The 72,089-nt window shown below is 32.9% G+C and overlaps 3 protein-coding genes across 4 annotated transcripts; all 3 read left to right on the top strand.

The window, feature by feature from the left end:
- Positions 1-23,252: 23,252 nt before the first annotated feature.
- Positions 23,253-27,578, top strand: LOC100809337 (G-type lectin S-receptor-like serine/threonine-protein kinase CES101). Of its 2 annotated transcripts, XM_041013602.1 has the most exons (8): positions 23,253-24,310; positions 24,341-24,458; positions 24,991-25,095; positions 25,182-25,387; positions 25,452-25,662; positions 25,937-26,174; positions 26,463-26,613; positions 27,079-27,542. In XM_041013602.1, exons 1-8 carry the CDS (start codon positions 23,279-23,281, stop codon positions 27,388-27,390), a joined length of 2,373 nt encoding a protein of 790 aa, XP_040869536.1. In that variant the 5' UTR covers positions 23,253-23,278; the 3' UTR covers positions 27,391-27,542. The 2 variants fall into 2 exon arrangements, with proteins under 2 accessions (XP_040869536.1, XP_006606667.1); XM_006606604.4 differs by having other exon boundaries at positions 23,255-24,458; positions 27,079-27,578.
- A 4,294-nt stretch (positions 27,579-31,872) lies between these two features.
- LOC102659512 (uncharacterized) lies at positions 31,873-33,167 on the top strand. The gene is made up of 3 exons (XM_006606603.1): positions 31,873-31,952; positions 32,136-32,654; positions 32,858-33,167. The coding sequence occupies exons 1-3, from the start codon at positions 31,873-31,875 to the stop codon at positions 33,165-33,167; spliced, it is 909 nt and encodes a 302-aa protein (XP_006606666.1).
- A 25,109-nt stretch (positions 33,168-58,276) lies between these two features.
- Positions 58,277-60,315, top strand: PHR34 (MYB-CC domain-containing transcription factor PHR34). Its single transcript, XM_003556757.5, has 6 exons — positions 58,277-58,745; positions 58,883-58,959; positions 59,048-59,105; positions 59,221-59,296; positions 59,419-59,488; positions 59,591-60,315. Exons 1-6 carry the CDS (start codon positions 58,610-58,612, stop codon positions 60,176-60,178), a joined length of 1,005 nt encoding a protein of 334 aa, XP_003556805.1. The 5' UTR covers positions 58,277-58,609; the 3' UTR covers positions 60,179-60,315.
- Positions 60,316-72,089: the final 11,774 nt, after the last annotated feature.

Here is a 72,089-nt window from a genome sequence, read left to right as displayed (position 1 = left end):
GAGAGCTTCTTGCTAGGTACAAACCTATGATGATATTTTTGTATGAAACTCACTTTTTTTTTTCTTAATCACAAAAATTTTGGGATAAGGAAGGTTATTCATTGGTTAGGGTTGAGGTCAAGGAAGCATGAAACCATTATATGGAGGCATTTGGGTTGTATGACAAAATAACAGTACATTCTAAATTCAACTAATGGACTTTATGCTTCATTGTATTATTTACTCGATTTGTTTAGGTAATTTCTCCTGATCATATATGTTAGGAATTTATGCGAGTCTAATTTACTTAGTTAGAGTTCAATTATTGAGACTACTTAAGCAGACAAATGAATTTACAAATTATGCATGTTTGGATTAGGAATAGCAAATACAAGTTTGAATTAAAATCATGTTGTAAATTCAAGTTTGATAAAAATAACATAATATAATTTGTTTAGATTTTTTTGTTGAAAAATATGTTGATAAAATAAAATTTATTTAAATAATACTAATTAACAATACTTTTATTTGAGGTTACTCTTGAAAAAACACTATGAACAGAAAACTAATTCTTCAAAAGTAACTCAAGTTAGTACTACATGTAAGTTGAAAAATTGCTTTGAGTAACAACAAAACAAAATAGCAAAATGGTTAAATATCACTTTTGGTCTATTATATTTTAATGATTTCATTTTATTTTGGAGAATTTTAAAATTTTCTTTTGGATTCTTTATGTTTTTGAAAGTTTCATTTCATAAATTAAGTTTTAAAATTTTCATTTTGGTCCTTTATGTTTTTTAAAGTTTCATTTTGATCTTTTTTTTTGTTAAAAATGTTAGTGTCCTATCAATGTTTTAAAATTTGACAGAAAACATTGCATATAAGTAAAATAATTAATTTGAAATAGTGTCGGCTACAATAATTAATTATTTCAAAATTTAAAACATTGATGGAATAATAATGTTTCGACAGAAAATGAAAGAAAAGACCAAAATGAAACTTTAAAAAATATGAAAGACTAAAATGATTTTAAAACTTAATGTACCAAATAAAACTTTAAAAAACATGAAAGATCAAAATCAAAATTTTAAAACTAAATGTACCAAAATGAAAACTGCCAAAATATAATGATAAAAATGACATTTAACCTAGTAAAATAGCAAACTAAGTTTAGTGAGAAAAAAGTGTGTTAGAAAGGCTTCAATGGCTATTCAAACATAGCCTTATTAATCACAATGTAAAAAGAAATGAGCGTTTCAATCTTTCATGAGACACTTTTCCTCTTCCCACCAAGTGTGTAAGAAAGAACTTTTCGATCAGAGCAGTTTTTCATGTAAACACAACACTGGTTTGGCTTTTGGTTTCGGCACCAGCACAATTGCTAGTACACCCAGCATAATATGTGAAGTGGCAAAAATGTCATTCATTTAATTTTTTAAAACGTCTTCCCTCTCCTCTTCTGTTCATGCGTTCTATATGACTTTTGCTTCCTTCTTCTTCGTTATTCACCTAGTTTTGTCTCCGCACCACCGGCGCTGCTCGTTCCGTCATTCATACCACCAGTAAATAACTGCGAGGCTAGTCGTCATGTTGTTGTTCTTCTCTGCCGTAAGTGTCTCTTCCCTCTCTCTGTCACTTTGTGGATGTTGTGGTTGTGTTTGGTTGCCAAAAATCCCTATAAGGCATACAGATTTGTAATCTGTATAAACCATACAGATTGTCAATCCATATGCCTTATACGGATTGTCAATCTGTATGGTTTATACGGATTACAAATCTGTATAATTCATACGGATTGATCAGTATAAGTCATATGGATTGCTAATCTGTATAACTTATACGGATTATCCCATCCGTAAATTTATTTTAATTTTTTTATTTAAATTAAAAGAAAAAATAAATATATATAAATTAATATTTTTGTTACAAAAACTGTAATAAATAAATATTGTTGTATATTTTTTGTTTTTTATGAAATTAATTTTTTTTTTAAGTTGGTTTTTAATTAAGAAGTTTAGTAATTTGTTTATTTTTTAAAAAAATGTGTATATATATATAGTTGTGATTTTTTTTTAAAAAAAAAAGTATAAATAATTTTGTTATATTTGATTTTTTTTAAAAAAAATTTTATAAATTTGCTAGATATCATAAATTCCAAATTTTTATTACTAGATATTTGACAATTTAGTTTAACAAGAAAATGTAAATTTGTAAATTACAATTTTTTTTATTGATATAGTCATATATATATATATATATATATATATATATATATATATATATATATATATATATATATATATATATATATATATTACAATCATAGTATTAAATATTTATATAAATAGTGTTTGGAAGTATAAAATTAAAATTTTTTCATTTGTTAAAAAAATTAAAGTTATTGTCATAGTAATTTGTTGAAAAATGAAATAGTGATTTGTTAGAAATAAAAACTAAAATTGTAGTTACATTTGGGCCATTAATTTAAGTTTACTAGAATTAGTGTTGTCAACTCTATATATTTGAAAAAATAATTTCTATATGCATTTATGAATATATTAAAGTAATAAAAAAAGTTATTTAAAAAAAATATTTATGAATTATTAAATAGTAATTGATTGAAGTATTGTTTAAACGCTTACATAAATTGTTATGACTATTTTAATGTGCAGATTATTTTTGAACTAGATGTTTGAATGAGGCTTTAGGTAGGGTTATAGGAAGAGCCCTAGGGAAAACATTCAATCGTGATGCAGATGAAGTCCCCCAACAGCGAAGGCCCACAACATCTGCACGTAGGCAACAGGAAGCTGCACCTGTTGCTGAGGATATTCAACATATGGATCATGCAGATGACAAGGTCCATGAATATCCTAAAGAAGCAGTTGTTGATGATGTAGTTACTGATGCTGAGGGTTTTCCAAGCGGGCCCCACGACACATTAGTTTTGATGGACTATGTTTATCATGTGACAACGAAAGTTTGAAATGGAGAGGTATTTATATTTTTAAATAAATAATATTTTTGTAAGTATTTGTTATTATTGTTGAAATGATTGAAATTATGATTTTTAGGAATGTCCTGACCTGAAGTTATCCTCCCATGGAAGGAAGACTAAGAAATTTGGCTGGCTTAGTGGCTGCCACAGGATTAAGTCCTTTGATCGCATGTTTGTTGGACACTGGTGATCGGAGACTTATGTTAGTATTTGAAAAGTGGTGGCATAAGGAAACTAGTAGTTTCCATCTTCCTGTAGGAGAGGTGACTATCACCCTCGACGATGTGGCATCGTTGCTACATTTTTCGATTATAGGGGCCTTCCGCAACTTCGATTCTCTTCATATTGACGAAGCCATCTTACTATTAGTTGAATTACTTGAAGTTAGTTTAGAAGAAGCAAGAGCTGAAACAGTACAATGCCATGGGGAATTTGTTAGGCTATCCTAGCTGCGAGACATATATTGGAGCAAATGTGACACAACATAGTGGATTGTAGCAACTTGATCATATTTGTTGCATTTGGTAGGTTGCACACTCTTTGCTAACAAGAGTGCCACACAAGTTCATGTGGTATTCTTGGACACATTTCATGACTTGACTCAGAGTGGAAGCTACACATAGGGAGCTACTGCACTGGTCCATATCTATTAGAATTTCAATGATGCGTCAAAGAGAACCGTCAGACAACTTGTAGGATATATCACACTTTTACAAGTAATTTTAATTTTTTTTTAATTTTTTTAGTTCTTTAGTTTAGATTGAGTATTGTTTTCATTGTTTTGTTGTTTTTAAAATATGTGCAGTGTTGGATCTATGAGCACTTTCCTTTTGTTTCTTCTTCTATTGTTGCCAAAGATTATCATGAAAGGAAACCATGTGGCTACTACTGGAAGTCTAGGAAGGCATTACTTGTGTCGATGTCCAAGCATTTGGATAGATTGACGTCTGATGTTGTGTGTTGGATTCCCTATGGTGACCACCGAGAATTCAAAGAGTTTGAGATTATCTCTTTATTTTTCGGACATATTAGATGAGGTCCATATATTATCATACACCGACCGGAGAGGGTTGTATGACAATTTAGGTATGTGACCATTCCTCCACACTCTGCTGCTCCTTCTCTATGTATAAAAGACATCAATGATATATGGATTCAATTTTCTGAATACATTGCACCGGTGGGTCCGATATGTGTTGTGCCTAGACAGTTCTTAACAAAATACATGGAGTGATTCTACATGATATCTCATCCCTTCATGAGTCCGGCATAGCCTGTGGTGCACGATCACACATTTGTTGAACCGGATGTTCCTCAGCACCCGATGGCGGCAGCGGCTATGAACGAAGCACCTGCAAATGCACATGTTGATGTAGACCAGCCTTGACATGCAATGGTATAATATATTTTCAATTGTGAATGTTAGTCTTTTTATGTGAACATGCATTAACCCTAAACTTTTTCCATTGTTGTCAATGTCCTAGGAGGCTTGCCAAGCCATACATGAAAGGTTCGAAAGGTTGCTCAACCTAAGGATAGTGATCGAAGGGACAGAAGCATACACTGTCACCGAAGACTGCCTAAGGATCTCAAGAGGTGTCATTGCACAACGAAATGTATACGTTCATTCGAGACGAAGGTAGCATATGGAAGATGCATGAAGACTTTTTTTATTCTTTAGGTTTTTATATAAATTATGTATGCAATATGACTGAACAATGTTTACTATTTAATGTTATTTGACAAGGTTTTTAATTATTTTTGTTTATGTTGCATGTAAATTTAAAAGTAATCACCAATTTACATTATTACGTTAAACCTTTAATAACCCTAATTACACAAACCACCTTAATTACTCGTATAACACTAAACCCTAACTATTGAATTAACCCAAAATAGTAAGGTCACTACTACAAAATGTAGATTTAACATCGTTAACTTAACATCAGTTTTATCAAAAACCGATGTTAACAAAAACACGGTGGCAAAATGGTAAATAATATGACTTTCTTAACATCAGTTTTTCATATAACCAATGTTAAAACAGTAGGTTAACATTAGTTTTTCAAATAACTGACGTTAACACAATAGGTTAACATCGATTTTTAAAAAACCGATGTTAACAAGAACATTGTGGCATTTTTTATAAATAAATTGAGTTAATTCACATCGGTTTTGAAAAAATCGATGTTAACTAGTTGATGTTAACATCAATTTTTTTAAAACCCGGTGTTAACATTAATTCGTTAACATCGGTTTTTCTAAAACCAATGTTAATTTCAGAACATTAACATCATTTTTTAAATAAAAAAATGATGTTGTATTATTCATAAATTAAAACCCCAAATCCTTTTCCCCCCGCACGCTCAGTCTTGCAAACCCTTTCTCCCTCACCAGCATTTTGCGACACCGTCGTCTCCTCCTCATGACACTGCATTTTGCGCTCAGTCGTCATCGTCTCCGCATCTCCTCATCATCGTTGTCTCCTCGTCACTGAACCTATAATTGCTCTACGAGTTGGGGTTCATCACTATTGTCACGAGATTGAGGTATGTGGGGTCTTCTTTTCTCATTCTGAGCATTCCCTATACTTCTGAAAAGTCTTGTGAGCATCTGTTGAGAAACATGGCTTCTTCTTTTCAGATTGTGAGCATATTGGACTTTTGAAAACTCTTCTAAGCATCCTCTTCATCACTTACTCGAAGATGCATTCCATTGAGATACGTGGTTGGGAATGTTGTTCACTTAGGTTTCTCTGTGAGTACTTTAGGCATTCAGGAAGAAAATATGCATCTTGCTTGTAATTGGGTCATTTTGTTATTATTTTTGCTTTTGTGAAATATGAAAAAAGAAATCTTTGAGGGAAAAAGTAATGGTCTTAACAGTCTTAGTCCACCTAAACAGTCTTAGTTAATGATATCATCACCACTGTCAAGTTTTATGTTGCTCCTCTCTTTATTGCTTCCCCTATCACCTCCTTGCAAAACTACTTCACATCATTGTGCTCTTAAAGACTCCTTCGAGCAAAGTCTATGGCATTTTGGCTGTGAAAAACATCCTAGATCCCATCATTCCCAATTATGAAGAATTCATCTTCTTTTGTCAGTGTGATTAACTTAATTTTAGGCTCAGCACTCAATGGTTCACCCTTTCCATTAATTTCCTTCATTCCTTGGAGATTCTAGTTGCCTAGTGCATGAGTCACACCTAACTGGTCGTTCAGGTAACCATCATCTATGTATCCACCTAGAGACTCAATCCTCTTTCTTTCCTTAATGCACAATGGCCAGTGATCTTTGGACATTTCTATAGCCCCTCCACCATGGGACAATATAGCACGACAGTCTCCAGCATTGGCAACAAGTAAATACCTATGACATTCATTTAGAACATATAATCTTCACAATGTTACAATCTACCAAAATTCTAAAGATATTTGTTGCAAAATTGATCAACCTAGGCACATAGAGAAATTAGATGCATAGGTGATTGCATGTTAGAGATAGAAAGATGACCTTTCCATTCCCAACCATAGACAAGGAGTTTGCTTTATAACTACCTAGATTTTTAATAAGCTGATAGGAATGCAAAGCAAGGAGAAGTAGCTATGCATGAGAATGTGGATTAGAGTTTCAGAAAAGTACGAGGAAGGATGATGTAAAATGTATTTTATCTTTATTTTCTTTTCCTGATTTCCTCAATATGACTAGCATAAACAGGTATAGTCACCATGCTTAGTATTAGGGACAGGTCTGGAAGGTACAATTCCAGCTTACCAATTTTTTTTACCGAAAGTCTAAAAGAAAAAGGTAAAGGCATGCAATTATATGAATAATAGTAGTAATAACTTTTTCATAACTGTTTATTCTAGAGATTCAACAAGCACTTTAAATTTATCATTATACATATATTATTGTTGTTAAAGATGTATATAAATAATACTTCTTCCTGCTTGTCATAATTGATAAAAGGCTTTAAATACACAAACTAAAGCCTGTATTAACACACTACGGGCAAATACAGCTGGCAACCAGGTGTTAAAGTCCTAGAAGCTACAAGCTGATAGAGAGTTGAGAAGTTTGGATAATCTAAATTCAAACTGTGAGTTTTCATTGATAATTTTCACATTAATTCAACCTTCCTTACTCGAGATGTGTCTGAAATTGCTACTTTTTTTACCATATACTTGATCTGAAATTTTTGCTTAAATGTTTGTTTTTATGAAAATTTGTTTAAAGGTGTTAATTAAAAGGATTAAGCCATATATAGTTTAACATGTATTGATATACAATTTATAGACAGACACCTTAGATTGATTAAAGAAAAAAAAGGAAACTTAAAGTGTAATATTATGATATTATCAAATGGTTGTAAGTTAATTACTTGGGCTGAACATGCTATTGTATTACCATTAAAAAAATAGTAGCAACACCCACTCTAGTATACTATGTTCAACATACTCTTTCTTAGTTAAGAGTGTCACTTGTGATTTTTGTGGTTTAATATAGCTAGTATTACTATGTTAAAAGGAAAAGTTTGTGGTTCAATTGTTCAAGGTTAACTAAGTTTATTTTTATGCAGCTAAAACATGTTTGGAATTTCAAATAGATAATAACAATACTAAAAATTGTAAAACAAAGGATATATAGTAAATGCATATATAATTAACAACTTAATAACACTTTCTACTATCCATGAGGATATAGCAATGGACTTTTTGCAGTCCATAGTCCCCACACCAATATTGCTGATGGAAAATTGTTGATCAGAACTAAGGGCCAAAAATTAAATAAAGTTGACATTAAAAGGAAGGCAGTACCTTTTAGAAGGACCCATTGGTAATTTTTTGTTGCTCCCTCCCGGACACAGTGCAGTAACATAATGATACCTTGAATAAAAAATTACAAACTTAACAAATTAAGTAGTTGCATATAACATAAGAGTGCAAAAGTAGTTTAAGTTTAACTTCACTACATTGTTGGGTTCGTTTGCAAACACTTCTATGTGTCATACAGTTCATATGGTTAAAATTCTAGATTTTAATTGATTGAAGGATTGAATATGCTACCTTGAGTAGTGCATGAATTTTGTAGTTTTTTAAATAAGTAAAGAAACCCGATTGATTTAATTTCAAGAAAAGGCATGAAAGGAGAGGACTTGATTGGCAAAAGGGAGTGAAACTTCTAGAAGAAAGGCAAGAAGCAGCCTCATTGGACTGACTTCACCGCAGAAAGGGGAGGGAACTCCAAAAGGGCGTGAAACTTCCAGAAGAAAGGCAAGAAGCAGCCTCATTATCTCTCTGCTTTGAATCGTTCACTAAACACAGGTTATCTTCAAATTTCTCAGTTTCGTTGTTTGCTTGGCTAGTGATAGTAATGCAATGAATAAGATGCATACTTGGTGTTTGATGTAATGAATGCAATGCAAGAATTCTTAGGCTACTGTTGATTCCTTTGTGTTGAGATTTAAATGTTGAATAAGATGCATACCTGGTGTTTGATGAACGTTCTGAGAGATAAATGAGATGACGTATGTTTGATGCGTGGTATAGTATTAAGTGCGGGGGGTTGAGTTTCTAAAAGAGAGAAAAAACAAATTAACATACTTGAAAATATTGGTGCTATTAATCTTATTTTCTTATTATAATTTTTATTTTATTCTTTACATAATAAACAGTAGAGCATATAATTTTCTTTGCATAGAAAAAAATATGATTACAGTTTTTTTTAATAGAAAGAGCATAAATTTTCATGTGCATTTTGTAAGATTTCTCTTTTGAAGAGAATCACCTTTGAAAGTTATCTATCCAACATCAATCTCCATGAAAAAGCCTTCATCTTAAGAGGCACAGATACCTCCACAGTTTATTATTGTACAGAGCTTAAAGAGAAGGGTTAGAGAAATCAAAATATGAAGACAAGTAGTGATCGTATGCAGATCTGGTGGAAAACGATTGCAAACTTTTACCAATCTATATTAAGAAATCATTTAATCTTTACATGGTGAAAACGAGGATATCATGTATCAAAGTTATGAAAATAACTCATGCTCCCACAAGAATATCTCATCTCCTCCAATTCCTTGTCTAGATTCAATCATTGCCTTGCCACTTTCCATCTAAAAATTAGTGCATTCTTATCATGTGAAAATTGAAAAATTCTAGGAAAAACATGTTTGAGATGAGCATTCCCTAGCCATATGTCATGCCAAAACTTACTACTCACCCTGTTTCTTACTCTCCTTGCAAAATTGTTCAAATGTTGTCACTATATTGAGGTAGATTTTGTATTTTCCACCTTCATTGGGAGGCACCTTATTATGGATTCATATCTATGTTCTGAGGTAATAAACCAAACCAAGCTAACTTTTAATCAACAAGACAATGCCATTTCTATTGGCCAAGAGATTGGGGCTGAATATTTCTAAATTTTTTACTCTTAATCCATCATATTCTTTAGATTGATAGATTTTTTTTACCACCGAACCCATGCAATTTTATTAGAATCATTTGCTCCACTTTATAGAAAAGAGCACTCAATACTTCGAAGGGCCTTAACACTTTTGATATATTGGTAGTATAAAAAATTGTATTATTAATTAGAACACGTTATAAATTTATATAGTTTGGCAAAAAAAAAATACTAAAGATATTCTCTTTTATGAGTGATGATACTAGGGATATTCCGTTTTAAGGCCAATGATGTCATTTTAATTTTTCAAAAGATTATACATAGAATAAATAGTCGTTTATCATAGGTTTAAACATTTTGAAAAATATTTGGTCGTTAATTTGAAGTTGATGAGTTTAATCTTCTGTTTGATTCTGTCCACGTGTTAGGATTGTATTATGATTTTCTTGCCAAGACATATATGTTGGACGTGAAAAATAGAAAATCAAACACTTGCAAATTTATATAGTTTGGCAAAAAAAACTAAAAAAATACTAGAGATATTCTGTTTTACATAAGTATATTCTTTTATGAATGATATACATGAACACCTATATTTTTTATACACCTAACAAATATCTCTCATTTCTTTATATCTGTCAAATTACATTATTTATAAAACCTATATTTTTTTTACTTTTATCTCTCTCATTATTGGTTTATTAGCATATATCTATAATTTTTCTTCTTTTATATATTGTGTACTGTTTACTATTATAAGATCATAAACATGAAGTGTATGAGAAGCACTGGTTGATCTACATGAAGGGTAATGGTCGCAATTAATTTTGCAAGAAATTTGAAGATAATGAACAAATTGAGAAAAAAATGTAATCCTAACTCAAATCATAATGAAAATAGAGATTTTCTTTTTTAGCTAAATGGCAATTTTCCAATTTAAGGAAAGATTAATATCAACGAAAAAACTAGAAAAGCTGAGTTAAAAAGGAAAACCCTTGTAATTTCGGGTGTAGAAAAGTAAAATTTGTGTGGTACAAAGTTCATATGCTTCCTTAATAAAAAAATTTCCTACAATTGATATACTTAATTTATGATAACCATTTCACCTAGTTAGAGTAATAATAATACCCAAAAACTCAGTATTGTTTTCAATACATTTTCATTGGCATAACTCAACAACATCAATATTTTAATGTTCCTTATATTCAACACTAGTGCTTTGAAAGGACTTGATGATACTCCACAACCGAAATCCAAGGCTGCTGCTAGGTGGATTGTTGTTAAGGTACGTGATTTAAATAAAAGTTCTACTTATATAGATTTTATGTGTGTGTACACTAATTGTAGTTAACGTTTAATTAATATCCAAATTTCATTATGTATTTAGTGTAATAGACAAAAAGGAATCACTGAATGTGGCTACTACGTGATGCACTGGATGTCCACGATAATCTTAGGATCTTTCAAGAATAATTGGGAGACGGTAATTGTTTATTACAAACAAATTTGGTTTTTTTATAATTGTTATTACATTATTAATTTATTTTTTTATTTGATCATGCAGTATTTTAATGAAGTTAGACCATTGGAAGCAGAGAGATTCAAGGCACTTCGCATACAGTGGGCACAGTATTATCTAAAAGTTAGAAATCAAACATAGGATGTTAGGCAACTATGTAACTTTAGGTTAATTAATTAGTTTACGTACTTTGCATTACATTTTTTAATTGTTGTTTCATCTTAACATTGAACAACCTTTGTTGATAGCTAGTTTTTTGCTAAAATCTATTTGAAAACTGAATGCAAATGATATATGTTGTGTGTTGTGTGGTCTGATTTTAAATTTACAGGTTAAATTTTGGTTTTTTTGTAAAAACAAAGACATTATATAAAAAAAATTCCTGAAAACAACATCGGTTTTTTATAAAAACCGATGTTAACTGTCAATAGCAACACATTCGTTAACATCGGTTTTTTGAAAAAACCGATGTTAACTGTCAATAATAACACATTCCTTAACATCGGTTTTCTGTAAAAAAAAACCGATGTTAAAATTCAATAGTAACACATTCGTTAACATCGGTTTTTAAAAAACCGATGTTAACTGTCAATAGTAACACATTCGTTAACATCGGTTTTTTTACAGAAAACCGATGTTAACTATCAACATTAATATACATTTTCTGGGTGTAATTCATATTAGCAACATCGGTTATTTATATAACCGATGTTGGTAATTTTACGTTAACATCGGTTTTTCAAAAACCGATGTTAACGATAATACTATCAACGTCGGTACTTTCAACATCGGTTTTCATAAATAACCGATATAGAAAGCATATTTTCTAATAGTGCAAAAATATGCTTAATATATTTTAATCGTAATTGATAAAATGCTTCCTCTTTTTTCTTGTTCCTTTTGGGAAGGAGGTAATTAAAATGGAAGTTGTTGGACATGGGAAAATTATGTTTGTTATATGAGTTATCAATTAGTCACTAATTCACTACTCTTAGTTCACTAGGAAATCAAATGTTGTGCACAACTTTGTTGGGTCTTAAAACAATTTCCAAACTTCACCTTGCCTTAACAAACTGTAAAATTGGAAAGAAAGAAATTTGCCCTGATGCTAAGCTGCAGCCTGCTAGAAGCACTTCTGTGAGCAGTTGCCAAACAAGACCCTTATTCTCTTTGCCATGAGCAAAGAAACTCCAATATACTCAAGTTAAGGCCATGAACCAATTCCATTCTACTGCCTTCAGATTGCGCATCCTTACCATTTATTTTACCTATGTGATATTCCATTTTTTGCACTCATTTTTTGTTTACCGTGTCTTAAATTAATTTTGATTATTGGATAACTAATAATCTATTTTAATTTTCAATAGATGCTTTTAATTTAGCAGTCAACACATAGCATATTTTAAAATGGCCTTGATTGCAAAATTTTTATTGTGTTGTTTACATTGAGTTGATCTTCTCCATGGAATCAATGCAGACCGAAGCTTTGCTTCTTGATGGGGGTACGTTGAACTACTTCGGGAAACCCATCCCCATCAATCTTCTTGTTGTTGAGATAGTTCTTGTGGGAGGTGATGAGTACTACAGAATAATTAATGGCTTGGTATCTAACATTTTTGTTACTAAGGGAAGGTTATTATTTTTTCAAACGAACTCCATAATCTTTCTATATATGTTTATGTTATACTATCACAAATTCCACAATCTTTATTATCATTTTTTTTATTTTGAATGCTATTTGAATACCCACTGTTTTGTACACTTTATTATCTTTTTTTATTTCATTCTTATTTTATAAATTATATTACATTAAAAAGTTCTCTAATAATTTTTACGTAACTTGATCCATTCAACACTTAGAAAACTTTAATAGACAATGTAAAGCCAGCTTTGCTTAATATCCTATGCTTGTAAATAAAGTACACCGCTCATTTGGTAGGAAAATTAACACAATTTTATCTCTTCAGTCTTGAAGTAATAATTAGTGTGTTTCATAAAGTTTTTTATTGTTTTTATTTTAAATGATTTGACAGCAATAATAAACATTGTCATGTTTATGCATTCATGTTCTAGTATCTACACATAAAGATAATAAAATCCTAATGTACATAACAGGGTTAATGTTCATTTTGGTCATCCAAAGGTACATGTAAGATAACATTGTTCCTCTAGTCTTGGTGACACTAAATTGACACTTTATTTATAAATAGAGCAATGCTACATAGTGATATTAAAAAATAAACCATCTTAGAAAATAAATCATTCTAAGATGGTTATTGGTTAAAAATCGTCTTAGAATAATATCTTTCTAAGACGATTTTCAGTTAAAACTTGTCTTAGAAGACGGTTTTTAGTAAAAAAATCGTCTTAGAAAGGTAGCCTTTTAAGACGATTTTTAGTTTAAAATCATCGTAGACTGATACTTTTTTCTAAGACGATTTTTTATGAAATCATCGTCGAAAGTCAAGACTCTCAACGACATTGACTTTAAAGACGGTTCAAACTCGTCTTTGAATGTACCTTAAAATTGTCATTTATGTTGCATTTCCGGTATTATTAGTTGAAGTCTCACATTCCATCATTCTTCGTTAGCGCAGTTTCCTTAGCAGAAAAAAAAATCACAAAACATAAGTTTTCTTCTTACATGAACACATGCAAGCATGCAATGCATATATAATTATGTGATAAAAAATATACTAAGAATGAGACTCTTTGAAATTTTAACTGTAGTGATCACTTGTCTAGAAAGTAGTAAGAAATTAGCATGCTATAATAATAATTGAAAGTCTGAGATTAAAAGCCTCACACAATAAATCCTTGGTTTTCTAAGAGGTAGCCTTTGGCATAAAAACATAACAACAAAAACGTATTTTGGTTTTCCCTACACTCTTCTCATCTAAGAATTTCTCTTTATGTTCTCTTTACTCACTTTTTGGTATTGCTTACCTCTTTACTCTTTATTTACTCATTGGTGAAGAAAGTAAAAGGAGAAAGATTCTCATTTTAGTTCCTTAGCCAATATCTCAAGTATACACAAGTTAGCATTTATCGTTTTTATTCTATAAAATAATGTTGTGGGAAAAACTGTTTAACTTCCTTAACTTTTTTCTTAACATGGAAAGAATTTTCACATCTTAAAAAGGGATTGTGACACCCTCTACCCCTCACATACATACTAACAAAGGAATAAAAATTCAAATATTAATTAATTTTTTTTTTACATTTTTAAATACAAGCCTTTCAAAGGGATAAAAGGTTCACATTCACTTTCTTCTACATCATATAATAAAGTCATCTCGGTTCAAACAAGACCATCTAACACTTCATACAATTAATATAAAACCCTATACCCCAATGTCACATCCTATCAGAGCGTTGTGTCTTGACGTCCTTTAGCACAAGATTCCTTAAAGCAATTCACCTAGTCATCTGCTCCCCCGAACATAAAGTTCAAGATCATCACAGGATCCAAACACAAACAACACACGGGGAGTGAGTTATCACATTCCTAACTAATAGAGAAACAAGACAACTAGATATACATATCATATAAACCAAATAAAACTTACTTACACGTAATTCACGTAATTCCACCACTTTGTCATTCAAAGTTCACTTTTCAATCATCAATCACATTACACAAGAATCACACGCTCTGATCAAGACATAATAACATGTCAATTTCATATACACAATTAGCAAGCGTATGAGACAGTTATGCTAAGACTCAAGCCTATATGCAATGTGGTACCATGTCAATGAAAACCCACCCTGGGGCGCTTAGGAGTACATAACAAGACACACCACACAATGGGTTTGTCAGGTCACTCTCACTAAGCAAGATCATAGGAAGACCAGTCAGGGTCACGATGTTTTGCGAGAATGCTCCAACCATATGGGATCAGCATAGGCTTAAAGAAACACTCAAACCCGGTGACCCCCAAGGCCTACACTCCGAAGAGTCCGTCAGGGCCTCTCCCTCCTGATTCAGGTCCAACCCCTAAAATCATTTTAGCACATAGACACTGCTCGTGAATTATACAATACCCATGACCTCACACTCGTGTGTTAAACATGTTTAACACAATTGCGCTACAATTTAACACTGGTTCCTAACTAGGAACCTACACTTTCTCTTTAACACTGCGCATAAACACTGGTCGGGTTATTGTATAATTCATAGCTCACAATATAATTAATGTAACATCAAGTGTTAACACATCCACTTATTCACAATCGAATATTATGTCCACACTTTAACATCTCATAACATCACATCAACCATCTCATAACATTCCCAATGATATTCATAAGGTACAACATACACATGTTCATGAAATTTAACCACAATATTCTCAAACTCCAACACTTAATTTTTGGAATCATACTATAACACTCTACAATATAACATCATGTAATTGAAATAAAAACTCATGCATCAATGTTACATCTTATCAGAGCATAGTGTCTCAGCATCCTCTAGCATGAGGTTCCTTAAAGCAATCCACCTAGTCATCTGCTCCCACGAACATAAGGTTCGAGATCATCACAAGATCCAAACACAAACAACACACAAGGAGTAAGTTATCACATTTTTAAATAAAGTACAGATAAAAAAAAACATAATCAATATAAATTATAGAAGTATTTATAATATAGCTCAACTTAATACAATCCATATTACTTTACCACTTTATCATTTAAAATTTATTTTTTAATCACTAATCTCATTACACATGAATCACACACTTGATTCAAGACGTAACAACACTCATCAATTTCGTAATAAACAATTCACATGCGTTATGCAATATTTATACTAAGGCTAAAGCCTATATGCAATGTGGTACCATGTCAATGAAAAACTACACCGGGTGCTTAGGAGTATATAACAAGACACACCACACAATGGGTATGTCAAGTACTCTCACTAAGTAAAATCATAAGGTGACCAGTTAAGGTCATTCTATTTTGCAAAAATGCTCCAATCATATGGGATCAACATAGGCTTAAAGGAGCACTCAAATCAAGTGTCTTTACCCCCAAGACCTAGACTCCGAAGAATCTGTTAGGACCTCACCTTCTTGATTCAGGTCCAACTCCTAAAACAAATTTTTTGCACGCAGACACTGCTCATGAATTATACAATACGTACGATCTCACACTCGTGTTTCAAATACATTTAACACATTGTGCTACAATTTAACACTTTAGGTTCCTAACTAGGAATCATACACTTTCCTTTTAACACTATGCATAAATACTTTTCTCAAGGTAAACACCAGTCGGGTTATTATATAATTCACAACTCACATCACTAGTATTGTCACATCAAGTGTTAGCCACACACTTATTCACAATCAAATTTCATGTCCACAATTTTATCATATCGCAATCCACCATCACATGTTTACATGTATCTCACAAATCAACGCATGTTCAACTTTACAGTTATACTCAATCTCAATAACAATGTTATGATCTCAAAGCAATATGTTATCTCACAATTCATCACATATTCAATTTATCACTTACACACAATTTTAATCACAATTTCATGTTCTCAATATTACAATCTCTTAATTATAATCATACATAAAGAATTACAATACAATAAACATTCCAAAATAAACCCTAATTTGATCCGCTAAGGATCCCTACACATGTTCATTCTAACTTCAATTGCGATAAACTCATCCCTTACCTCTAAGTGTGCTCATGTGTGTAGTTCGACAATGATAGTGGCATCTCTAGAGGTTTCTCAATATTCCACAAGTTTCTCCTATGTTTGTTCTGTTAGGATTTCCAAGCGTTGGAGAGAATGAGAAGGGATTGGAGCCTCCAGTTCAATGCCTGCATGTGATGAGAATTTCTCCCTCCATAGACATTACTTTGCAAATCTCAACGATGCATATGTGCGGAAATGCATATAGAACCTGGTGTCCCAATTTGACCAAGATCTAACGGTTAACGAGTTGTAGATTTACTATGATAGATTTGGGTGTATGCAGGAAAAACAAAGAGTTATGTGCGAGGGATATTCCCCTCCCCATAACCATTATTTCAAAAATCCTAACGGTAGATATGTGTGAAAATAAGTGTCAAATAATTTCACGATAATCCAATGGTTAACAAGTACGGGATCATCATTTTACTGAGATAGGATTGAGTGTGGGGAAAAAAGATATGGTTTTGGGAGAGGACAAAGGGAAATGACAAAATTGAGAGTAAGAGAAAGCATAGAAACGTATCATCAATGTAAAAACTTACCTAACATGTCTCTATTTATAACTAGAGTACTCAGGGTCTATTATTTACTCTATTTTTTTCATTTTATCATTTTATAAAAAGAAACTCTGATTTACTCCCTATCAAATGAATAAATGAAACATTTTTTAAGAACATATATTTATTTTATTTACCTTAAAACTATTATTTTAATTATTAAAATTATTTCTCCTTGTTTATTTAATTATAAAACTTCATTATTTTTTTAAAACTTTATTTTTAAATAAAATCTTTTTTAATTTATTTTACAAAAAATGGGGTGTTAAAAAAGCAAGATAAAATCATACGCACACAGAGTTTTATATTTGTTCATCTCTACTACTGAAACTACATTCAAATTATCAAGTTTTACTAACTTTCAACAAAATTACAAGTATTGTTCACGGTCGCCTTTGACTCTTACAAAAGCTTGTCCCCAAAGTTTTAACAACCTAAGTATTTTTTTATCAAGCCACATCTAGTTCTAGTAACAAATCATTAGATTTGTGGAAGTTTAGGGGTGCACACAGAATATCTTACAACTTATAGATGAAAATGAAACTAAAGCTCATTAGTGTCTTTTTCTCTCAAGATTTTCCAAGTGTTTTGAAAGCTATATAACATAGAGAAATTTACAAGAGAAGAGAACTTGAAGGAGGTAAAGAATATGCAATTCAAAAGCATCACATGAGCTCTTCAAATCTTCTCGTATTTATAGGCTTCTTCAACAAGTAAACGTTGTCCCTAAATTGTCGTCAACTACGTCTGCTCTTGCATTTGAAGAAGGCATTTTTTGGAAGCAATTAATATGAGCATTAAATGTGAGTCAACTCTAATATGATAAAGAGCTTTGTTTTATGTTCCTTGAGCAATACTCCTACAACTGGCTTGAGTAGTCAAATTATCTTTTGATCAGAATAGGTCTACACAACAATAGCACACCTTTTTAAGTGAAGAGAGAGCTTAAACTTGATTATTCTCTTTTTTTCTTTCTTCGCTTCGACAGATCCTAAAAAGGACATTCAGACGTTCCATACAAGTAAGGATTATGAACATAGGGCATTAACTCATTCTTAAATGCTTCTAGATTCTAGCTTATGTTTGTTACTATTTGTTCTATCAGATGCAAATATAATATTTTCTTCTATCAACACACAACTTTTTAAACTTGGTATTTATTTGTATCTAGTCAAAATAATTGAAGGTCTTAATCTCACCTTATGACTTTACAACTTTATTAATTTCTTTTTGTAAAAATTTAACACAATGAAAATTTATTTTTTGTTGTCATTATAGATTGATACCCCTATGTCAATGAATTGTATATATATGGAAACTTTTTTTGTTGTGTAGTTAATTCGAAATAGGAGTTATCTTTTTAAAAAGATAGTTTTTAATAATAATTGAATTAGTTACCATAAAAAAATAACAATGAAATTTTTTTGTTTGCAAAATGGAAACTAGTTTATATTATGTATTTATACAGAATATAAGTGTGTTTACGTCAATGAAAATGTGGTGTTCGACAGAGTTGTGAGGGAGACCGAGAATGGGTGCAATGGAGAGGAAGAGAAGGATACAAGAAAGGGAGAATAATAGAAGGTGGAAGGGTTTTCAAAAGAAAGAGGGCAGGAAAGGTGGGGGCATTTAGTCTTTTAAAAAATAAAAGAAGTTAGGTGTGCAACTAGCAAAAAGGGATATGAGAATAAGGATGACCAAGTGTATTCAAATCCTACCATGCAAATGGAAAGAAATAAATACTTGGCTTCTTCCCAACAAAAAAAAAAAAAGAAAAAACACAGTAAGCCTATGCACAAGTGAAGAAATTTTTTTTCAAAATATAACATTTACATTTTATGTAATAAACGATCCTAAACATTCCTAATCCACAAGGTGTATTATGGACTTGACCCTTCTTTTTTTCCTTTTTCCGTGCAACATTGTGTGTGTTGGCTGGTTGGTTGGAAGCAAGAGATGCCTTGACCCTCGAGCTTCAACCACAAAACGTGATCTTTGAAACCATAGAACACGATCCCTCTTCAACCTCCGACATTGATACGTCGACACTACCTTGCACTTCGAACCAAATACCTAAAACACAACCTGCCTATATAATCGCACAAAGGTCCTTGTAAGTTGTAACAAACAATTATCGTCTTATTCAACCTCCGGTGAACATTAGGAATTTTCTCTCCTTTTTTGAGAATCCTAACCCCTTGGTTTAACCCCTTCCTAATTTGATTCAAGATAGAGAAACAGTGTTAAAAGGCAAGGGTAAGAAAGTAATAAAAATAAACAAATCAATTTTCTTTTATATTATTTTTATTATATTATAACACTTAAACAAAGTTAACAAAAGAGTGTAATTATTATGTGCCAAAGGGGAGGCATGTGTAATTTTTAGAAACCTCCCCTCAGGTTTGTGTAATTTACTCATCTACACTTATATTAAATATGTCCAGCAACAATTATTATGTTAACAGGGGTTAACAATTAATGCAAAATGGATTCATTGTTCTTTTTTTCTCTCTTTTATTGTTTTTCTTCTCATTTTTTACTCTCCATCTTCTGACTCTGCTTAGCACGATAACTGTCCAAGAAACTGTACTTTTTTTTCTCCTTTACATCAACTTTTTCATCCTGTATTTTTTTTTTTCTCTCCCTACGTTCTATATTTTTTATAATAAAAAATAGGTTGTTTTTTTAACTGCGCGTGCAAAAGGACTGGACAAGTGGTCTAGTAATTTTAATATCTACTCTGTTAATAATTCACTCCAAGCTAAAGTCCAGGTTAGTAAAAAATTTCTGATAATGCTGTCACCTTCAAGATTGTAATTAATGACGCAGGTCAACCTCTTCAATCCAGGACATGCAATTACACCATTTAAGTCCAACAACACATTAGGACATTAAAAAAAAACGTAATAAGGCACCTGAAAATTTGTGATTGTGACTTACGATATGAGACACCTTGTCACCTTGTAATATTTAATCTTCATTTTATACTAAAATTTGAATAACTGACCATCATAATAGTTTATCAAATCAATAGTTTTTATTTAATTTTAACAAATTTGATGACATATGATATGAGACACCTTGTCACCTTGTAATATTTAAACTTCATTTTATACTCAAATTTGAATAAATAACCATCAGCATAGTTTATCAAATCAATAGTTTTTTTTATTTTAACAAATTAATTTGATGGTCAGTTGGTTAATAAGATTTTTCTTATTTTTATTTTTTCACATCATCCATCAAAATTGAAATGATTTTAAGAAAGTCATAATATTTTATTCAGTTAAAATCGGTTTAAAATGAGTGAAATTGAAAGAAAAAAAATTAAAAAGAAAATAACATGTATAATAATATATTTTTTATTTGATTTAAGAAAAAATAAAACAAAAATCAGAAGAAAAATTGACTTAAAAAAAATAAAAAAAAAATTTTCAATCCTTTCATTTTTTTTCCTCCAATTCAAATTCAAAAAAAAAAATTAAAAATCCTCCCTTATTTTCTTTTCTGTCACCTCTGTCAAACATAGGATTAGGCATGCTTCATGGGTCAAGTCAAGAGCCAAGAGAAAACTGATAATATATAATAGTCAATTACATTTGATGCACGTTAGTAGGAAACAAGATAGTGATTAATATAATCTTAGTTATAATTGACATGTATCCTCTTAAAAAAAAAGTCATAATTAACACATGATTACTCATGCACTTCTAGTGAATAACACACTAGTCAGGTATTTGCATACTAGCTTCCTGTACGTAGTTTGCAAAAGATAGAAACATACTGGAAGTTGTCTCTTTCTCTATTAAATTAACTTACACAACTCACTCCTCCACCAAAGAAGTCAACGTATTCGTAAACGGGAGACAGATTTTCCACAACGTATATAAAATAGCCTAGAGCATCTCTAACATGCAAATTCATCAAAATCTTTCTTCTATTTTTTTAATAAAAAATTTCACTTCTTTATAATATTATATCACATTTCTTACTTTAAATAATCATGTCAAATTTTTACTCTAACAAAAAATTCACTCAAATTTCTCAAGTGAACCCACAAATATTGAGTGAAAAAAATATTGCACTGCTTTTTTTCTTTTGTAAAGTCACGTCTCTTCATTTATTTAATAAAATATAAACAAATGGGCCCAATCTACCGTAAAGAAAATTAGTGCTGCAACTCATAATTCTCTTTTAAAATGAGACCTATCAAATTATTCTCCAATGATAAGAAAAACTTCTCACCAAATTTCTATTACTCTAATCATAATCATAGACGAATATAAAAAGAGTTTATAATAATTTACTGATTATATTCAACCTATTAAAATAACTTTCTTAATATATAAAATAACTTATATGAATCACATAATAATGTGTCATTACATTATGTTGATTATTACTACTATAATCAAATACGTAAATCAATTAACAAAATTATTATAATTTAATTATAGGTTTGAATTTGAGGTTTAGATATACTGTATTAAATATTTTAAAAAAATATTATCTATAATGATCTTATCTAACTTAAATATAATTATTTCTCGTGCATAAAAAGAAAAAAAAATATTATATGTATAATCACTTAGAGTTTAGTAATTCATAAAAATGACCACTTTCAAAAGGCGAGTTGAGAACGAAATTTCAAGGAAAGTTAGTTGCTTAAAAAACAAACAAGAAATTCACCTACCTATCGAACTCACTCGACCAAAGAAGTCAACGGGAAATATTTTCCACAACCTATATGAATACTTTGTATGGGTTTCTTGGAAGTTGACGCATACAAGAGGTTGACTCTTTCATTATCAATATAATTATGTCAGTTCAATTATCATATATGCATGATACATGTGTAGTTTGATGAATGAAATTTATTAATTTTTATCTAATAAATATCTTCACATACACATTAGTTTTTCCAAATTATTAATATCTTATTTACATTAAATTAATTATCAAGAATAATTTAAAATAAAATTATAAAAATATTCCTTCTCATTATTATAATTTCTATTATTATAACAAGTAATCAAAGACCTTGCCAAATTAATTAACTATATTTAACTAAATAAATATGATAGTGAAATTAAGAACAGTGCTTTTTTAAAATTAAATTTAATAAAATTGATAGATTAGATCGATGTTGGGACATGCATATTTATTCTGCCATTATATCTGTATAACTACTTAGATCAGTGCATTCATGAAAATGCAGAGGCGTGTGTCTTGTGAACGAAAACTTAACGCCATTATAACTGCGTAGTACCTATTAGCTTAATTAGCTCGTTCATAGGAAGACCTAGTCTAGTAGCTTGAGAGTGAAATTTCAATAACATTCACACCTGATGTGGACACTGCAATGTGCTTAAGCTTTTTATGTATAAATATTTTTTTAAGAAGAAAAAAAACAAAAAAACAATTTATTTTATGTAATAACAATTTCAACAACCACATTAAAAAATGATAAAATTGTTTATTTTATTTTAAAAAAAGTATATATTTTTTTTAAAAATAAGCTTAAACAAACTAGCTCATCAATCAAAACACATGATGAGTTAGATGTTCATTGACTTGGAATATTTTGGACAATACAAAAAGAAGGAAAGGGTCTGAAACTTTTGTCTTCAATGGAGTTAAATGGCGTGTAGGACCTACTTATTTGAATTATTAAGCTTAGGTTCATTTTAATTAGTGAAACATGACTTTGTACGTTATTATCTATTTGTCAACAGTTATACAAAATCTGGCCAGTTGTCTATAATTAAGCAATAAGCATTTCTGGTCCACATTTTATTTTTTACTTTCTCTCTGCTTTTTATTTTTTTTCAAAGGTGCAAAGTATGGGTGTTAATCTAATTTATAGATATATTAAATCTGTCCAGTCGTCGCCGTGTGTTAACGGTCGGATAGTTTGCACTTTATTTTTTTTAATGCATTTCATTTTGGTTTTTTAAAAATTTAACATTTTTTCTTATTTTTTCTCTCACTCCTATTTTACTAAAAAACCGTGCATTGGTCGAGTTGTAACGCTAGTTTGTTATTATATAAGTGAAAGGAAGCATAATAGAAATAGACTTAAGCAAGATGAACATGTTTCTCTTTCCTTCCTATGTGTTACTGCTTCTCTTCCTAATCCTAAACCTACCACACACCACTCACTCTGATGACATTGCCATTTATTGGGGTTCAAATGATGGTGAGGGTAGCTTAGCAGAAACATGTGCAACTGGTTTATATTCCTTTGTAAACATAGCATTCCTTGCACATTTTGGAAATGGTCAAGTCCCTCAAGTGATCCTTGGAAGGCACTGTGACCCTTTTGGGGGAAACTGTTCCGTACTTGGAAGGGACATCAGAAACTGCCAAAAGCAAGGAATCAAAGTGATGCTATCCATTGGAGGTCCAAGCATGAGTTACTCTCTTGTTTCCTCTGAGGATGCTAAGAGTGTTTCTGATTATTTATGGAACAATTTCTTAGGTGGTGGTGGTAACTCATCATCATCTTCAAGTCCACTAGGAGATGTTATATTAGATGGTATAGATTTTGGACTAGGGGGGTCCCTTATGACAAAACATTGGGAAGACCTTGCACATTATCTTAAGTCACATAGAAGAAATGTGTACTTAAGTGCAGCACCTCAATGCATTTTTCCTGATAGTGCACTTGGCAAAGCACTTGAGACTGGACTTTTTGACTATGTTTGGATACAATTCTACAACAATCCTCTATGTCAGTACAATGAAGGTAATGCTTCTAACCTTCTTAATGCATGGAAGCAATGGACAACTTCATTGAAATCAGGGAAAATGTTCTTGGGGTTGCCTGCTTCTCCAACAGCATCTATAGGCGGATATGTTCCTCCCGATTTGTTGATTTCTCGGATCCTGAGTACGGTGAAAACGTCTTCTAACTATGGAGGGATTATGCTTTGGTCAAGGCTTTTTGATAAAGAGAGTGGATATAGTAAAAGGATTTTGGAAAATAGTGTTTGCCTACAGAAAAGAGAAACTGAATGTGGAAGGCACAAGAATGGTTTTATTGAACATTTAGGCTACATGGCTAAAGAGGGTTTTGTAGCTTCTGAAAGCAAGAGCATTGACATGCAGTGTTGTGAGGTTATTTGCAGGAACAATTGTTCCTGTGAGGCTTATGCTCCTCTAAATTTTGTCAATAATACCGGATGCCAGTTTTGGGGTAAAGGAACAAAGTTTATTAAAGATTCTGGTGGAAATTTCAAACGAGTTTACTTTGTCAAACATAAAGGTATGTCCATTCCAATTTCCCTATATGAAAGGTGGTTATGCTGTTTTCCATGTTCTTATCTGCAATGTATGTAAAATATACATAGGTTATTCATAACATTTCATATTTCCCTATCATTCTGTTAAGAATTCTCGTGAGTGAAGCAAGTAACACTCAATTGATGTGGCCAAAGATCATATATCTCAGAATAAGAGAGGAGTACTATAAAAGTAGCTCATTGTGTAATTGATTGATTTGAAAAAGATACATGAGACTGTATAGGGTGCTCTATTTATAGAGCTAATTTGTAACAAACTTATATTCCTAATTAGTTACACTTAACACTAGATCAAATTGAATATTTTTTATTTACTCTTGCATATATTCTGAAGCTTTGGTTGGTCTAGCACTAGCATTTAACAGTAGATTGCGAATAACAGAGAAATTAGAAAGCCTTCACAATGAATATAGCACATACAAGAACAAGATGCTAATTGTTTGAAATTGTAAAATCAATTTCATAAGTTGCAAGTTATCTTCTTGTAAGTTGCAGTGAACAAGCTGTGGAAATGGATTGTCATTGGTGTTGGAGCAGCTGTTGCAGCACTTGTGTCCTGCTACTTATTCTATGTTTTGAGGAGAAAGTGCAAAGAAGAAGGTAATTACTTAAAAGAAATTGTTGTATGGTATGGTATATTTTTTCATGACTTATAACTTGAAATGTAATTTCATTGATTTCATCAGTGGACAGAAAAATGAAGCGAAAGGAACTGTTAGTTGAGGTTGGAGGTAATGCAATGGGAAATTATGGCAAAGCCAAAGGGTCTAAGAAAGAGGGAAAGACAATCAATGAGATTGAAGTATTCAGTTTGGAAAATATCATTGTTGCCACACACAATTTCTCCCCTGATAATAAGCTAGGAGAGGGTGGTTTTGGTCCTGTCTATAAGGTAAATGCCACAAACTTGAATTGAAACTATATTGATAAGTATTTTGATATGATGATAATTTCAGGGAACATTAATTGATGGACAAGAAATTGCAATAAAAAGACTTTCTAAAAGTTCAGGCCAAGGCCTAGTAGAGTTCAAGAATGAAGCTAAGATTATGGCCAAACTTCAGCACACTAATCTTGTGAGGCTTTTGGGGTTCTGCATCGACAGTGATGAAAGAATACTTGTATATGAATACATGTCTAACAAGAGCTTAGATCATTATTTATTCGGTAGGCCATCTTTTATATCCTAATAAACACGTATTAGACTAGTTAGAACGAGACAAAACAGAACATCTCAGATTTATTTCATGTTTGATGCATAATATAAACAGAACAATACATGATAAAAGGGAAAATGTGGTACACTTAGTTCTAATAAAAAGGGAAGAATAAAGAAAATAAAAAATAGAAGTCTCATACCATTCTTTTTTTATGTCAAATGCTACATAAAGATATGATGAGTTCATGTTTGATTACTAATGTGTTTCTTACTTATAAACAGATGCAAGTAGAAATAATGAGCTAGAATGGAATAAACGTCTTAAAATCATTGAAGGCACGGCTCAAGGACTTGTGTATTTGCACAGATATTCAAGACTAAAGGTGATACATAGGGATTTGAAGGCAAGCAATATATTGCTTGATGAAGAAATGAATCCAAGAATCTCTGACTTTGGCTTAGCTAGAATATTTGGATTGAAAGGATCTGAAGAAAACACCAGTAGAGTTGTTGGAACATAGTAAGTATAGACAACAAATCTGAAAGAGCACCAGAAAATATTGTAATTATATCTATCTATCATATCTACTAAATAAGGAACTCATAGCTTTTACAAGTAACATGATAAACACTCGAGGATTCAATCCTTGTCCAGTTTTACCCAATTATACAATTCTTCTTGCTATGATACAATTTTCCTAGTAAAGTTCATGATTCTATTCTCTTACAGTCCACTTAAATATTTTATGTTTGACTTTTAGTTGCCTTTAATACTACTAATAGCTAAACTTTCTTTTTTTCTCTTAAGTGGTTACATGTCTCCAGAATATGCAATCAATGGTGTTGTCTCAGTCAAAACAGATGTATACAGTTTTGGTGTGCTGCTACTTGAGATTATTAGTGGGATGAAGAACAATAGTTGCATCCACTCAAATCATCCATTCAATCTCATAGCACATGTAAGTTTCAAAAACAACCAATTCATTAAATTCAATATTATTTTATTTGGTGTACAATGGAAGCAACGAGAATCGAACCTAAGTCTTTGTGTATCTATCACAACCCCCCACCACTGGACCGACCCTAGTGGTTCCATCAAATTTAAGTTTAATTGTTCATTTTCTCACTCAACTATCATCATTTTGCAAATTCCAATCAATTTTTTCATGTTTTTCGATTTTTGCATATTTTACCATCATGTTAATAACATGATATTGTTTCACAAAAATTAGTAACAAAATGACATTGTTTAACTTTTCATAGTGACACGTATTAGTAAAATGTGCAAAAATTGAAAACATAGGTGTTAAAATTTGTGAAATGATGATAGCTAGTTAGATTATAAAATGTGTTGTTAAGCTTAAAATTTAATGTTCAACTCAAACTAATTAAAATAGTGTCTCTGGATGTTGGCATTTTTTTAGGCCTGGCAGCTATGGAACCAAGGGAGAGCTCTAGAGCTGATGGATCCATCACTAAATGAATCATTCAGTTCTGATGAAGTAGAAAGATGCATTCAGATTGGACTCTTATGCGTACAAGATCATGCAATAGAAAGACCTACCATGGAAGATGTTGTTACTTTCCTATCAAATGATACCACCCAACTTGGTCAACCAAAGCAGCCAGCATTCTTCATGTATGTGGTTGCTGGAGAGTCAGGATGTCCTAATAATAGCAAACAAGAAAATTATTCACTAAATCATTTATCAATCTCCACTGCTTATGGGAGATAAATATTCCTTCTCCAACAGGGTGGCATGACACCCATGTTGATGTTGTAGCATTATGGCCATATCAGGCTTTTTTTTTTCTTTTTATCCATAAAAATTGAATATGGTATCAGAGAGTTTATAATACTCACACTTTCTATTCAAACAATTGACCTATTTCGGAAATAAATTAGATAAAGATTTTATGTTAAGAAAGTGTATTTACTTAAAAAAAATCACACTTATAAATTTTGTCTTTAAAGGCCAACTTATTTATGTAAATATAAATAATATATTTATATCTTAGTGTATACTATATACTAGTATTACATTAATTTTTTACAACACTATTTTAAATATTAAACATGTTGACCTGCATAAAAGAACTAAGCCTATAAATATTGAAGAATAAATTTATGTTAATTTAGAGACATTATTACAAAATAATCTTTTAATTAAATTGTCATGAAAGTTATACTAGACCATAAAAATAAACTTATATCACAAAAATAAGTTAGCTAGATTCAAATGTTATAAAGTCTAACCTACATCCACTTGTTATATGCTTTGAGTAGCAATGCTTTCAATTTTCATACTTCATATGTTGCTTTACATAGAGTTTTTCTTTCACGGGCCTATTAGTCAATCAGTTTTATTGTAAGTTTTTAAGTAAGCTAACACGTTAAGTCTGCTTTTAAAAATATCAAATCAAGCTTTTAAAAAATTATAACAATTAGCAGGTCAAACTTACTTGAGTTTGGAATTTTTTTTTAAATTGATTAACCCCATTTAGGGATAAGTTAATCCATATAAAGAAATAAGCCATTAAGTTGGCAAACACATTAACTTAGTCTTTTAAAATACCAAATCAAGCATAATAAAAGTCTACATAATAGGTAATAATAGACCATACTTGAGCTTTGAATTTTTAAATTGGCCACATTTATTTAAGTATAACGTTATTCAACCCCAACCTATTTCTGTCATTATATACACCAACAAAAAAAACTATTTCTTTCATTATTTGCGATCAAAAATCAAGATCGGGCCTGCGTTTGGGCCATATTTGGAGGGGCAATGGCCCAGGACACATAACTAGAAGTGCCCAAAATAAAATATAGGTATGTAGTAAAAAAAAATTATATTGTTTTCATAAATAGATTGAAATTTCTCATTTGTTTTCTCCCTTTTTATGTGATTATAGCCAGTTTGTTTAAATTTTAAAGATTTAATATCACATATGGTCCATTATATTTCACAATTCTTTCACTTTGGTATATTAAGTTTTAAAAGTTATATTATGATCTTTTATGTTTTTAAAATGTATAATTTTGGTCCTTTTTTTTCAATTTTTCATTAGAAATGTGTTCTATTAACTTTTAAATTTTAAAATAGTTTAACGTTACTTTTACTCCATTATGTTTTATAATTATTTCGTTTTGATACATTATGTATTAAAAGTTTAATTCTTGTCCTTTATGTTCCCGAAATATACCATTTTGGTCTCTCTTTTTTTTCAAATTTTTATTAAAAACGTTAGTGTTTTAAATTTTAAAATAGTTAAGTTAACATAGTGACAGCTAAAAGTGGTCACTATCTTTTTTTATTTAAAAAATTAAAAATCATTAAGTAAATGAAGAAAAGATGAATTTGAAACCACAAACAACAACAATCTTCATTCTCATATTATTATTATTATTATTATTATTATTATTATTATTATTATTATTCAATTTAATCATTTAATAATGATAATAATTTCATTCACCAATTATTCTCAATCACGATAATAACGACAACAACCATTTCATCGTTGCCCCCTCTCTGCACTCGTCTTCGTCCAACCCAAGTGTAAATGTCAAATGAAAAATTATCTACTTGTTTGACCCAACCGTGTAAGACGGCGAAGGTCTTGCTCATAGACCTCACAAAGAGCCACATTGTGACTTCCTTAATATAGAATAATTGGCAAGTTAAGGTTATGTTTTTGTCTTTCATTAAGGAGAGAACTCTTCCTTTGATGTCCCCTAATTCTTGTATTTCCAATAACATAGTTAAGGTTTTAGTTTCTCAGTGAGGAGTATAAGAATTTTCAGTGATTCCTGCAAGATTATGTGTTGACATCGTTCAATATGTGTGATATTGCATTTTTTATTTTTTGAAATCTAAAAGAGGTTGGAGGAAATGATGATTTTTTAATTGTTTATTTTAAAAAAAATGACGGTTTTTAGTCATCACTATGTTAAAGTTAATTATTTTAAAAGGCTTAAAGTCACTATTGGTTTACTATGCTTCATTTTGGTACATTTAAGTTATAAAAATTTTATTTTGAACCTTTTTGTTTTCCAAATGTATTATTTTGGTTTTTTTTTTAAATTTAAAATTAATATAATACTAACGTTTCTAACAAAAAATTTAAAAAAATAACTAAAATATTACATTTCGAAAACATAAAGGATCAAAATAAAATTTTTAAAACTTAATATACCAAAAATAATTGTGAAACATAATGAATCAAAAGTAACATTAAATCAATTTTAAAAAAACAATTGTGAAATAAGTGCTTTTTAAAATAAATATTTTTTTAAAAGCAGATAAAAATTTAGTTTTTAAAATTAAAAGAAGAAAACTATTTTTAAATAAAAACAGTTTAAACAAACAAACTAAAAAAATAAATAAAAAATATTTTTTATTTAAAAATTACTTCTTTTAACAAATAGTTTTAAACAAACGGATTTTAGTTGTTATATTTGTAACTCCGTGTTTATTCCTAATTACGTGACAAGTGTTTTAAATTTAATTTAATATATGGATTTTTTTACTGAGAGTTTAGTTTATGTTATAAAAAATTGATTCAGTAAAAAATGTAATATAGAACTTAGCAACATTAATATGCATTTTGGTCAAATATATATCTTCGGTGGTACCAGTGCTTATTATGTTGTTTTCTTTTTCTTTTTATAAAACCAATGCTTATTATGTAGACACATGAACATTAGAAGAACAACAAACAACTCGTAATTTTGAGAAGTCGCACTCTTAAGATTTGACATGTCCAGGAGCCATTCCAGAACGCATACTAATTTTCATACTTCCATATAATAAAATTGATAAACCACTAACTATTTGAAAATTCGAAGGTAAGAGGTTCGACCTGGAACGTTGAAGTCTTCTGGTTACAAAAAATCACACATTCTCACTAAACATGTGCCTTATTAAAAGAGAAAATCTTTAATATTGTATATAACATATATTACCTAAAAGAGCAAACTAAAATTGCTTTAAAATATTAATCTAATTAATATAATATTTAATATTCTCAAATAAAGAAATAAATATGTATCTCTTAAGCATAAAGAAAAAAACATAAATTAAAAAATAGATGGGTCACGAGCTAGGCCTCGTAGATTTAATGCATGTTTGGTTTTTCCTCTAAGTTGTGGCATGTTGTTATGGCAATTGTTTGGGGCACCCAACAAATTTTCTAAATTGCTGATGGTATTTTTGGTTATAAATAGCAATAGGATTTTGTTATTTCTGCAGCGTCATTTTTTTTTTGTAAAATTTTCGTAAGTCAGTGTACGTTGCTTTTGTTAAGGGCCATTTGGAAGCGTATTTGTTCTCCGGTGGTGTACGTGCGTTGGTGAGGAGTATACAATGGATTTTGGTTGATTTTCGTTGCCGAAGAAGAGGTACGCGAAAAGTTACGGATTGGTGATCCATATGACCCAATCCGTATGTTCATACGGATACGTTTTTTTTTTGTTTTCAATTGTTAAATTAATTATTAATAATTTAGTTAATTTATGTTTTTAGTAATTTTTGTAATATTACATTGCTTAAAAATGAATATACTAATGATTAATAATTAAACAAATTTATATAAGAATGATTGTGTATCTAATGTTTTTTATTGAAGGATGTATTTATTAGACTTATATGGCATTTTAATGAAGAAGTCCTGTAAAATATTTAGTGTAAACAACTATATTTGTGTGAATTGTTATTGAATTTGTTAAATGGTTTATTAAGATGGATGAAGACCAGTGAATGTATGATAGTAATATGTCTGAAGAAGTTGAAATGAATGTCGAAAATGAGGAAGATGTTGGCATTAAAGTTGATTGCTCTAATGCCTTTAATACTTCTGGGGTATTTGTGCAATTTGTTGTTGTTGGTACAGTAATTATATTACATAGATGTTTACTCATGGCAAACCTGATTTGAATTGTGTTGTAGTTGTTTGGTAACTGTGAGGAAGTTTTACAATGGGCTTGATCATTGGCTCATGACATCAGATTTGTTGCCGTTATAATGAGGTCCGACACCAATACCGGTGTTCGAGGAAGAGCCTCATTTCTGTTAATAGCTTGTGAAAGGAGTGGGCAGTATAGAGCATGCACTGGCAGTAGAAAATGTGGATGCCCACTTAAGTTGCGTGCGAAGCCAGTTTCGGGAGAAGACAACTAGATGGTGAAGTTAATTTGTGGGATTCACAATCACGAAATGGCAAAGTCATTGGTTGGGCATCCATATACAGGTCGACTGACAAAGGATGAGAAGAATGTTGTTGTCGATATGATGAAGTCCATGGTGAAGCCAAGAAATATTTTGTTGACGTTGAAGGAGCATAATGACAGCAATTATACAACAATCAAACAAATTTACAATGCTAGACGTGCTTACCATTCTTTCATAAGAGGGAGTAACACCGAAATGCAACAATTGATGATGTTGCTTGATTGAGATAAGTATATTCACTGGCATAGGGTGAAGGATGATAATGTTGTACGTGACTTGTTTTGGAGTCATCCTGATGCAATAAAGTTAAGCCATTCTTGTAATTTGGTTTTCTTGATCGACGATACCTACAAAACAAATAGGTACAAACTGTCGTTGCTTGATATTGTTGGTGTTACACCAACAGGAATGACATTCTCCACTGGTTTTGCTTACTTGGAAGGAGAACATCTTAATAATGTTATTTGGGCTCTAGAGCGGTTTCGAGGTCTTTTCATGAGAGCTGATGCATTCCCCAGGGTTATTGTGACTGACAGAGATTTGTCTTTAATGAATGCAATGAAAATTGTATTCTCAGATGCTACGAACTTGCTGTGTCGGTCCCATATTGACAAGAATGTCAAGGCAAAGTGCAAAACCCTAGTTGCTCAAAAGAATGCATGGGATCATGTGATGGAGGCTTGGGGGAGTTTGGTTGACTGTCCTAATGAGAGTTCTTTTGATGAGTACCTTAAAAACTTTGAAATGGCTTACTCTCTGTGGCCTATGTTTATGGACTATGTGTGTCAAACATGAGTCATTCCACACAAAGAAAGATTTGTGAAAGCATGGACAAACAAAGTGATGCATCTAGGAAACAAAACCACTAACAGGTATCAATATTGATTTTTATTTGTTTTCATTTGTTGAAGTGAATATTTAAGTGACAATGATGCGATTGTTTACATGTTTTTGTATATTTCATCTATAGGGTTGAGAGTGCTCATTGGTCACTAAAGAGACTCCTACAAAACTTTGTCGGTGACATATGCAGTGTTTGGGAGGCAATGAATAATATGATAACACTTCAACACACCCAGATTAAAGCATCTTTTGAGACAAGCACGCACGTGGTTGGGCATGTGTTTAAAGTAACCTTGTACAAAAAACTACTTGGCATGGTATCAAGGTACGCTTTAAATGAAATTGCTGCTGAGTATGAGCGTGTAGCTTATACAGGCAAAAATCCTTCACGATGTGGATGTGTCATGAGGAGTACCCACGGTCTTCCATGTGCATAAGAGTTGTTTAAATATGTTGTTAGCTCCATACCACCGGAGACAATTCACATTTTTTGACGAAGACTTAGTTTTTCAGATCAAGGGTTAAGTGAGATACAAGTGACCATAACTGAGGAGATGAAAACCATATCAAAACGCTTTGAGCAGCTCGATGTTTGTGGTAAAATACATTTGAAGTCAAAGCTGCGAGATATTGCTTACCCTGATATGAACTCCATGTGTCCTCCTCTAGAAAAAGTGAAGACCAAGGGTGCTCCTAAAAAACCGCTTGCAAAAAATCAAAAGTCAACAAAATGCAATCCATCTTATTGGGAGTATGTTGATGTGTTACACTCTGTGCAAAATAGTAATTCCTCAGTGAAACGTAGTGCATCGTCATCTCAAGACCCAACACAGAGACGAAATATTCCAATTTTGAATCAATTTCATCCTTGCATCCAGGATTCTATTGAAAACATTATTGATGTCAAAGCAAATGGTAATTGTGGTTATTGTGCAATAGTTGTGTTATTGGGTATGGGTGAAGAATCATGGTCATTGGTGAGGAACCATCTGCATAAAGAACTAAGTAGTTGGTCCGAAGAGTATATGAACTTGGTTGGTGGCATAGAGAGATTTGAAGAATCAAAGCATTCTCTACTTGTTGACGAGTTATCTAAGGTGCGTAATTTTATTATTATGTAATTTTTTGTTAAAATAACATTTTAACTAACCACTATTTGTTGTCTGTTACATGTAGGTTACGATGGACAAGTGGATAATATTACGGATATGGGATACGTCATTGCTTTACAATACAACGTGATCGTTGTTTCTCTTTCATGACAACAAAGCATGACATTTTTTCCTCTTAGAAGTGAGCTGCCGCCAGATTCTTCTGTTCATCGTGTAATATGCATTAGTGATATGGATGGAAATCATTTTGTATAGGTAATTGCATAATTATAAATTTAGTTAACATGCTAAAAATTTAGTTGTGTATCTAACATTCAATTACCATTGTCGTTATGTAACAGGTTTTTTACGAGACCACTGTCCTTTACCACCAGTGGCGCTGCTGTGGAGTACACATTGTCATTTTCAGGCAAAGCAGTGGCCCACTCCGTACATAGCTAGAATGCAGCGTTACACAAGTTTGTCTAGGCTGAATACCGAATTTGTTGATTTAGGTGAACCATGAACATAAAATTTTGTTAGCATTGACGTTTTTGTAAATTATTATTTGTTTCACATTCAGAATTTTGTTATCAATCACTATTTTTAAAAGACAAAACAATTAAAAGCTTTAAAAATAATAATCATACGGTTTCATTCGCTAATTTTGCAAACATTACATTAACTTGAACATAGTGGACCCGAATTCAAACATTACATTAACTTGAACATACTAGAAACAAATAAAATTTGCATTAAAAACTACAATTAAGTAATACTAACTTTGCATTCAATCATGTTCTGATCGAGACATGTCACCTTCCATTTCCATTATCTATTTACTAAAAACAACTAAATTTTTTATTGAACCATATTGTTTCCCGTAGTTAGACTGCATTAAGACCTTTAGCACGTCATCGTTAGTTTTCAACTCAATAATTTCAAATTTGATAACTTTACCTGAATACTCATAGTGGCTTGGTTGTTGAAAAAACAATCGTCTTACCATTTGTGATTCATGAATACCATAAGGGGAAATCCCATGAGGTGCAACTTGCTTGATCAAATCCTTTAGTTCATGGATGGTACATCCGGAAGGAATGTCAAACTTCTTTGGATTTTTTCCTAAGAACGAGTAACCAACGAAGTCATTTGTGTGTGACATGTTTCACCTCCCGTTGTAATATAGCAAGGCATCATGAGTAGGGTCATAGTGCCCTGAAGTAAGTTTAATATATCATCTGGTGTTCTACCAATGGTGCATAATAACTCAATCAGACCAACACATGAAAAATTATCATTACATGTTAACATTGTGTTAACATCATCATCATTTTTCAGTTGCATACATTGAAAGCGAAATTGGTTACCTGTATCTGTGAATGGCTGCCGGTAGTAAATTTCATCCAAATATTGTTTGTCGATTAGCTGAAGGGTATTGTCTATTCTAATTTTTAGGGTTTGAAAATCACAATCGTTAGGTACTCAAATGGGTACTGCAATGGAGGCTTGAAAATAAACACCACTATTGTTCTGAATAATCGATCCATTTGGAAAAATAAAACCCAATGTGGAGTTCGCAATCGTCTGACTGCTTGTTTCTCCCAAAAATGCCATACTTTGTTCTACAAATTGGATTGCGAGAAAATGTGTGATTTATTAGAGTATTGTCGTGTCTCATATATATAGATGGTTTTCATTAAGATTGCTTCAATTTTTTTAAAAAAATAGAGACACGTGCACATGGTTTCTATGGAGTGTTGTCAACTACACCAATGTGTTGTCAAACTTTATGTTGCAATAGAATGTGTTGTCAAGTCTGACAATGACGTGTCACGCTTTATCTGACTACACATGCATATGACAATGTGTTGTCAATTCTAACAACGATGTATCATACATGTATAATTTATTTTAATTGTTTCATTTAATTTATTTATTAACGCAAATATTAACTAATAATTAACGATAAACAAATCACAACAATTTATATCACATAATGATAAAATTTTAAAAAACAAGTGTCACTGTCGATAATTAAATATACAAAAAAATAAAAGATCCAAATAAACAAATTCCCAAAAATTATAAACCGAAAATCTACAAAGCCAAAGTAAAACTTCAATGTTCGTTCGTACACCACCTTCACCTGGATCCGTGGGCTACAGTTGGCTGGCCAGTGTAGCGTCTTGCGATGCCCACACATTCTTCAACAACAGTGTAGGCTTCTGTTCCTTCGGTAAAAAATCCTCAGGTTCAGTAGCCTGTCCAACCTATCAGCAATTGCTGCAAAGTCATCCTAGCAATTGAAATCAAACAAACATAACAATTGTTAGTAATCAAATACTAAACAAAGCAAAAAACAAAAAATAAGCAAAAAATAAAATATTACCACTGCATGCCGAAGATCATGTTGATCAATGCTCGCCTCAGTAGGTGCCGCTGCCGCCATCGGTTGCTAATACATATGTGGCTCAACAAATTCTTCATGTTGCTAAACTGGCAGTACTCTAAGAGGATCCCCTGGCTGTGGCGGACTGATGAATGGCTGCAAGAAAGCATAAAACCAATCCAGGTAATCTGGCGAACAATGGCCCGACACTGCACATAATTTCCCTACAGGTGCAACGTACTCACCAAACTGCATTCATCTATCATCAATTTTTGCAATAGATAGCAAAGACACAACAGGGTGTGGCGGAATAGTCTAGATGTAGCCGAACTGTCATACCACCCTCTCCATTCGATGAATGATCGTCAAGGGGCCCCATCTGAGATGACCGAAAAATAATGATGACCTCAAATTCTTTAAATGCACGATGGTCACCGTACGAAATCCAGCACACCGCGTCAAGGGTCAATCTATCCAGATGCCTCCAATATGTGGCCAGCGACAGTGCCTTGCTAGAGGTCTAACGACATGCACGCGGTCTCCTCTCATCGTAATCCTCGACAGGAACAACGGAAGCAACAGACAGAAAATGCTCGTAAATCCAACACTACATATATTTTACAAACATATTTATTAAAATACACGACAACATATAATAATAAACTTCAATTTCTAAAATTTTTGTCACATCTTAACTAACCTGTAACAGAGTGATATATCCTGCAAGCTGTCTCGTTGTGCTCGTCGATGTGTCATTTAAATTACATACATGTGCACAAGTGCAGTAGCGCCCCAAGCGTAACCCACACTCTATGTCAGGTCACGCAATGCATCCAAGAATACCACGTGACGTGTATGGCACTCTTGTTGGCAAAGAGTGTGCATCCAAGGAGATGCTACAAATACACTCACGCTGCTACAACCTAGTCACATGCCTCAATCTTCAGCTCATACAAATCGCGCAACCACGATAGTTACACATAAGACCCGTGACACTGAATGGTCTCAGCTCTAGCCTCTGTAGCACTGACCTCGAGTAACTCCACCAACATCTCGATAGCGTCGTCGACATGAAGTTGCTCAAAGCTGTGGAACGCCCCAACACGCGATGTCATCCAAGGTGATAGTCACCTTTCTGACGGGCAAATGGAAACTGCTAGTTTCCTTATGCCAGCATTCCATAAAAGCAAACATTAGTCCTCGATCGCCTGTATCTAGGGAGCAAGCAATCAAAGGACTCAGTTCATTGGCCACCACTAGACCTTCAATCTCTAGGGCAGGCCTCCTGAACTTAACCATCTTCCTTCCATGGGAAGATAGCTTCAACTTAGGACGTTCCTGCAAACAATTTTACGACTGACGTAAACAAATAATTAACTTGTCAACTACGTTCTTTATGTTTTTTAAAAATTACATACCTCTCCATTCCACACTCTGAAAGCAATGTGATTTTCAAAATCACTCAAAACGGATGTGTCATGGGGTCCACCTGGAAAACCCTCAACATGACCAACACCTTCTTCAACAGGTGCTTATGGCTGGTCATCAACCAATTCCTCCTCAGCCGTGTGAGGGTCCTCCATAATAACCCGTTGTTGTCATTGCCTATGCGCTGATGCAGTAGGCCTTCGCTGCAGGGGGGGCATCATCGTCACTATCATCTCTCCTCCCCAACACTTTTCCTATTGCGCGCCCTAAAACACAACCAAGACCTCTAGTTCTAACCATTATCTGCATAATAATTATCCTATTTTTTTATATTCAATGGCCCAGACTTTACTTTAATAAACCATTCTTAATTATTTTTAATATCTTACAAATTTGTTATACAATTATTATGGGAAGTCTGATTTAATCTTAGTAATCTTAGTGTTAACTTCACAAAAATAATCTAATCTTACGAGTTTAAGCTTACTCTTAGTTTGAGAAATCCAATCTAATTTAATCTTAGTAATCTAATCTGACTTTTCATATGGGATATCTAATCTAATCTTACTAACTTGAATCATATTTAATGCTATATTACCAAACATAATTAAATAAAAAAACCTAGGCAAATAATATAAATAATGTATACTAATAAAAAATAATCAACAACACTAACCAAATGAGTGAATACATAATAAATTTTCAATAACCATTAAATTTCAGAACCAAATGACTAAATACATAATAAATGTTCAATAACAATTCAATTTCAGAAGCAAATGACTAAATAACAAACTGAATACATAATAAATTTTCAATAACGATTAAATTTCATAAATTATTACGATACAACAAAAACATATTACACTCAAAATCATTTCACAAATTATTAAATTTCTTAAATGAATTTTTAAAATAAAATTAAAAAAACATACGGATCAGTGATCCGTATGGTTAATAAAAATATTAAAAAAAACATATGGATCAGTGATCCGTATGGTTAATAAAAATATTTAAAAAAACATTTGGATCAGTGATCCATATGGCACTAAACACTTCAAATTCCATTATTTACAAAATTTCTATGCCAGTACCAATAATTATTTTTTTAAAAAAATTTCCAACAAACAATTAAATTTTTTTAAAAAATCCAACTTAAAAAAAAACCCATACATCCATATGGCATACGGATTAGTATGGATTTGGAAAAAAATTTAAAAAATCCAATATTTACAAAATTTATATTCCGCTACCAATAATTATTTAAAAACAATAAATTTGAACAGACAATTAAGGTTTTAAAAAAATCCAACATAAAAAACCCATACGAATTAGAATGTGTGCAAAAATTTTTAAAAATCCAATATTTACAATATTTATATTCCAGTACCAATAATAATTTTTAAAAAATTCAAACAGACAATTAAGGTTTTAAAAAAATTCAACATAAAAAAAACCCATACGGATCACTGATCCGTATGGGTTTTTCTGTTCAAAAATGCAACTTTCAGGCAAACTTTGACAAACAATAAAAAAACCAGCAGCAACAACCATTGACAAGCAGTTACAAACAAAAATATTATCATGCAACAACATCAAAATACCAAAAATTAAGTCACAACTTGAACAAAATCACTGAAAAGCGGAACTACTTACCTGGAAGATGATTACCCAACAACCGGAACCACCACCTACGGAAGAACACCGGAACAGCAACAACCACCACCACCGGAAGAAATGAATGGCGGAAGAACACTCCAACAACAACAACCACCACCATCGGACGACTGGATTAGGAACACCAACCAGAAATCAACACGAACGCGCATAAGGTGGAAGAAGAAGAAGAAGAAGAAGAATCGTATGAGAGAAGAGCGGCGTAGGCAGAAGAAGAACAAGAAGCGGATGAGAGAAGGGCGTTGTTTGAAGATGTGGGAAGAAAAAGAAACATATGGACAACTTATGATCGGATTTTATACTACTAGGGTTAAGGTTATTTTCGTCTTTTCCACATAGGTGCTGGGTGCACCAAGTAACACCCTGTTCTTAATTGTCAAGTATGTGAACTCAACGGACCAGTCCAAAATCTCAGGAAATTTCTTCCTGCACCCAACATAACTTCTTCTACACCCAACCAGTGTAGTGAAAAGATCAAATTATCCTTCAGTTAAAAATCAAATACATTATCCCTCCCCGTACCAATCACCCACGCCATTGACGCTTCCTTCCCTTCCCTGTGGTGCCGTGACACCAGACACCATTGACACCTCCTTCCCCTCCTTGTTGCATCGCAAGTCTGTCCTTCCCCTCCATCGTAATCAACCTGCATTCTTCCATTCCATTGTGTGTTCCCGCCTTGAGCACCTCATTCCATATACCTTCATTTTTTATTGCGTTAAACCATACAGATTGACAATCCATATGGATCATACGTATGGTCCGTACAGATTGACAATTCGGATTGTATGGATTATATAGATTCTCAATCTGTATTTTTCTTAATTTTATATTTCATAAAAAATTATTTGAAATTTAATGTTTAAATTTTTTTGTTATTTAATTATTTTATAAATAACTATTTTAATACTTTTATATATTTAAAATATTGTTTTAAAATAGTTAAATAACAAATTTGCAAATTTTTATAATGTATATATTTAAAAGTTGTTAAACAAAAATATGTAATATTGTATAAGAAAAATGTTTTATATTAATATATTTTTATAAATATTGTTTCGAAGTTAAAAAATATAAAAATTGATATATTCATTCATTTATAAATATTTAAAAGTACTAAAATGATTAATTATAAAATAATTAAGTGTTCATTTATTAGAAATAAAAAAATTGTACTTTAATTTTGATCATATATTTTAGTTTGCTAGAATTAATGATTTCAACTATAAAAATTTAGTTTAATTAAATATTTATTTATAAATAATTAAATTTTAATTTATAAATATGTATTTTAGTTTGTTAGATTAATCATTTAATGTTAATTTAAATTTTTTAATTACATTTGTTAAAATATACTACATTTAATAATACTTTATGATTTTAGAAGATTTTTTTAGTTAATTTGTTAGTTAGTTTTTGAGTAATAGAATGAAAAAAAATTGTTTTGAAATATGAAACTCAACTATTATTTAAACGATGACATTACTTGATATTAATGTGCAAATTTGTAGATTATGGTTAGAACCAAAGGATTGCGTAGAACTTTAGGTAGAGTTTTAGGAAGAGTCTTAGTTAGACAGGTTGCTGGGGATGAGGAAGAAGTCCCTCGGTGTCGAAGATCGACAACATCTGCATGTAGACAATGGATAGCTGCAGTTGTTGCTAAGAATGTTGACCATGTGGATCATGTTGCTGACGAGGTTCATGAGCAGCCTCAGGAGCCAGTTACGAATCATATAGGTGCTAATACAAAGGGTTTTCCAGGCGGGCCTCATGATACATCAGTGTTAACGTCACTGGAAGTATTGATTAGAAATTTTATTTGTATTTTTTAATATGTACAATATTGGATCTACGAGCATTTCCCTACAATTGCTTGCATTATTTCTTATGAGAATTACCATGAGAGAAAATCACGTGCTTGTCACTGGAAGTCTGGGAAGGCATTGCTAGTGACGACATATCGTAAGTGCTTGGATAGATTGATGTCAAATGTTGTGTGTTGGATACCTTATGGTGAACACCGTGCATTTAGAGAATTTGAGCTCATTTCATTATTTTCCAAACATATCAAATGGGGTTCATTTATTATCAGACACCAACCAGATAGGGTAGTGCGACAATTTGGTTATGTTTAGACCATTCATCCATTCCCTACTGCTTCATCCTTATCAATAAAGGAGATTGACGATAGATGTCTTTAGTTTTCAGAATATCAATAGAGGAAAAAACATAATGCTTTGTTGTAGAGAAAGAGAAACAAGGATGACGTTATACCTTGATGCAATCGCATAACCCATATCGGTTATATTCATCCACTTATTCATGGTAACCTGCACGTAACAATTTTAATCAGTATTATTTACAAAAAAATAATCCATGAATACATAACAAAAAACTTATATACCATGGATAATCCATCAACAAGTAATGAATGCTTTAAATCCTCATATCTATCTATGCCACCAAGCAGGTACATATTCTCATCAGACCATTGTGCTAGATCTATCAACAAATGGTTACGAATCAAAGATCATGAATCTTCACCCATATTGATGCAATCCTTCCAAGGAGGGGACCCATCACTAGAGTCATGGCTAGGAAACTCCAAGAAGATTGGGCCAGAGATGCAGGAGAAGGCCCTAGGGATCAACAAGTAATGAATGCTTTAAATCCTCATATCTATCTATGCCACCAAGCAGGTACATATACTCATCAGACCATTGTGCTAGATCTTTCAACAAATGGTTACGAACCAAAGACCATGAATCTTCACCCATCTGATGCTATCCTCCCAAGGAGGGGACCCATCACCAGAGTCATGGCTAGGAGACTCCAAGAAGATTGGGTTAGAGATGCAGGAAAAAGTCCTAGGGTTCTCATGAGCCTTTGGGTAGATTTTGGGCCCATGGGCTAAGTATGAGCTCACTTATCTTAGTACATATTAGATTAGGATTTCATTATTTTTGGGCCTTGTACTTAGGGCTCCATAGTATAGGTAGGGTACCCTAGTAATGTAGGATTTTTCAGCCCTTGTATTTTAGGGCACCTAGTCTACTATTTGTATTAAGGGTAGTTTTGTAATTTCACATGCATTAAGTGCACTATTTGATGTGTGTGTGTTGGGAGAAAAATTTAATTGAATTGGGAGAAACCCAATCCAATTAAATTTTGGACCATCTTAAGGGGGAGGTGAGCATTTGTTTGCTATACCCCATTGTCACATCATAGAGTCATACTTTGTGTTTGTCCTTCATGCTTTACATGCCTCATGACACCTAAGTACACTTAGTGGAGAATCTTGGACTTGATATTGGATTAGTGGGCTGAACCATAGCTAAAATTCACTAATCATAATTAGTGAAATTTTGGCTCCACAAATTCAAATTCAAATTCAAGTGAAATCTGAATAGAAATTCAAATTTCCCTCCAATTTTGTGTGACACTTAGGCTACAAATAAAGGCCTTGTGTGTGCATTTTTTCAACTTTGATCATTTGAGAAATTACACTTCAAAGTTCAGATCTCATTTGAGGCATAAATTTCGTGCCCCTTCTCTCCCTCTTCCTCCATTCATCTTCTCCTACCTTCAAGCTCTTCTCCATGACTTCCTATGATGGTGAGCTTGTTCTTGACTCATCTTCTCCTTGAAGTACCGTCTCCAATCACCTTTCCTCCTTCTCCATTCCGCTACCATTGATCTTTAAAAATCAAAGGACTCCATTGATGAAGAAGATCCAAGGCCTACAAGCTCCACATGGAGCTACATCATGTGGTATCAAAAGCATCTTCATCTAGGTGATGTTTTTTTGCTTCCTCTATTTTTTTGTTTGGTCAATTCACTTTAATTCCTTGTTCTTTACCTTCTTCTCCATGTATCTCCTCCATTGTCTTGTGGTTAGTGTTGTTTAGAGTAGATTCAAAAAATAAAAAATAAACCGATTAAATCTTAGATCTATACTTGTTCTTACATTTCTATGGTTCAAATTTTATAGATCTACTCTTAAACCATGTTTTTGTGTTGATTTTAGGTTCTATCATTTTTTAGTCATAATCTTCTTATGCTGAACCTTTAGATCTCAATTTTCTTGCAAAATATTGATTAGAAAAGAAAACACAAAAATCTAAGTGTAAATCACTTCATTCATGTTGTCTTAGAGTCATGTATAGTCATATAATTGTCATATTATGTTCTAAGTTTGTGTTCAATTTTGATTTTGTTGATTGAATTCTAGATACATTTGTTCATGTATTCTTGCAATTCTTAGCCTATCATTTGAATTTTGAGTCTAATTCATGCATGTTATTTAGTTCATAACATGTTCTAAATCAATTCCTAGAAGTAGTCTTGTTGACTTTTTTTTTTTGTTTTCTAAGTTTCCTATGTGATGCCTATGAAGAAATTGAGTTATGGTGCTGAGTTGTGGCTGAATTTGTGAATCAAAATAAGTTTTAAGGTCTCTTGAATTGTGTTATTCAAGACAATTGAGCATAATCAAACACAAATTGTAACTATTCAAGCCTTAAGCAACATAAACATTACTCTTGATTTCTAGGTTGAAATTCTGGTTGCTGTGAGTTTTGGCACACTGTCTTCTTAACTCCACCATGGCTTGAATACTTTGATTTTGAGCTGAAATTTTAACTGGATAAAATATACATCTGGAAAAAAACAATGGAAAAAGAATGAACAAAAACAAAAAAGAAATGAGCAAGAAAAGGTGATGAAGATTAACATCAAAATACACATCCAGAACAACAACAAAAAATGTGTATGCTTGATTTGCTTGAAAATTGTTCATTATTTTGAGTTGTATTACAAGCCTATTTGACTCCTTGGAGTTTTTCATCTTTTATATGTGTTTCTAAATTGACATAACTAGAATTTTGCTTTGAGTCTTGTTTTTAATTTGTCAATCTAATCTAGTGCCATTCTAGGACTTCCTTTGTGTTCCACCTTGGCTTGTGGTGTTTTCCTTTTGCCTTATTTTTTCTTGAATCTCATTGAATTAATGTCACATTAAATCTCCTTTTGGTTTATCTTTCATTTCATCTTTTGGTTTATTGCTTGTCTTTTTTTTTTTGTGTTTAAGTGTTGCCTACAATAAGGATTGGAAGAGGAAATTGGTGCGTTGCTTGAAGGAATATTTTTGAGTCTTGGAGGTTAACCATCCTAGGAGCACCATTGGATTTGAATAATTTTGAGTGAAACACTTGAGAAAACAAACAAGCATTGAAGACAAATTTGAAGACCTTAATTGCTTTGTTAAATTTGTTGTAATAGAATAACTGAGTGCTGAATTTTTTTTTCTATTGCAAGTCCTTGTATGTGGACATTCTTCAGGGGTGTATTGGGAGTCTCCAAGAGACCAACCAAACCTCTATTTGTGTGTAATAGCTTAGTGTACCGTGTAGACTAAGTGAAGAGCTAGTTAGGACATCCAAAGGGTCATCCAAGCCTTCACATAGGAAACCATCTAGCTTGCTTTAAATTTCTTTTACCTTCCATTGTCAAACCGCCAAGATAACTTTCTTTTTACCAATTAGTTTTTATGTTATCTTTCACACCTCTTTTAGTGTTTACTTTGGCTAGTTTCAACCATAGTTTCTTTTACCTTTTGTTTTCAAACCCCCAACAAGAAAGAAGTACAACTTAGGAACCAACATGAGTCTTCATTCTTCATCTAGTGTTAATGGTGAGGGTTCTACTCCTAAGGACCCCTTGTATAAGATATTAAATGAGTTGAGATCTCTTAAATTGTGGAAAGAAAAACAAGAGAGAAAATAAAAACAAAAATAAAAGAGTGGAAGATAAGTCAAGATGAAAGAGAGAAAATAAGAGAGGAAGAAAGAACAAAAATAATGAAAGAAATGAAAAGAGAAAAACATGCCTCCTATAGTAGTCATGACTCTTGCAAGAGTTTAAGTGAATAACTTAGCGACTATTATAGAGGGCGCCATTGGTCTCGTACTAAACATCACTCCCAAAGAAGAGAAAAGGATATAAGACCTCAAGAGGTTAACATTAGCCTCCCATATTTCCATAGAAAAGATAATGTTGAGGCTTACCTAGATTGGGAAATGAAGGTTGAACAACTTTTTGCTTGCCATCATATTAGTGAAGAGAGAAAAGTTCCATTGGTTACCCTTAGCTTTCAAGGGTATGCTCTCTATTGGTGGACTTCCCTTGTTAGGGAACGAATGATTCATGGGGATCCTCTAGTAGAGTATTGGAATGATCTTAAGAGTGCCCTTAGGAAGAGCTACATTCCCTCTTACTATGAAATGGAGCTTATGGACAAGCTCCAAAGGCTTAGACAAAGGAGTATAAGTGTTGAAGAATATAGACAACAAATGGAACTACTCCTTTTAAGAGCTGGACTTAGGGAGGAGGAAAGAACAAGCATAGCTAGGTTCCTTAGTGGGCTTAATATGGAAGTGAGGGACAAGGTTGAACTCCTTCCATATAGGGACCTAGATGAGCTAGTCCAACTTTGTATAAGAGTGGAGCAACAACTTAAAAGAAAGTCTTCTTCAAAATCTTATGGCTTTCACTTTTATCCAAGGAAGGACCAAGCCCAAGGAATTTTGGGAGCTGCACCTTCAAAACCCAAGGAAGATAAGGGTAAGACAATAGAGAAACTCACCCTAAGACTAGTTCCCAAGCAAGGACTAGCAACATTAAATACTTCAAATGTCTTGGGAGAGGTCACATTACCTCTCAATGCCTCCACAAAGAAAACCATGATTATGAGAGGTCAAGACATTTATAGTAGTCAAGAGGAGACTAATTCTTCCCCTTCCTATATTGGAAGTGAAGATGAAGTAAGGGGTGAAGAGTCTAGTGAGGAAGTCTACCCCCATGAAGAAGGTGATCTCCTAATGGTTAGAAGGCTCCTTAGAGGTCAATCTTGTGATCTATCCCAATCCCAAAGAGAGAACATCTTTCATACAAGATGCAAAATTTTAGATAAAACTTGTTCTCTCATTATGGATAGTAGATCTTGTTGCAATTGTTGTAGCACAAGATTAGTTTCCAAGTTGAATCTCACTATCATTCCCTACCCAAAACCTTATAAACTTCAATGGCTTAATGAGCAAGGGGAAATGATAGTTAACCAACAAGTGAAGGTACCTTTCTCCATTGGGACATATAAGGATGAAGTTAATTGTGATATAGTTCCCATTGAGGTAGGGCATATACTTTTAGGAAGGCTATGACAATTTGATAGGAAGATCATTTAGATCATTTACAATGGCCTAACTAATGAAATTACCCTCACCCATCTTGGCACTAAATTTGTGTTGCATCCTCAAACACCTTCACAGGTAGCTAAGGATCAACTTACAATGAAGGACAAGAGGGATGAGGAAAAGTTAGAAAACAAAAGAAGAAAAACAGATAGTACGGCCATAGCTCCAAAGGTCAAGGAGAAGGAAAAAGAGGGAAGGTGTTACTCTAAGAAAGTTGTAAAGAATGAGAGTCATTTTGCAACTAAAGGAGATATTAAGAAAGTTCTTATTCTCAAGCAATCTTTCTACCTTCTCCTCTCAAGGGAGACTTCCCTTAACAGTGCCACAATTCCCCCACTTGAGACCATTCCCCTAAAGGTCCAAGAACTCTTACAAGAATTTGGTGATGTATTTCCCAGAGAGATACCCCTGGGTTACCTCCTCTTAGGGGAATAGAACACCAAATAGACTTAGTCCCAGGAACAAGCCTTCCTAATAGGCCAGCTTATAGGACTAATCCTCAAGAGACCAAAGAGATTGAATCCCAAGTTAAGGAATTGTTGGAGAAGGGTTGGGTCCAAGAGAGCCTAAGTCCTTGTGATGTGCCTGTGTTGTTGGTGCCCAAGAAGGATGGTAAGTGGAGAATGTGTACAGATTGTAAGGCCATCAACAACATAATTGTGAAGTATAAGCACCCCATTCCTATGCTTGATGAGTTTCAAGGTGCAAATATATTTTCCAAAATTGATCTTAAAAGTGGTTACCACCAAATAAGGATGAGAGAAGGTGATGAGTGGAAAACCGTTTTCAAGACCAAGTTTGGGTTGTATGAGTGGCTAGTGATGCCTTTTGGGCTCAGTAATGCACCAAGCACATTCATGAGGCTAATGAATCATATCCTAAGGGAGTTCATAGGTAGGTTTGTAGTTGTTTATTTCGATGATATCTTAGTCTATAGTAGGGACCTAGATGATCGCTTAGGACATCTAAGGCAAGTTCTTTTAGTTCTTAGGAAACACACTCTCTTTGCTAATATAGATAAATGCACCTTTTGTGTCGATAGTGTAGTCTTCTTAGGTTTTGTGGTTAGCAAAAATGGGGTCTATGTGGACCCTAAGAAAATCAAGGCCATTCAAGAGTGGTCCACCCCAAAAAGTGTAGGAGATATTAGGAGCTTCCAAGGGTTGGCAAGTTTCTATAGAAGGTTTGTTCCTAATTTCTCTACACTTGCTTCGCCAATCAATGAGATGGTGAAGAAGAATGTGGCATTCACATGGGGAGAGAGACAAGAGCAAGCCTTTGCTTAGCTCAAATAAAAGCTCACTAAGGCACTCGTTCTAGCTCTCCCTGACTTTTCTAAAACTTTTGAGCTAGAGTGTGATGCCTCTGGTGTAGGTGTGGGAGCAGTGTTGTTACAAGGTGGGCACCCTATTGCATACTTTAGTGATAAAATTCATGGTGTCACTCTTAACTACCCCACATATGATAAGGAGCTTTATGCCTTAGTTAGAGCCCTCCAAACTTGGGAACATTACCTTGTTTTCAAGGAGTTTTTTATTCATAGTGATCATGAATCACTTAAGTACATTAGAGGAAAATGCAAGTTAAACAAGAGGCATGAAAAATGGGTAGAGTTCCTAGAGAAATTTTCATATGTTATTAAATACAAAAAGGGAAAGACCAATGTGGTTGCAGATGCTCTTTTTAAGAGACACACATTGCTTTCTTCCCTTGGAGCTCAAATTTTAGGATTTGATAACATAAGGGAATTGTATGTTTTTTATTAGTACTTCTCTCCCATTTATGCTAGCTGTAGGCATAAGGCCCAAGATTTATTCTACATTGCTAAGGGGTATTTGTTCAAGAAGGGAAGGCTTTGTATACCTCAAGGATCCATTAGAAAGTTGTTGTTCAAAGAGAGCCATGGGGTGGACTAATGGAGCATTTTGGAACTGATAAGACTCTTGTCTTCCTCAAGGAAAAATTCTTTTGACCTCATATGAAAAAAGATGTCCATAGGTATTGCACTAGGTGTGTGGCTTGTTTACAAGCCAAGTCTAGGGTGATACCTCATGGGCTATACACACCCTTACCCATTCCATCTGTACCCTGGGTAGATATAAGCATAGACTTTTTCCTTGGGCTTCCTAGGACCTAGAGGGGTGTAGACTCTATCTTTGTTGTGGTGGATAGATTTAGCAAGATGGCACATTTCATACCATGCCACAAGGTAGATGATGTTAGTCACATCTCAAGACTTTTTTTTAGAGAAGTTATGAGGCTTCATGGTTTGCCTAAAACTATTGTGTCTGGTAGAGATGTTAAGTTCCTTGGCCATTTTTGGAAAACTTTATGGACTAAGCTAGGATCTAAGCTCCTTTTCTCCACCACTTGTCACCCACAGACTGATGGGCAAACAGAGGTAGTAAATAGATCTCTATCCACATTGTTAAGGGCTCTTCTAAGAGGCAATTACAAGTCTTGGGATGAGTACCTTCCTCATGTGGAGTTTGCCTATAATAGGGGGGTTCATAGAACTACCAGGCAGTCACCTTTTGAGGTTGTCTTTGGGTTCAATCCCCTCACCTTTGGACCTAATCCCCCTTCCACTTGACGCTTCTTTTATACATAAAGAAGGGGTATCTAGGTCAGAGTTTGTGAATAAATTACATGAGAGGGTTAGGAACCAAATAGAGAACCAAATAAAGGTGTATGCAACTAAAGGCAATAGAGGAAGGAATGAGTTGGTGCTTAATAAAGGGGATTGGGTTTGGCTCCATCTTAGGAAGGATAGATTTCCTACTAAGAGAAAGTCCAAACTTAGCCCCAGAGGTGATCGCCCTTTTTAGGTCTTGGAGAGGATCAACAACAATGCTTATAGGCTAAACCTCCAATAGGGGTATGAAGTTAGCAACACCTTTAACATTACTGATTTGGTTCCTTTTGTAGGTGTAGCTGATTCAGATGATGAGGGGTCTATAGATTTAAGGACAAATCCTCTTCAAGAGGGAGGAGATGATGAAATCCTCCCAAGGAGGGAACCCATCACCAGAGTAATGGCTAGGAGACTCCAAGAAGATTGGGCCAGAGATGTAGGAGAAGGCCCTAGGGTTCTCATGAGCCTTTGGGTAGATTTTGGGCCCATGGGCTAAGTATGAGCCCACTTATCTTTGTACATATTATATTAGGATTTCATTATTTTTGGGCCTTGTATTTAGGGATCCATAGTATAGGTAGGGTACCCTAATAATGTAGGATTTTCCAGCCCTTGTATTTTAGGGCACCTAGACTACTATTTGTATTAAGGGTAGTTTTGTAATTTCACATGCATTAAGTGCACTATTTGATGTGTGTGTGTTGGGAGAGAAATTTAATTGAATTGGGAGAAGCCCAATCCAATTAAATTTTGGACCATCTCAAGAGGGAGGTGAGCATTTGCTTGTTATACCTCATTGCCACATTGATGTAAGCTCCATTGGAGCTTGTAGGCCTATGATCTTCTTCATCAATGGATTCCTTTGCTTCTTGGATGATGAATGGCAGTGGAATGGAGAAGGAAGAGAGAGAGGAGACGCCACTTCAAGGAGAAGATGAGTCTAGAAGAATCTCACCACCATAGGAGGCCATGGATAAGAACTTTGAGGAAGAAAGATATGAATGAAGGGAGAGGGAGAGAAGAGCACAAAATTTTGTGCTCTAAGAGAGCTCTAAAATCTGAAGTCTAATTTTCAAATGATCAAAGTTCCAAAAAATGCACACACAAGGCCTCTATTTATAGCCCGTGTCACACAAAATTGGAGGGAAATTTGAATTTCTATTCAAATTTCACTTGAATTTGAAATTGAATTTGTGGAGCCAAATTTTGGAGCCAAAATTTCACTAATTATGATTAGTAAATTTTAGTTATGGTTTAGCCCACTAATTCAAGATCAAGTCCAAGATTCTCCACTAAGTATGCTTAGGTGGCATGAGGCATGTAAAGCATGAAGGACATGCATAAAGTGTGACTATATGATGTGGCAATGGGGTGTAACAAGCAAATGCTCACCTCCCCCTCTTAAATTTAATTGGATTGGGCTTCTCCCAATTCAATTAAATTTATTTTCCAACACACACATCAAATATTCACTTAATGCATGTGAAATTACAAAACTACCTCTAATATAAAAACTAGTCTAGATGCCCTAAAATACAAGGGCTGGAAAATCCTACATTTCTAGGGTACCTTACCTACATTATGGAGCCCTAAATACAAGGCCCAAAAATAATGAAACCTTAATATAATATGTACAAAGATAAGTGGGCTCATACTTAGCCCATGGGCCCGAAATCTACCCTAAGGGTCATGAGAACCTTAGGGCCTTCTCTTGCATCTCTGGCCCAATCTTTTTGGAGTCTTCTATCCAATGCCCTTGGGATGTAGGATTGCATCACATATCATAGAGTTACACTTTGTGCATGTCCTTCATGCTTTACATGCCTCATGACACCTAAGTACACTTAGTGGAGAATCTTGAACTTGATATTGGATTAATGGGCTGAATCATAGCTAAAATTCACTAATCATAATTAGTGAAATTTTGGCTCCAAATTTGGTTCCACAAATTCAAATTCAAATTCAAGTGAAATTTGAATAGAAATTCAAATTTCCCTCCAATTTTGTGTGACACTTAGACTATAAATAAAGTCCTTGTGTGTGCATTTTTTCAACTTTGATCATTTGAGAAATTAAACTTCAAAGTTCAGACCTCATTTGAGGCTTAAATTTTGTGCCCCTTTTCTCCCTTTTCCCCCGCTCATCTTCTCCTACCTTCAAGCTCTTATCCATGACTTCCTATGGTGGTGAGCTTGTTCTTGACTCATCTTTTCCTTGAAGTGTCGTCTCCAATCACCTTTCCTCCTTCTCCATTCCGTTGTCATTGATCTTCAAGAAGAAAAGGACTTCATTGATGAAGAAGATCCAAGGCCTATAAGCTCCACATGGAGCTACATCACATACCTAATAAGCCAACAATTGCACGATATCCATAATTACCATCACCTTTGACATCAACAATGTTTTCAATGAAATCATGAATGTATGGATGAAATTGATCCAACATTGGCATCTTCCTCTTTGGTTTTGGTTGTTCAGATGATGATGCCCAACATTTCATTAAAGAATTGCCATTTTGCACAGAATGTAATGCATCCACATACTCCAAGTAAGATGGATCACACTTCATTGATCTTTGTTGTTTAGTCATCTGTTTCTTTTGAACACCTTCTGTTTTGACCTTTTTCAGAAAGAGCCCACATAGAATTTAGATCAGGGTAGTCAATTTCCCGAAGTTTACTCTTTAGAGTCACTTTGCCACATACATCAAGCTCTTCAAACCGCTTGGATATGGCTTCAATCTCTTCGGTTCTGCTAACTTCGAGGTCAAATAAACCTTGGTCAGAAAAACTTAGCCTCCGCCAGAACATAGGGATTGTTTCGAGTGGTATGCTACCAAGAACATACCTAACTAGCTCACATGCACATGGAAGATCATGAGCAGTTCTCCTTCTACATCCATAACGAGAATTATCAATGCCAACATAATTTACACGCTCAAACTCAACAAAATACCTTGATACCATGCCAATAAGTCTCTTGTATAAGGTAACTTTAAAAATATGTCCGACCACATGTGTGCTTGTCTCAAAAGATGTCTTACTTTTAGTGTGTTGCAGAGTGATCATGTTGTTCATGGCTTCCCAAACACTACATAGGTCTCCAAGGCTATTATGCAATAGTTTCTTTAAGGCCTAATGTGCAAACTCAACCCTGCATTTGAAAAACAAAAACAATTATTTTTATCCATTGATGTGTTGTTATTAAAACCAATATATATTTACAATTTTCATGCTTGTTAGTTGTTGTGTTTGTTAGATGCATCACCTTATTCATTCAAACTTTAACAAATCTTTGTTTGTGGGGAATCAACCATGTTTGTTTGACATAGTCAACAAACATTGGCCATAGTAAGCAAGCAATTTCAAACTTCATAAGGCAGTCGTTGAACTCTTGCTCAGAAGGGCAATTCACCAGACTCCCCTATGCTTCCGAGACATAATTTCATGCTTTTGTTTTACCCACAAGGGTTTTACATTTTTCCTTCACATTATTATCAATGTGAAACTGACAAACAAGTTAGTTGGCTCAAGGAAAACAGTTTTCACTGCATTCATCAATGCTGGATTTTTGTCGGTAGCAATAACTTGAGGGATTACATCACGTCTCAAAAAAATACCTCGAAACCGTTCTAGAGCCCAAACAACATTGTTTATACGTTCTCCCTCCAAATAGGCAAATGCAATTGAAAATATTATCCCAATAGGTGTCACACCAACAATGTCAAGTAAAGGTAGCCTATATCTGTTTGTTTTGTAGGTGTTATCCATGAGAAATACCAAATTACAAGCATTGGTTATTTTCACTGCATCAGGATGACTCCAAAATATATCACATACAACATCTTCATCTTTTAGTCTATGCCAATGAATATACTGATCGCGATCAAGAAGCTTCATTAGTTGTTGCATTTCACTATTACTATCTCTTATAGAAGAACGATATGCATATCTTGCATTTTATATTTACTTCATAATTGTACAAATGTTGGCATTGTGCTCCTTCAAAGTGAGAAGAATATTCTTTGGTTTCACCAGTGACTTTGTCATATCACCAATAATAATCTTCTCATCATCATTTAGTTGACTAGCATATGAATGTCCAATGAATGACTTAGCTAGTGCATGATTATGACTCCGACATATTAACTTCACCATCCACCCTTCACCTCCCAGCACTGGTTTCGCTCACAGCTTAAAGGGACACCCACATTTTCTACTGTTCGTACTAATTTTTTCTTGTATGCTCTATATTTTCCACTCCTCTCACAACCAATTAAAACATATGAGGTCCTTCTTCTCTTTCTCGTATATGTGTCTAATCTCATTATGAAAACCAATATCATACGCAATAGAGCGAGCCCAATGCAAAACGTCATGACGGGTAGCAAACACCTACAAAAGCAATAATACATGTTTAGTCTTCACGGGACATTCATATACTTACTTTAACATAATACAAAATCATATCAATATCTGAGAAGTATTAAAGACATTAAAACAATCAATATTTTCAAACACACCAGGTTCCTCTCCATTATCTTCATTTATATTAACTTCTTTAGACATTATGTTGTCATATATCCACTGATCTTCATTCATTTTAACAAAATATTAAAAAAAATTCAATGACAAACTAACGACACCATACATAATTCTAATTATTTATAAATAAATCTATTTATTTTAAAAAACTTCCATGTTGAAATTTATTTTAAAATCTTCTACACTAGATAAGTATGTCAAAATATCAATAAATATGTTTTTTAACATTTACTATCACATAATTTTATTATTTTTTTACTGCACGTACTAATATATTACATTGAAATTGATAAGCACATATGAAAATTTATATCTAAATTTTCATATTTTATACACTCACATAAACTAGTTAATGTAATAATATTTACAAAAATATTAAAAAAAGTATAACTAAATTTATAAAAAAAAACATTAAAAATATTTTTTTTAAAAAAATATTTAGGTTATACGGATTGACAATCCGTATAACTTGTACGGATTGACAATCCACATATTTATTACGGCACAGATTCAACTTGCAGATGAAAAAACTTATCACCACGACGATAACCACGTATTGCAAACGACCACCGTGACAGTTCACCTCGATCAAACCAGCCACAAAACGGAAGGAGGAGCTCAGCCGAAAGGATACGAGAATGATGTGTGAAGAAAATAAAACAAAAAACATAGAAGAAGAAGTTAACAAGATAATTCAAAAAATTATTAGATGTAGAAGAAATATGTATGTTGTAGGAAGAATGTCCCAATCTAAAATAACCTGTCCACGAGTAAGAGTTGTAATTTTTTTAAGCCCATTAACCACCCAAAATGTGAGTTAAAAGAACCGGTTCGTGCATCTAAGCCCATGTAGCCACCTCTTACCCCTACACATTCACACTAAACAGGTGCACTATCACAATTATGACACATCATCGGTCTCAATCTAGCTAGTTTGCTAATTACCCCGAACATGTATCCACCAATGTTTTGCTGCCACAAATTAAGCATTAGATTGCAAGAAAAATCATACAACGAATAATGTTTCAAGCCTACTCTACGCTTACCTTAGTGACTTAGTCCTAGAATCTAGTGACATAATGCTCACGATATTATGCGTGCAATTAACCAAGTTTGAAATGGAATTTTGCTTCAATAGTCCTCAATTATTCTTCGGTGGGGATGTTGACAAGTTCCTTTTGTTTCTCCTTTTCCGATTCCTTGAGGCTACACATTTTTTTTCCAACCATAATATTCGACGAGGACATTAAAGGTTAAGGAGGACATAAGAATCACAACGATCTATGACCACAGCCAGAATCAGAAAGGTAAAGAAAATCCTAAAATAAGTGGTAATAATAATTTTTGAAGTTGTACATGTCATGAAGGACATTCAACAAAAGTTATCTCACTGAAAACCCATGAGTTGGAAGGTGTTATTAATGACTTTCTTCTTTTTAGAATTAAATAAAGTTATATTTTTTATGTTTTTCTTTTATTTATTTTAGTGGTTAATAGTCATGTGTTTTTTCATGTGTACCACTAGGAATTAAAGTCTTGATTCATAATTGTGATTAATTGTGCATTTAGAATAATTGGAGGTTGGTTATCTATATGTACACAAAATTGCAATGGAATGGATAGACTTGAATTTAAAAAAAAAAATATGCTTGTATATTGTGAGAGTATTCTTTAGGACTTATCCATCACTCTTGTGACGTCTTCCATTGTTGGAAGTGTCGCCTTCCATCTGTCATCAAGCGATCTCTAATTAGAACCGAATCAATATTGGTTAAGGGCATACAAGATGAGTATTTCTCTCTCAAGATAATTTTTTCCATATTTGAGGATCAACGAGGATTCAAATTTTGAACTATTTGGCTAAGAGATACTAACCACTATATATCACTTATGTCAATCGTTGTTCATAAACCATACACATATTCTTCTCATCTTCTTTCACTCCTCCTTTTGGATTTGTGAGATCTCCCCCCTGATGGGTCCATTAAAAGAATGATAATTGATAAGGGCAAACTTTGCTTATGTGACTTTTGATTCACCGGACCTTCTCCTACTACTGATCTAATAAAAATTCCTTGGAATCTCCTTTACCTGTTATGGAATATATTAAAGTAAGAAAGGAGCTTAAAGTACATACATCATCAGCATGTAAAAAGAGAAAGGTACTAGCTACTACTACAATAACTCTTCCCTTTCTTTTCTTGTTTTTCAAACATTTGGGCCACATACCATAAATAATAAATATTCCTTTCTTTGAATATGAACAAAGCCTGCCACTAAGCAATTGTGTTTCGAGACAGAAGTTGCATATGCTTGCAGATGAAGAATCAATAACCTCCCCCATCCCCCGTGCTGTTGCTGGACCCACCAAGTTATACTCTACTGTCTGTTAAAAATAAATAAAAAAATTATCTGTTGAAGAAATTATCATATTGGTATGTATTGTATGGGTTAATGTAAGTTTCCATTTCACTAGCATTTGAATTTTGGACAGTCAAATAATAGGTACACCAACTTTTTTTTTGTTGGTGGTGACTGTAATAAGGAGATTGTTTAAGAAATTAAAAAAATATTAAAAATCATGAGATTGAAAGTGCATTTAAAAATCATAGGAAGTCATTTTTTTTCATCTGAATAAAATAGTTTCCCTTTATTTCTTTAACCAAGTTAATATTTGTCTTTTTTATTTATTTATCTAAAGGAAGTGTAGTTCTTTGGATTTTTTTTTCCTTACCAACCAAAATCTTTATATTTGGTAATTGTGCCAGAGTTGAATAAGATTATTAGGGCATTTCCATTCCAGCATCTCCTATATGAAGTTTTTAGCGGATCTTACTTGTAGATATCTCTCATTTTTATTTTTATTTTCAACTTAAACACCTCATAAACACTCAATTCCTCCAACTCAAGCACCTAAAAAAAACATTGCTAAATAAGTTTCATCATTAACCTCACATCCTTACATTTTATTAATAATTTATTCATTAAATTACTTTTACTAACATTGACTAAAAAACAAGGCATCGGTACTTCTACAAGCAACAGAATACTAGATGCTAGTACAATCTGCTCCTAATGATTTTCAAAAGAGTAAGCAGCAGTGGTGCTTACCTTTTTAAGAACAAAATAAATATATAGTTGGAGATGATCTTACGAGTGATAATTTTTTAATATTTAATATCACTGTATAACTAAAATTTGAATTCAAAATCATTATTTATTGGTTAAACTAGCTATAATACTTTTGTCTTGGTGTAGCTCTTTGGATGGCTCTCTTATAAAAGAATAATATAACAATAAAAAATTATTATAACCATTTAAAATTATGGGAAATTATTGAGCAGTTCAGGCAGACTAGCTGGGAATCCATGGTGCTGAAGTGGCAGTGTTTTGAGGACCAATCATTGGATTTTGATTCTTGTGATCAAACTCTAGAGCGCAACCCAAGAAATTTGAGGAGTGGCTTGATCGAATTGGCTTTTAAGGATTTGTTGTTGGCCATTATAGCCTTCCTTTTCCTTTTTCTTCTTTTTTTTAAAAAAAAGTTTGGTGAAAAAATTATTTTCTCCTCTTCAGCTTGGATATAGATTACAGCATTAAAGCAAATATTCCCTTCGGAATAATTTCTTTATGAGAGACTTTTATCCTGAATGTGTTCTGCAGATTGCTTTCGTATTTAAAGAAAGTGCATGGTCACACATTTTGTGTTCGTAACATCTCATTTTAACGGGTTAATATTCTTACTTTTCATTTCTGTTTTTTAACCATAGACTCATATATTAGGCATGTTTTGCTTCCATCTCTGTTGGCTTATATGTATACATCATCCTAACCTAATTATTAATATAGGGTTAGTGCTTAGTTAAAATAGGGTCCCTTTTATGAACTTTGGGGTTGAAATTTTTTTGGTGGTAGGATAATATAAGAAATTATTATGAACAGTTCAATGTCACGAACGGACACATTTTATTAGTGTCGTTTTGATAAGAGGGGTATGGCATTATCTCTTGACACGGTTGATTAGTTCTCTTTCTTCTAGCAATGCTTTCTTTATAACACGGACAATGGGTCCATAAATCTAATCCTAGATTCTTTGATTCCCCCATCCCTACAAGGAACAAAAAGAATCTGCCAATCGCATTAACACAACCTTCTCATCATAAAAGAAAAACCAAAATTAAAGTTTGTTAAAAAAGGAAAAATGAAATTTGAAAGGAAGAAAGATTGATTAGTTTAATTTTCACTTTCAATCATCACAAGCAAGCACATATCCATCCATAATAGCAATTCCTATAATTTTTTTATTACTATATTTTTACCTGAAAGCTTCTCACACAGCATTTACGAAAGTTGCACCCATTATTCATCATGGTGGGGCCTATCCAATTCCTTAGGGAATCAAACTTATGGAGAGAGTTAAGTGGGAAAACAGCAAGATAAAAACAAACCATACACTTTTTCCTCTTTTCTCTCCTTTTAAGACTCAAAATTGAGCTGTTTTCCTTTCTTTGCTTTTGCTGAATCAGAGATTCTCTCCACCCCTTTCAAGTCAAAGAAGGAAGGGTAGTGAGGAAAATTTAAAAAAAATAAAATAAAAAAAAAAAGAAAAGAAAAAGTTGGTATGAAATGTGAAGAGATGAGAGAGGAAGAGCCATAGCTCATGGCATATATTCCGCCAACATAACCCCACTTATGCTTCCTTATATGGGAGTGAGATCATACAACATCTCAACTACTCTCCCAATTTATAAAGAGAAACTATAGTCTATAGCTGCCACACATTCAAACAGTAGCTAAAAGCATCAAAAGTAGTATATATTTTTATGTTTCAGTAACAACACTACCAAAAAAAAGGCAAAATGGATCTGCAAAATGTGCAAAACCAAAGCATGATGCGTTTGGTTCTGTCCACTGATGCCAAGCCTAGGCTGAAATGGACTCCTGAGCTTCACCAACGGTTCACTGAGGCTATTAATCAGCTTGGAGGTGCAGAAAGTGAGTAAAATACAATACAATACAATACAATACACACACACATAAAAGGAAGAACTTTACTATTTTTGATATTAGACTTTATATTATATCTCGGCTAATGTGTATTAATTAATTGTTCACACTTTGACATGTGGCAGAGGCAACTCCTAAGAGTCTGATGAGAGTGATGGGGATTCCAGGACTCACTTTGTACCACCTCAAGAGCCATTTACAGGTATGAATATGATGGTATCATAATTTGTTGCTTTCACTGAATCCAAAAAAATCATGAGTTTGATCTTATTTTGTGTTTTTGGTCACAGAAATATAGGCTTGGGAAAAGCCAACCACTAGAAACCTGTTCTGACAACAAGCAAGAAGGTGACTCTTATAGTGTGTCTGGTTTAGCAGTAATGTTGGCATGACTAGTAGTTTTTTTTTTTTTTTCTCATTTGGCTTTGGCATAAGCTAACTTTGATGCTCTTTATTGGTTTAGGTTACAGTGAAATCCAGAACAGTGATGGTCATTGCAGCAAGGAAATCAGCATTGGGACCCAGAATCAGATGACTGAGTAATAGTTATAAACAGAGCAAATATTTGAATGTCTTTTTATATATTGATGTTGCATGTGAACAGTTATGTACTTCTGTTATGACTCGAATTTTCATTGACAACAAATGTTGTGTTTAACAGAAGCTTGAAGATTGCTGAGGCTCTCCAAATGCAAATGGAAGTACAAAGAAAACTCTATGAACAAATTGAGGTAGCATGAACTCATTATATTGTCTAAACTCTAAACTTATTTCTATACGAATTCCAGTTTTTAGGATAATGACATGTTGATTGGTTTGGATAATGTTTTTAGGTACAAAAACATTTGCAGCTTAGGATTGAAGCTCAAGGGAAGTACTTACAATCAGTGCTAACAAAGGCACATGAAGCACTTGCAAGACACAGTTCTTCCACAACTGGTGTAGAACTTGCAAAATTTGAACTTTCTCTGTTAGTGTCAATAATCAATAATGCATGTCCAAGCTCTCCAATTTCAGAACTCACAGAAACACGAGGGTTAAGTTTGAACTGTGGAGAGAGGAAACAAGACAGAGGAACCATGTGTTCACTTGAAAGCTCTTTGACATCATCTGAAAGCTCTGAACAACAACACATCATGGATGAGGCAGAAAACCCTCAAAAGTTTGATGGTGTTTCAGTTGAATTGCCGTTGATTTCCATTCATCCAGCAGAAGTTAAAGCATTCAAGGGAGATACAAGTGTTGATGGGAGAAAGAGAAGTGCAGAAACTGATTCTGATCATTGTGTTGATCAACCTTGTGGCAACAAGAAGTTGAGGAAATCTGAAGTGTCACAAATGCTTGACTTGAACAGCCAATACCAGAGAGACATTGACTCAAGTGTGAAAGAAATAGATTTAAATTTCAGTTCAAGCTTTTAGGGACAATAAAGATGTGTCTGGTTATGTTAAAAACATATGCAACAAAAATCATTCTCAAAAGAAAATATGTTTATAAACTATGTATATTTTTATAATCAGAAAGAAAAAAAAAGTCAAGAATAGTTATAATACACATATATGGCACATCTCTCTCAACCCTTTTATTCTTCTCTTAATCTTGTGTCTGATATTGGACCACAGTGTAACCAATTTCCACTGTCACAACTTTGTAATGGGCACCCACTGGTTTTATTTATTCTCTTTTTGTGGCTTCTCAAGACCCTACTAGAGTTTTAGTGACACCAAAGCAAGCAAGATTCTATTGTGAACCAATTTTTACCAACATATACCAAAGTTACTAATGGGTAGGACATATTAGTCACAATAACTTTTAGGTGTAAAAAGCAACGGGATGTTTAATTTTATGAAGTAAAAGCTTGCTTAGAAGAACGCTGTTAGTGTTTCTCCAACATTCAGAGGAGAAAAACATCACATCCACAACATCGTTGTTACTACCAAAATATGAAGAGTGAAACATGTTTTGCCTAGAGAAACAATGGTTTTGAATTTTTAAATTTTAATCCAACGGTATTACTAGCCAAGAGGGAACCCAAGTTTCTATAGCTCAAAGGTTTTAAATTGTGATTGTAGTTTTACGACAGTTGTTAATATTGTGAGAAATTGCAGATAAATGCGATCAATTTGATTACAATCACGGTCACGGAGACCCTATAAAGTAAAAACCTTTAACGTTGCGGTCAATTCTAAATCCATCATAGACCAATTCTTTTATTAGGGAATATTTTCATACATACATAATTTTGAGCTTTATGTTACTCATCCCAAAAGATACTTAAAATTCAAGGCATCCCAATTAAATTATCTGGAATGATAGTTTCTCATAACGAATTTGTACAATAATTTTTTTATCAAATCATATATCATAATATTTTTTTATAAATAAATATTAATAATTAATTTGTTAGTTTTTATTAGCCAACAATTCGAACTTACGTTCAATCTGTCCCTCCATTTATCATTTAGCATAAGGTAATTTTAAAAAAAAAAAAGAAACATAAAAAGTGGTATTAATTTTATCTATTTTATTCTTTTCTTTTATATTTTTTTATAAGAATATATATTTTGTTAAAGCTCATAATATATTTTATCCATGAAAATATTATAGATTAATTTTTTCTCTTGCTAACAAAAATTTCTGGATCCGCCACTAGTTATATTTCCTCTCTCTCTCTATATATATATCAATCATAGTATACTAGACTTTCTACGTATTTTTTTGTGGTATAGTCCTTACTCTTTACAAGTAAATCATATCCCTCCTTACAAACCAGTGAGTGCATTATCCAATGTAGTTCTTGTGTTCAAATTTCGTTTCGGTTTACCTTCAGGGTCTAAGCCACAACTTGCTTGTTGTATGAAATCAAGGGTTTTTGATTTGAATTTTGATTGTATGCAATAGACAATGGCATATGAGTTGAACGTTAATTGAGGAAATAGTAGCCAGGTCTTATTATTAGACTGTAGTTGGGGAAGGCACATGTAGTTGTCCTTTAGCTGAAATCAACAAAAACAACAAAACCTCACCGATTAGGTGAGGTAGGCTCCAATCCATGAACCAACTTACACATTTTGTTCCATTGAAAACATTTCAATTATTGATCTATGTTACAAATATTTAATGAAGTTTAACATTAGCTGTCAATTCCGATTGCTTAATACTACTCTCTTTTACCTTGACAAGAAACCAATTGTATAAAGATTTACAACAAAATCTGCCACGAGCAGAGGAAGAGTTATTGAGCGAGAATGTTTGTATAGTTTGGTTGGAAAAAAAAAAAAAGAAAAGGGTTAATTAATTACTATATTTTAGTCTCTAAATTTGGGATTATGTTTTTTTTAATCTCTAAAATTTTTTTAAAATCCTTTTTAGTCTTTAAATTTTGATAAATTGTTCTTTTTAATTAGTTCCTCGAATAATAAATTAGTTTTTTAGTAATTTTTAGATAACTTAAATTGATTTTTACTTTTTAGCCGCGCTAGAATTTGTATTTTAAAATTGTCACAAAATATTAAATATCATCATAAAATATCATTTTATTACGCGAGAAACTAAAAAGAATAATTTGTCAAAATTCAAAACTTAAAAAATTATTTTTAAATTGAAGAAACTAAAAACACTTCAAATTCAATTTCTAAAACAATAACTAAGTCAGTTGGAATTTTTCTATGTGCTATTATATGATTTTGTGAAATAGAATAGGGTGAATGAAAATAGAGAAGGGGAATTAATGGAAATATGTTAGAAATAAAGGGGAGACTAAAGACTTAACGTAAGGACGAAGAGAAATGAAAAGAAATAAGAAAATAAGTAGAAAGATGAATGAAAATGTTGAAAATAGAGTGAAAAAGTATCAATCTCTTGCATTTCATAGAGTAATTTATCCAATTCGAAGAGTAATGTGCAAGTGAGTCTTTCCCGGCCTCTCTCTTTATCTATCTCTTTCATTTCTCATTTTAATTATTTATTTTATTAAATTATAATTGATAAGATTAATTACTCATTAGAATTATTACATTTAAAATAAATTTAATTTTAAGAAAAAGTAAATGCAAAACATTTCTCTCTTCCTTCATGGAAAATTAAAGAGGATGTTTTTATACATGAGACCTACGTTCTCTTTTCTAATTTCTTCTCTAAATAAGTAGTTAAAATTTAGTATGTTGATCTTGCATTTCCCCTCTTAGCTTCTTCATTTCCTTCCTCTTTGTACATACTCAAACAAATACAGAGGCCGACTAGGATGGGTGGGGCCATTTAAAAAAAAAAAGAAAAACAAAGCTCACTTTTTTTACAGAAAAAAAAAATTGAAGTTCACTTAAAAAGTATATAAACATCAAATTTCATTTATAATATTTAATTATTTATGATGATGCATTTTTTAAAAACAATTCAATAACTGAAAATCTTAATAATTGTTTTTGCAAAAATATATATGTTACTCCCCATGAGAATTTCTCCTCAAATTGTTGTAAAATAAAACAATATTGGGATAAAAATAACTATTTTGAAAGTAAATTTTGATATACTTAATCAAAAACGAGAAAAACAAATATGAGAAGAACAATGATAAGAATTAGGAAAAGAGAATATTTATTTATTTTAAAAAGAAGAATATTTATTGATATGACTCAAAATTAAAATTATCAATTTCTTGTATAACATTTCTAAGATTGTCCCATTAATATAATTAATAATAAATAAATTTTAATTTATGTACATCATCAATACATAAATTATTTACATTTTTATTATAAAATTATTTATTTTATTTACTCTAAAATTAATAACCCAAATACACAAGGATTTTTTTTCAACTTAAAAAACCAAATGTCTCTATCCTTAGGTGTACGGATACTAGTAATATTAATAATGGTAATAATAATAATAATAGTGATCATAATATAACAAAAGTAAGATTAACTAATAACAAAAATTATAACAATAATGAAGGATGACAAAAATAATAATTATGGTAGTAATTATTGATAATAATTACAGTGATAGTTAATATTTTTTATTCATGAAAATAAAAAATGATATAAAAAATTTAAAATAACTCACACATGTTTAATCTATTGATCATAAATTAGACTTACTTTACACATTAATAGTATATATATATATATATATATATATATATATATATATATATATATATATATGGAAAACGAAGAACAGAAATTTGTTTATTTATACACATAAGACTTGAGCTAAAATATTTTAAAATTAAATTAAAAACTTATTGAACTTCCTTTAAACAGACATGTTTTATTTTCCCAATTTACGTTTATAAGCATAAAACTTATAATTATCAACCACATCAAACATTACTTTAAGTGATTAATTGGATTCGAGAGTAGTTCTATACACCGTACAAAACATTAGGTTACAAATTGACATTTGAAATGTGAGGAATGATATGTGGACAATGGTGCGTAAATATATTAAATGAAGGTATGATGGATACCTCCAACTCATATACAACAGAAAGTCAATATTAATTCCAATTATATATGCTATGATGACAAAGTTATCTATGACATAATTCAGGTATGAATTATATATTCATCCTATTAGATAACCAATTCCAATTCCAAGATATGAATTTATTCAACTCGATCAAGGACACACTTGAAGTGTATGCTATGATGACAAAGTTATCTATAATATATTCAGGTGAAATATTATAAATAATGTTGATTTTTAAATAAAAATAAAAATTAATTAATAAAGGTTATGTGAGTTACCGAAATAAAATTAATTTTAATTAAACAAACAATACTTAAAATACTTATAGTACTATACGCTTAAATTTTATCTTTGATAACGAACCCACAATTCGGTTCCTGCATTAATAACATTACCAAATATTTGGATGAAGCGATATATATCAATGTGTTCCTAAATTAATTGAATAACGTCAATATTTTTCTTGACACGCGGTTTGGAAATATTTGGAATATTGGGGATGAAATGAAACTGAGAGCGAAATATAAAAATGTACTTAATATAAATTCATTATTTAAAGTGAGAAGAAATATTATTCTAAAAAAAGAAATATTATCTATCAAAAAAAGTGAGAGGAAATATATAGTACTCAATAAACCGTTAAGAGTTAGACCATGCATATCACTTTCAATTAACTTTAACGAGATAAGACTAATGCTGTGGCAATGACAGGCCCCCGAAGCATGACATATATAGCACTATTTTTTTTTCAGCTTTCTGAAAAAGAATGGAAAAAAGAAATATTTTGTTAATTACTCTATGAAGAAAATTAGGATTTCCAAACAGAAATTGTTATACGTTGAACTTGAGACGAAATGTCACTACTACAAAATATAGATTTAACATTGCATAATTAATATTGGTTTTTCAAAACACTGATATTAAGAAAAGTATGGTGACATTTTTGTAAATAATAACCAATGTTAACATCAAGTAGTTAACATCGATTTTGACAAAATCGATGTTAGCATAATATAGTTAACATCGGTTTTTAAAAAACCGATGTTAACCAGTTGATGTTAACATCGGTTTTTTTTATAAAATCGATGTTGAGTTAAAGATAAATTAAAACCCTTCCAGAAGGTTCTCCCCCCGCGCGCACTAGCTCAGTTTCAGAAACACAAAAGCCTCTTTCCCCTTCACCGCAAAGACACAGAAGGTCACTCTGGTCTCCTCCACACCATCGTTGTCATTGGGGTTCGTGACCACCGTCGGGGTTCTTGACCATTGGGGTCCATTGGAGTCCGACTTCAACATTCAACACTAACAGGAACAATCCATAGTTTCTCAGTCAGGTAATTAATTTCTTGAAATGAGCTTTGTTAAGTTAAACCCTATATTATATGGCTGTTTTTCACCACCCCCGTACTCCATAGTTAACCCCCATGCTTCAGACTACCTTACTGTAGTTAGGGTTTGTGTTTGTGGCAAGTAAACTTCAAATGACTGTAACTTTTGATAGAAATGTCTGTTTGAGACCTATAATATGTCAAAACGTTTGAAATCAAAGGAGGAATCCCTAGGCAGGTTCCCGACAGGGATTTGGTCAACTCGTTTTTCCAAAAAATGCCTCTAAGTAACTCAAAAATAGGATTTAAGATTCAACCACCCATTTTCCCAAAAGTTTCAAGTTTCAACTTATTTTCTCTTCTTTGGCTTTTGGTTGCTTCTCTGTGGCAAATTTAGTTGCAAGGCGTAGGGAATACCTCTACCTCTACCTTGGTGATTTTCTTTCTTCTGGGTTGTCCATTCATCAATTGCACTCTTCAAGTTTGAGGTAACCAGCAATGATGTTCTATTCTTTTAGTGTGACTGATAAGCTATCAATGTTGTGTTGTGTTGTTCTATTCTTTTAGTGTGACTGATAAGCTATCAATGTTGTGTTGTTCTATTCTTTTAGTGTGACTGATAAGCTATATTATTAATAGAAACATCATGTATTAGATATATTCTATTCTGGATGATAAGCAAGTAAACCCTAATGTTGAATGATCTTGGTCCAAATGACTACATAAATCAATATAAATTAGAGCAATATACTACTGACATAGTACATAAACAATTCATATCAGCATTAGGCAAAATTAATCATCCTTCATTCGAAGAAAGAAAAAAAAATAGAAATCAACATAGAGACTTGGAACCATAATACCTTTTTTTCCAGGTTATAACACCTTGTTTGTCTTAGCTGCCTAACACACTCCTTAAGTGCACTGTCTAGATGGGTGACTCTATCTTCAAGTGTTGAATTTCTGAGAGTCAATGCATAGACTTGCTTCTTTAAACTTGTCCCTTCATTTTCAGCCTTCTCCCAGCCTGTACGTTTATAGAAATTTTGCAATTAAGGGACAATCTAAACTTCTCACTTACATTCACAACCGCTGCAAATAGATTTTCTGACATATTCCTCAATCCATCAATTACATCTCCATCCTTAATTATACTATCCTTTGCTCTGCTCCATTTTCATCTTCCTCCAATAAACCATCACGTCCAAGGTCTATTGTATGTAAGGTGACTTCAGCTGATTGTGCACTAATAAATGACATGTCATTAATATCTTCAGCGATGGCCACAGCTTCTGAGGTAACTTTAGGGGACTGGTTATGTCCAATAGGAGATTCATTCAATGCCTGATACTGCAGAGACAAGAAAAACTAGACTTATCATAAACTAGAAGAATAAACCAACAGAATAACAAAGAGATCAACTTATCTAGAAAATTCTCATAATTTTCTTCACTATCCAAAGAATCAAAGCAGATTGTTTTCAATGTTTCTAAAACCAAAATTCTCGAGCCTTTGTATCTAATGGCAAGGTAACTTACCCACTTGATATGTAAGAACATCATGGTAGTTTATGGCAAGGTAACTTACCCATTTAAGTGTATAAGAAATCTTTTCGCTTAGACCAAATTTGTGAGCAATTTATGAGCATAAGTTTATGCTCGTTTGTATTTAACAACAATGCCGCTAGGAATAGAAGCAACCACAGTGTATATTGCTTCTTTTGACATTGTAGAGTACGACATTAAAAACTGTTAAAACTAGGTGGAACTCATTAAACCAAAGTTGTGTACACGTGCAATTCTGCAGTGGTCTTGACATTGAAATAAATGTAATGTACCAGCTGCCATAAACGTGGTTTCTGCTTATGTAAAAACTACAAATTAGACACAATCTTCATGTTCGATGTCTGTGCTTCTGATTCACACACTCAAGTATCTAAACCTACCTTTTATTTAGAGGTTACATTTTAGGGAGAAACTCTTTTTTTATTAGTACCATATGACAAATAAAATTCCTTGTTTTATAGCTATTGATTATTACTTGTTGAGATCCATTGAAATTTTTACAAAAACAACTTCAATAAATAATTGCGTCTTATAGATTTGTGTTGTTGTTGTTGATATTTCTGTCATTAAAGACAACTGATATATGATATACAAATTGTGTTCATTATGAGTGAACCTTAGATTCCCGTTTGAGACTGAATGCAATGATTCTTGCGGATAGTTTGCATTAATCATTGTATTCAATCTTGAATTGTTTGTTTAGACAGTTTAGGGAGACTGATATTTTTATGGTAGATTCATGCGTTAAGGTTAACATTATTTTGTTTAATTTGATGAAATTTCGGTACAATGCATTTCTAATTGTTCTCTGAGTGCATACTTGATTATCGGGAAATTAATTTCACCGATTTCATGTCCTGTACTTGGAGACCAATGCGAAATGCTGCCGAAATTTTGTCAAATTTAACAAAATAGAATTAACCCTGACATATGAAACTACCATAAAAGACGGTCTTCCTGAATGGGATAGGGCCACACCTGTAACAAAAAAGTGAGATTTTCATGCATCGAACAACTCACCAAGTATGACAGAGTTATAACTTAGATGGATCAAAGTTGGATGAATGAAATTCGCATCAACCCAAAATATGAGGAAGGCGTCGAGCAGTTCTTACAATTTGCTTCAGAAAAAGGTCGACCAGATGAAGATGGAAAATATTATTGCCCTTGCATCAATTGTTTGAACGGTAGAAGACAAATACTGGATGACATACGGGAACATCTATTGTGTGATGGAATTAAGAGGAATTATACGACGTGGATATGGCATGGTGAAATGACAGACATACAGGGTAAACCCCAATCCGAACCGTTTGATGTAGAAATGAGAGATCGCTTGGAGGACATGATTCATGACCTTGGACAAGAGTCTTTTCAGCAAGCACATGCCCATGTGTATGAAGGATTGCAGAGTGACTCAAAGAAGCCTTTGTATTCGGGGTGCAAGAACTCCATGACGTTGTTGTCGGTTGTCTTAAGTCTGGTTAATGTCAAGGCCAAATTTGGGTGGAGTGACAAAAGCTTCACTTCACTACTGCTTCAAGTAGTGCATGATCTGCTTCCAGAGGAAAACACATTGCCTAAAAGCTACTATCAGGCCAAGAAAATATTGTGTCCAATGGGTATGGAGTATCAGAAGATTTATGCTTTCCCGAATGACTGCATACTGTATAGGCATGAATTCGAAGAAATGTCCAAATGTCCTAGGTGTAGGGCGTCACGGTACAAAGTGAAGGATGATGAAGACAACAATTCAGATGAAAACTCAAAGAAGGGCCCTCCAACGAAGGTGTTGTGTGTAACATCCCAATTTTTCGTAAATAAATTTAAAAAGTTTTTTAGTAAAAAATAAATAAATAAATATAGAGCAAATAATAGGCTGAGTACCCTAGGTATAAATAGTTATGTTAAGTCAGCTGCCTCCTTTTGGCCTCATTTTCGTTTTTCCCCTTCTCCTCTCAAAACCCATTCTTTTTCCCGCAGCCCACCAAACCAGTCTCAGAAAAACGACGATCTCGAACCCGTTCACCGTTGGATCGTCGTGAAATTTGAGTATCATGTTCGCAACACAATTCCAAGCATTCTCACCGTTGGGAATTTCGATATCATGTCTTAACTGAGAGAAACACCCTTCGAATTGTAGCCTTTTTCTTTCCCGCAGAAACCGAGAGTTGTCTTGGTAAAACTAAGATCCCGGTTTTGTTAACCGTTGGATTATTGTGAAATTTGGATATGTTGTTAGAAATTCAATTCCGCACGCTTCCACCATTGGGATTTGCGAGATAATATTCGTGCAGGGAGAAAAAGGAATCGTATGAAGACAGTACAAGTGGAGGTTTCAATCTCTTCTCCGTCTCTCTGACGTTTGAGAATTCTATCGGAGCAGTCGGATGAATAATTTAAAGAATTTCCGGGAACCGCTAGAGATGTTGCTATCGCTAGCTGAATACACGTGAGCCCGCTTAAAGGTAAGGGATGAGTTTATCGCAATTGGGGATTAGAATGAACATGTGTAGGGATCCTTAGAGAACTAAATTTGGGTTTATTTTGGGATGTTTATTGAATTATAATTTTCTCTTTATGATTATAAATATAATATTATTGTGTTCTATGTACCAATTGATGTCCTGATGAGAAGTGATTGATAAACTTGAGTGCTCTTGATGTCTTTGTGTTTAACCCATGAATTTGATTAATTGATTGTGATATAATTGTGAGAAACTATTTCAGGGATTTTACACCCCATGTTGTGATGAAATTTTTTGTATAAATTGTTATGTTGAGGTTATGAAATGATGATTCAAACTGTGAGTATGTGATAAATTGAACATGTGACGATGATGAAATACATGTGTATTGAGATTAGATGTGTGTATTGAGTTGTGAACTATGAACTGTGCAATCACACAATTGTAAGACCCTTTAAGGGCGACGAGTATTGTGATGGGATCCACTGTGGGAATCCGACGAGTTAAAATGATTTTGAAAACAATTGAGTAGATGTGTGTATTGCATAGTTCATAGGTAAAGTGTACATGATTCATGAGGTGTGATAACATGTTAAATTGAGATTATACCATTGTGATTGGGATTAAGTGTATATGATAAATTGAGTATGTATATGATTGAGATATATATGTGCATCGAGTTGTGAACTATGAATTGTACAATCACACGATCATAAGTCCCTTCAAGGGCGACGAGTTAATGCTAAGTCCATTTTAGGGCGACAAGTTGATGTTAAGTCCCTTTTAGGGCGACGAGTTGATGCTAAGTCCCTTTTTGGGCGACGAGTTAATGTTGAGTCCCTTTAAGGGCGACGAGTTAATGATAAGACCCTTAAAGGGCGACGAGTTAAAATTATTTTGAGAACAATTGAGGAGTCGTGTGTTTTGTACAGTTCATAGATAGAGTCTGTGTGCTAAAATAATTTTAGGGGTTGGACCTGAATCAGGAGGGAGAGGCCTTGACGGACTCTTCGGAGTGTAGGCCTTGGGGGTCACCGGGTTTGAGTGCTCCTTTAAACCTATGTTGATCCCATATGGTTGGAGCATTCTCGCAAAACATCGTGACCCTGACTGGTCTCCCTATGATCTTACTTAGTGAGAGTGACCTGACAAACTCATTGTGTGGTGTGTCTTGTTATGTACTCCTAAGCGCCCTAGGGTGGTTTTTCACTGACATGGTACCACATTGCATATAGGCTTGAGTCTTAGCATAACTGTCGCATATGCTTGCTAATTGTTTATTATGAAATTGATGTGTTATTATGTCTTGATCGGAGTGTGTGATTCCTGTGTATAATGATTGATGATTGAAAGGTGTGATTGATGAATGACAAAGTGATGAAATAATGTGAGATATGCTAAGTAAATTGTATTTGGCTACTATATGTTGTGTTGTTTCTCTCTAGTAGTTAGCAATGTGATAACTCACTCCCGGTTTGCTGTTTGTGTTTGGATCCTGTGATGATCTTGAACTTTGTGTTCGGGGGAGCAGATGAATAGGTGGATGACTATGAAGAACCTCATGCTAGAGGACACGGGAACACCACGCTCTGATAGGATGTGACATTAGGATATAGGTTCTATATTAATTGTATGAGACTTATATGATTTTCTTTGAGTCGATATGACTTTATTATTTATTTGGACAAGTTTGAATATGATGTAGAAGAAAGTGAATGTGAGCCTTTTACCCATTTGAAAAGCTTGTATTTAAAAATGTTTTAAAAATACTTTTAATTAATATTTGAATTTTTATTCCTTTATTAATATATATGTGAGGGGTAGAGGGTGTCACATTGTGGTATCTTCCAATCAAAACTTGTTAATTAACTATTTTTTATCAACAGGCAGCTGTGTCTCCAGCAAAACCTCCAAAAAGCCTGGATCATGAGGTCGATGATCCCCTGTATCTGATGACATTGACCATTCCACATCTATTTTTGAAACCTGTCCAGGTTATGTGGGATGTTTCCCTATTCGGACTGTTTAATTCAAACTTCCCCTTGTACATAAAGCATGAAGATCTATCTGAAATAGCACACGGTGGTCAATGTCTCAGCATCTCTGTTATACAGTTGTGGATTCTATAAGTCAATTTAGATTACTATTAATTACCAAAATAATTGTTTTAAATTCATACATAATTAACTTTGTCTTAACAACACATGCATCTGACTGAGACAAGTATGCGAGCGGGGAATTCTGATGTGTATGGATTCCTCGAGCCACAGTCCATTCAGATATCTGGGCAATTGCAATTTGAATCGAAAAGTTACATCAAAAGTTGGATGCAGAGTTCAAAACGCAGTGTCTACCTTGGAGCCTACCTGAATGGGTAAGTCAAACACAACAACTAAATTTAAATAATTTATACCACTACAATAACCCATATTCGTCTCCACTGCAGTGGACACTGGCAAATGGTCTTCATTTTGCCTAAGGAAAACCTAGTTGTCTGGT

The sequence above is a fragment of the Glycine max genome, chromosome 20 (genome assembly GCF_000004515.6).
Source record: "Glycine max cultivar Williams 82 chromosome 20, Glycine_max_v4.0, whole genome shotgun sequence".
NCBI classification, from domain to species: Eukaryota; Viridiplantae; Streptophyta; class Magnoliopsida; order Fabales; family Fabaceae; genus Glycine; species Glycine max.
This window is presented reverse-complemented; position numbering and strand designations above follow the sequence as displayed.

What these genes read in the sequence shown, in the direction of transcription:
- LOC100809337 (XM_006606604.4), top strand. Translation starts at nt 23,279, where the DNA reads ATGAACATGTTTCTCTTTCCTTCCTATGTGTTACTGCTTCTCTTCCTA. An exon ending in TTACTTTGTCAAACATAAAG is followed by an intron (nt 24,459 to 24,990) that starts GTATGTCCATTC and finishes TGTAAGTTGCAG; the next exon opens with TGAACAAGCTGTGGAAATGG. An exon ending in CATTCAATCTCATAGCACAT is followed by an intron (nt 26,614 to 27,078) that starts GTAAGTTTCAAA and finishes GCATTTTTTTAG; the next exon opens with GCCTGGCAGCTATGGAACCA.
- LOC102659512 (XM_006606603.1), top strand. Translation starts at nt 31,873, where the DNA reads ATGGCAAAGTCATTGGTTGGGCATCCATATACAGGTCGACTGACAAAG. An exon ending in GTTGTTGTCGATATGATGAA is followed by an intron (nt 31,953 to 32,135) that starts GTCCATGGTGAA and finishes TCACTGGCATAG; the next exon opens with GGTGAAGGATGATAATGTTG. An exon ending in GCTTACTCTCTGTGGCCTAT is followed by an intron (nt 32,655 to 32,857) that starts GTTTATGGACTA and finishes TTTCATCTATAG; the next exon opens with GGTTGAGAGTGCTCATTGGT.
- PHR34 (XM_003556757.5), top strand. Translation starts at nt 58,610, where the DNA reads ATGGATCTGCAAAATGTGCAAAACCAAAGCATGATGCGTTTGGTTCTG. An exon ending in ACCCAGAATCAGATGACTGA is followed by an intron (nt 59,297 to 59,418) that starts GTAATAGTTATA and finishes TGTGTTTAACAG; the next exon opens with AAGCTTGAAGATTGCTGAGG. An exon ending in AACTCTATGAACAAATTGAG is followed by an intron (nt 59,489 to 59,590) that starts GTAGCATGAACT and finishes TAATGTTTTTAG; the next exon opens with GTACAAAAACATTTGCAGCT.